At 45.1% G+C, this 71,398-nt stretch overlaps 13 non-coding genes across 13 annotated transcripts; all 13 read right to left on the reverse strand.

Annotated features, from left to right (window-relative positions):
• Positions 1–2,858: 2,858 nt before the first annotated feature.
• Positions 2,859–2,930, reverse strand: trnag-ucc (transfer RNA glycine (anticodon UCC)). The gene has a single exon. It is a non-coding gene; the product is annotated as a tRNA-Gly (tRNA).
• A 6,546-nt stretch (positions 2,931–9,476) lies between these two features.
• trnag-acc (transfer RNA glycine (anticodon ACC)) lies at positions 9,477–9,549 on the reverse strand. The gene has a single exon. It is a non-coding gene; the product is annotated as a tRNA-Gly (tRNA).
• A 3,235-nt stretch (positions 9,550–12,784) lies between these two features.
• On the reverse strand, positions 12,785–12,856 carry trnag-ucc (transfer RNA glycine (anticodon UCC)). Its single transcript has one exon. It is a non-coding gene; the product is annotated as a tRNA-Gly (tRNA).
• A 4,060-nt stretch (positions 12,857–16,916) lies between these two features.
• Positions 16,917–16,988, reverse strand: trnag-ucc (transfer RNA glycine (anticodon UCC)). The gene has a single exon. It is a non-coding gene; the product is annotated as a tRNA-Gly (tRNA).
• Positions 16,989–18,868: 1,880 nt separating this feature from the next.
• On the reverse strand, positions 18,869–18,940 carry trnag-ucc (transfer RNA glycine (anticodon UCC)). Its single transcript has one exon. It is a non-coding gene; the product is annotated as a tRNA-Gly (tRNA).
• Positions 18,941–21,733: 2,793 nt separating this feature from the next.
• On the reverse strand, positions 21,734–21,805 carry trnag-ucc (transfer RNA glycine (anticodon UCC)). Its single transcript has one exon. It is a non-coding gene; the product is annotated as a tRNA-Gly (tRNA).
• A 2,869-nt stretch (positions 21,806–24,674) lies between these two features.
• On the reverse strand, positions 24,675–24,746 carry trnag-ucc (transfer RNA glycine (anticodon UCC)). Its single transcript has one exon. It is a non-coding gene; the product is annotated as a tRNA-Gly (tRNA).
• A 2,899-nt stretch (positions 24,747–27,645) lies between these two features.
• Positions 27,646–27,717, reverse strand: trnag-ucc (transfer RNA glycine (anticodon UCC)). Its single transcript has one exon. It is a non-coding gene; the product is annotated as a tRNA-Gly (tRNA).
• A 2,861-nt stretch (positions 27,718–30,578) lies between these two features.
• Positions 30,579–30,651, reverse strand: trnag-ucc (transfer RNA glycine (anticodon UCC)). Its single transcript has one exon. It is a non-coding gene; the product is annotated as a tRNA-Gly (tRNA).
• Positions 30,652–33,515: 2,864 nt separating this feature from the next.
• On the reverse strand, positions 33,516–33,588 carry trnag-ucc (transfer RNA glycine (anticodon UCC)). The gene has a single exon. It is a non-coding gene; the product is annotated as a tRNA-Gly (tRNA).
• A 2,924-nt stretch (positions 33,589–36,512) lies between these two features.
• Positions 36,513–36,585, reverse strand: trnag-ucc (transfer RNA glycine (anticodon UCC)). The gene has a single exon. It is a non-coding gene; the product is annotated as a tRNA-Gly (tRNA).
• Positions 36,586–39,459: 2,874 nt separating this feature from the next.
• trnag-ucc (transfer RNA glycine (anticodon UCC)) lies at positions 39,460–39,531 on the reverse strand. Its single transcript has one exon. It is a non-coding gene; the product is annotated as a tRNA-Gly (tRNA).
• A 3,509-nt stretch (positions 39,532–43,040) lies between these two features.
• On the reverse strand, positions 43,041–43,112 carry trnag-ucc (transfer RNA glycine (anticodon UCC)). The gene has a single exon. It is a non-coding gene; the product is annotated as a tRNA-Gly (tRNA).
• Between the last annotated feature and the right edge of the window lie 28,286 nt (positions 43,113–71,398).

A 71,398-nucleotide genomic window follows, 5' to 3' on the forward strand; every position in this document is an offset into this window, starting at 1 on the left:
TACAACAGGGAACACATTTACACAACAGGGAACACATCTATACAACAGGGAACATCTTTACATAACAGGGAACACATTTACACATCAGGGAACACCTTTACACAACAGGGAACGCATTTATACAACAGGGAACACCTTTACACAACAGGGAACACATGTGCACAACAGGGAACACATTTCCACAACAGGGAGCAATTTTTCGCCACAGGGAACACAGTTACACAATAGGTAACATCTTTATACAACAGGAAACATCTTTACACAACAAGGAACATATTAAAACAACAGGGAACACCTTTACGCAACAGGGAACACCTTTACACAACAGGGAAGACATTTACACAATAGAGAACACATCTACACAACAGGGAACACCTTAACACAACAGGGAACACATCTACACAACAGGGAACATATTTATACAACAGGGAACACATCTACACAACAGGGGACATCTTTACACAACAGGGAATACCTTTACACAACAGGGAACACATTTAAAAAACAGGGAACGCATTTACACAACAGGGAACACCTTCACACAGCAGGGAACACATTTACACAACAGGGAACACCTTTACACAATAGGGAACACATTTACACAGCATGGAATGCATTTACACAACAGGGAACACCTTTACACAGCAGGGAACACTTTTACACAACAGGGAACGCATCTACATAACAGGGAACACCTTTACACAGCAGGGAACACATTTACACTACAGGGAACACCTTTACACAGCAGGGAACATCTTTACACAACAGGGAACATCTTTACACAACAGGGAACACCTTTACACAAAAGGGAACACCTTTACACAGCAGGGAACACATTTACACAACAGGAAACGCATCTACACAACAGGGAACACGTTTACACAGCAGGGAACATCTTTACACAACAGGGAACACCTTCACACAGCAGGGAACGCATCTACACAACAGGGAACACCTATACACAGCAGGGAATGCATTTGCACAACAGGGAACACATTAAAACTACAGGGAAAACATTTACACAACAGGGAGAATCTATACACAACAGGGAACACCTTTACAAAACTGGGAACATCTTTATACAACAGGGAACACATTTACACAACAGGGAACACATCTACACAACAGGGAACATCTTTACACAACAGGGAACAGCTTTACACAACAGGGAAGACATTTAAAAAACAGGGAACGCATTTACACAACAGGGAACACCTTCACACAGCAGGGAACACATTTACACAACAGGGAACACCTTTACACAATAGGGAACACATTTACACAGCATGGAATGCATTTACACAACAGGGAACACCTTTACACAACAGGGAACACTTTTACACAACAGGGAACGCATCTACATAACAGGGAACACCTTTACACAGCAGGGAACACATTTACACAACAGAGAACACCTTTGCACAGCAGGGAACATCTTTACACAACAGGGAACATCTTTACACAACAGGGAACACCTTTACACAAAAGGGAACACCTTTACACAGCAGGGAACACATTTACACAACAGGAAACGCATCTACACAACAGGGAACACGTTTACACAGCAGGGAACGCATCTACACAACAGGGAACACCTTTACACAGCAGGGAATACGTTTACACAACAGGGAACACATTAAAACTACAGGGAACGCATTTACACAACAGGAAGAATCATTACGCAACAGGGAGAATCTTTACACAATAAGGAACACATTTCTACAACAGGGAACAGCTTTACACAACAGCGAACACATTTACACAACAGGGAACACCTTTACACAATAGGGAACACATTTACACAACAGGGAACACCTTTGTGGCTCTCTATGGTTTCCTCAGTGTTATCGCTTTCAATACAATCTGGAGGCTGAAATTTGTCTCGCTAACACTTAGCACTGACAGGCATCGGAAGATAAATATCACCCACAGCAAAGTGACGCAGCGGAAGCATGATGGTCCCAGAGATCGATGGATCGAAGCCATCTTCTGCTATTTACATTTTGATTTACACCAACGAGAAACATCTGTTGCAGCGCACTTATTTTTTATCACACTTTATATTTTACTTACATCAAGTTTACATAACAGAGAACATCTTTACACTACTGGAAACATATTTGCACACGAGGGAACGCCTTTACACAACAGAAAATATATTTACACAACAGAACAGCTTTGCACAACAGAGAAAATCTTTACACAACAGAGAACATATTTACTCAACAGAGAAGATCTTTGCACAACTGGGAACGTCTTTACACAACAGAGAACATCTTCATACCAGTCCCTCCCTGCCTCTCAGTCTCTCTTTCCCTGTCTGTCTATCTCTCCCTCTGTCTCCCTCGCAGTCTCTGTCTTTCCCTCAGTCTCTGTCTCTCGCTTGTGTTACGCAGTCTGTTTGTCTGTCTCTCTCTGGTATCCTCAGTGTCTTTCTCTATCCCTCCCTTTGTGTGTCCTGAAAGCCCCTTGCTGGTTTTCTGTGTGTCATTGTGTGTGTGTCCCATTGTGGGTGGTGTAATACTGAGTGTCCTTGTGTAGCCAGGGTGAGCTTCCCAACACGTGTGTTGCTGTGTCCGGGATTCTGGGCTATTTGAGGGCAATGCTATCGCTTTCAATACAGTCTGGAGGCTGAAATTTCACAGCACTGACAGGCAGCTGTATTATGGATGGACAATCATGGAGGATTAAAGATTTTTTAACTACCATTTTTAATATTGCTTCTGACTGAGAACCCATTTATTAGTTGATGAAAGTATTCTGTCAATTGTAATTAAGATTTTTATTTGTTATAAAATCCTGTTGCAAGGTCTCCCATAAATCAGTTCTGACCTGCAAGGGGTTAAATATATCTCGGTTGCGATGGCCGGGAATCGAAACCGGGTCAACTGCTTGGAAGGCAGCTATGCTCACCACTATACCACCATCGCTCACACAGGCCACATGTTATATTGACAGACTAACCACTTCTTTCGGATCTTCAGCGGGACAAATACGATATTTTGAATTCATTTTAATCAGAGCGTAAGCACGATGCTGAGGCACTTTCCCTACAATTAACAATGGCCACTGTGAATAGTTATCTTGCTTAGACGGAGCCCTCACCCCATTTATTATTTTAAAGTCCTTTATGACTTAAAACAATAATCCACAAAAATGAATTGAAGATCAATTTTAAGGGAGAAACATAGAATATAGGAGCAGGAGTAGGCCATTCGGCCCCTCGAGCCTGCTCCACCATTTAATGAGATCATGGCTGATCATCCAAATTCAGTACCCTGTCCCTGCTCCTATCTTCTATGTTTCTATGATATTCATTCAGGCCGTTACACAACAGGGAACATCATTATACAACAGGGAACACATTTACACAACAGGGAACATCTTTACATAACAGGGAACACATTTACACATCAGGGAACATCTTTACACAACAGGGAACGCATTTATACAACAGGGAACACCTTTACACAACAGGGAACGCATTTACACAACAGGGAACACCTTCACACAGCAGGGAACACATTTACACAACAGGGAAGACATTTATACAATAGAGAACACATCTACACAACAGGGAACATATTTACACAACAGGGAACACATCTACACAACAGGGGACATGTTTTACATAACAGGGAACATCTTTACACAACAGGGGACACGTTTACACAACAGGGAACAACTTTTCACAACACGAAGCACCATCATACCATTCTCACCCTTCCTCAAAGTCGCCTCTGTCTCTCTCTCCCTCTGTCTCTCCCGCAGTCTCCGACTTTCCCTCAGTCCCTTCCTCGTGTTACTCAGTTTGTTTGTCTGTCTCTCTCTGGTTTCCTCAGTGTCATCGCTTTCAATGCAGTCTGGAGGCTGAAATTTGTCTCCCAACACTTAGCACTGACAGGTAGCTGGAGACGTCTTGTACCCTGTAGCAGAGTGGCGCAGCGGAAGCGTGCTGGGCCCATAACCCAGAGATCGATGGATCGAAACCATCCTCTGCTATTTGCATTCTGATTTACACCAACAAGAAAGATCTGTTGCTGCCCACGATCACATCGCACTTATTTTTATTACACTTTACTTACATCAACTGCCTACCTGCAATAAACACGAAAACCTGCGACACAATTTTCAAATCATTTTATTCGCACCAACATAAGCTGCAACTGCTGCAAACAGGCAGCAGCCTCGACTTTCCCCTTTCAACACATTCCTGCAGCACCGCCTCTCCACCACCAGATGGTGCTCTTGGCCACAGTGAAACCCTGGCACAAGGTCACGGTGAGGAGACGGACAGTGACACAGAACACCTTTACACAACAGGGAACACCTTTACACAACAGGGAACATCTTTATACAACAGGGAACACATTTACACAACAGGGAACACATCTACTCAACAGGGAACATCCTTACACAACAGGGAACACCTTTACACAACAGGGAACATCTTTATACAACAGGGAACACATTTACACAACAGGGAACACATCTACACAACAGGGAACATCTTTACACAACAGGGAACACCTTTACACAACAGGGAACACGTTTACACAGCAGGGAACATCTTTACACAACAGGGAACACCTTCACACAGCAGGGAACACCTTTACACAACAGGGAACACGTTTACACAGCAGGGAACATCTTTACACAACAGGGAACACCTTTACACAGCAGGGAACGCATCTACACAACAGGGAACACCTATACACAGCAGGGAATACATTTACACAACAGGGAACACATTAAAACTGCAGGGAAAACATTTACACAACAGGGAGAATCTTTACACAACAGGGAACATCTTTACACAACAGGGAACATCTTTATACAACAGGGAACACATTTACACAACAGGGAACACATCTACACAACAGGGAACATCTTTACACAACAGGGAGAATCTTTACACAACAGGGAACACATTTAAAAAACAGGGAACGCATTTACACAACAGGGAACACCTTCACACAGCAGGGAACACATTTACACAACAGGGAACACCTTTACACAATAGGGAACACATTTACACAGCATGGAATGCATTTACACAATAGGGAACACCTTTACACAGCAGGGAACACTTTTACACAACAGGGAACGCATCTACATAACAGGGAACACCTTTACACAGCAGGGAACACTTTTACACAACAGGGAACACCTTTACACAGCAGGGAACATCTTTACACAACAGCGAACATCTTTACACAACAGGGAACGCCTTTACACAAAAGGGAACACCTTTACACAGCAGGGAACACATTTACACAACAGGGAACGCATCTACATAACAGGGAACACCTTTACACAGCAGGGAACACATTTACACAACAGGGAACACCTTTACACAGCAGGGAACATCTTTACACAACAGGGAACTTCTTTACACAACAGGGAACACCTTTACACAAAAGGGAACACCTTTACACAGCAGGGAACACATTTACACAACAGGAAACGCATGTACACAACAGGGAACACGTTTACACAGCAGGGAACATCTTTACACAACAGGGAACACCTTCACACAGCAGGGAACGCATCTACACAACAGGGAACACCTATACACAGCAGGGAATACATTTACACAACAGGGAACACATTAAAACTACAGGGAAAACATTTACACAACAGGGAGAATCTTTACAGAACAGGGAACACCTTTACACAACAGGGAACATCTTTAAACAACAGGGAACACATTTACACAACAGGGAACACATCTACACAACAGGGAACATCTTTACACAACAGGGAACAGCTTTACACAACAGGGAACACATTTAAAAAAACAGGGAACGCATTTACACAACAGGGAACACCTTCACACAGCAGGGAACACATTTACACAAAAGGGAACACCTTTACACAATAGGGAACACATTTACACAGCATGGAATGCATTTACACAACAGGGAACACTTTTACACAACAGGGAACGCATCTACATAACAGGGAACACCTTTACACAGCAGGGAACACATTTACACAACAGGGAACACCTTTGCACAGCAGGGAACATCTTTACACAACAGGGAACATCTTTACACAACAGGGAACACCCTTACACAAAAGGGAACACCTTTACACAGTAGGGAACACATTTACACAACAGGAAACGCATCTACACAACAGGGAACACGTTTACACAGCAGGGAACGCATCTACACAACAGGGAACACCTTTACACCGCAGGGAATACATTTACACAACAGGGAACATATTAAAACTACAGGGAACGCATTTACACAACAGGAAGAATCATTACGCAACAGGGAGAATCTTTACACAATAAGGAACACATTTCCATAACAGGGAACACCTTTACACAATAGGGAACACATTTACACAACAGGGAACACCTTTGTGCCTCTCTATGGTTTCCTCAGTGTTATCGCTTTCAATACAATCTGGAGGCTGAAATTTGTCTCGCTAACACTTAGCACTGACAGGCATCGGAAGATAAATATCACCCACAGCAAAGTGACGCAGCGGAAGCATGATGGTCCCAGAGATCGATGGATCGAAGCCATCTTCTGCTATTTACATTTTGATTTACACCAACGAGAAACATCTGTTGCAGCGCACTTATTTTTTATCACACTTTATATTTTACTTACATCAAGTTTACATAACAGAGAACATCTTTACACTACTGGAAACATATTTGCACACGAGGGAACGCCTTTACACAACAGAAAATATATTTACACAAAAGAACAGCTTTACACAACAGAGAACATATTTACTCAACAGAGAAGATCTTTGCACAACTGGGAACGTCTTTACACAACAGAGAAGATCGTTAAACAACAGAGAATATCTTTACACAACAGGGCACACCTTTGCATAATGGGGAACACATTTACACAACAGAAAACATCTTCATACCAGTCCCTCCCTTCCTCTCAGTCTCTCTTTCCCTGTCTGTCTATCTCTCCCTCTGTCTCTCTCGCAGTCTCTGTCTTTCCCTCAGTCTCTGGCTCGTGTTACGCAGTCTGTTTGTCTGTCTCTCTCTGGTATCCTCAGTGTCTTTCTCTATCCCTCCCTTTGTGTGTCCTGAAAGCCCCTTGCTGGTTTTCTGTGTGTCCCATTGTGGGTGGTGTAATACTGAGTGTCCTTGTGTAGCCAGGGTGAGCTTCCCAACACGTGTGTTGCTGTGTCCGGGATTCTGGACTATTTGAGGGCAATGCTATCGCTTTCAATACAGTCTGGAGGCTGAAATTTCACAGCACTGACAGGCAGCTGTATTATGGATGGACAATCATGGAGGATTAAAGATTTTTTAACTACCATTTTTAATATTGCTTCTGACTGAGAACCCATTTATTAGTTGATGAAAGTATTCTGTCAATTGTAATTAAGATTTTTATTTGTTATAAAATCCTGTTGCAAGGTCTCCCATAAATCAGTTCTGACCTGCAAGGGGTTAAAAATATCTCGGTTGCGATGGCTGGGAATCGAACGCGGGTCAACTAGCTTGGAAGGCAGCTATGCTCACCACTATACCACCATCGCTCACATAAGCCATAGCTTATATTTGCAGACTAACCACTTCTTTCGGATCTTCAGCGGGACAAATACGATATTTTGAATTCATTTTAATCAGAGCGTAAGCACGATGCTGAGGCACTTTCCCTACAATTAACAATGGCCACTGTGAATAGTTATCTTGCTTAGACGGAGCCCTCACCCCATTTATTATTTTAAAGTCCTTTATGACTTAAAACAATAATCCACAAAAATGAATTGAAGATCAATTTTAAGGGAGAAACATAGAATATAGGGAGCAGGAGTAGGCCATTCGGCCCCTCGAGCCTGCTCCACCATTTAATGAGATCATGGCTGATCATCCAAATTCAGTACCCTGTCCCTGCTCCTATCTTCTATGTTTCTATGATATTCATTCAGGCCGTTACACAACAGGGAACATCATTATACAACAGGGAACACATTTACACAACAGGGAACACATCTACACAACAGGGAACATCGTTACATAACAGGGAACACATTTACACAACAGGGAACATCATTATACAACAGGGAACACATTTACACAACAGGGAACACATCTACACAACAGGGAACATCTTTACATAACAGGGAACACATTTACACATCAGGGAACACCTTTACACAACAGGGAACACATGTACACAACAGGGAACACATTTCCACAACAGGGAGCAATTTTTCGCAACAGGGAACACAGTTACACAATAGGTAACATCTTTATACAACAGGAAACATCTTTACACAACAAGGAACATATTTATACAACAGGGAACACCTTTACGCAACAGGGAACACCTTAACACAACAGGGAACACATCTACACAACAGGGAACATATTTACGCAACAAGGGAACACATGTGCATAACAGGGGACATGTTTACATAACAGGGAACATCTTTACACAACAGGGGACACGTTTACACAACAGGGAACAACTTTTCACAACACGAAGCACCATCATACCATTCTCACCCTTCCTCAAAGTCGCCTCTGTCTCTCTCTCCCTCTGTCTCTCCCGCAGTCTCCGACTTTCCCTCAGTCTCTTCCTCGTGTTACTCAGTTTGTTTGTCTGTCTCTCTCTGGTTTCCTCAGTGTCATCGCTTTCAATGCAGTCTGGAGGCTGAAATTTGTCTCCCAACACTTAGCACTGACAGGTAGCTGGAGACGTCTTGTACCCTGTAGCAGAGTGGCGCAGCGGAAGCGTGCTGGGCCCATAACCCAGAGGTCGATGGATCGAAACCATCCTCTGCTATTTGCATTCTGATTTACACCAACAAGAAAGATCTGTTGCTGCCCACGATCACATCGCACTTATTTTTATTACACTTTACTTACATCAACTGCCTACCTGCAATAAACACTAAAACCTGCGTCACAATTTTCAAATCATTTTATTCGCACCAACATAAGCTGCAACTGCTGCAAACAGGCAGCAGCCTCGACTTTCCCCTTTCAACACTTTCCTGCAGCACCGCCTCTCCACCACCAGATGGTGCTCTTGGCCACAGTGAAACCCTGGCACAAGGTCACGGTCAGTGACACAGAACACCTTTACACAACAGGGAACACCTTTACACAACAGGGAACACCTTTACACAACAGGGAACATCTTTATACAACAGGGAACATCTTTATACAACAGGGAACACATCTACACAACAGGGAACACATCTACACAACAGGGAACATCTTTACACAACAGGGAACACCTTTACACAACAGGGAACATCTTTATACAACAGGGAACACACTTACACAACAGGGAACACATCTACACAACAGGGAACACATCTACACAACAGGGAACATCTTTATACAACAGGGAACATTTATTAGTTGATGAAAGTATTCTGTCAATTGTAATTAAGATTTTTATTTGTTATAAAATCCTGTTGCAAGGTCTCCCATAAATCAGTTCTGACCTGCAAGGGGTTAAAAATATCTCGGTTGCGATGGCCGGGAATCGAACCCGGGTCAACTGCTTGGTAAGGCAGCTATGCTCACCACTATACCACCATCGCTCACACAGGCCACATGTTATATTTACAGACTAACCACTTCTTTCGGATCTTCAGCGGGACAAATACGATATTTTGAATTCATTTTAATCAGAGCGTAAGCACGATGCTGAGGCACTTTCCCTACAATTAACAATGGCCACTGTGAATAGTTATCTTGCTTAGACGGAGCCCTCACCCCATTTATTATTTTAAAGTCCTTTATGACTTAAAACAATAATCCACAAAAATGAATTGAAGATCAATTTTAAGGGAGAAACATAGAATATAGGCAGCAGGAGTAGGCCATTCGGCCCCTCGAGCCTGCTCCACCATTTAATGAGATCATGGCTGATCATCCAAATTCAGTACCCTGTCCCTGCTCCTATCTTCTATGTTTCTATGATATTCATTCAGGCCGTTACACAACAGGGAACACCTTCACACAGCAGGGAACACATTTACACAACAGGGAACACCTTTACAGAATAGGGAACACATTTACACAGCATGGAATGCATTTACACAACAGGGAACACCTTTACACAACAGGGAACGCATTTATACAACAGGGAACACCTTTCCACAACAGGGAACGCATTTACACAACAGGGAACACCTTCACACAGCAGGGAACACATTTACACAACAGGGAACACCTTTACACAACAGGGAACATCTTTACACAACAGGGAACACCTTTACACAAAAGGGAACACCTTTCCACAGCAGGGAACACATTTACACAAAAGGGAACGCATCTACATAACAGGGAACACCTTTACACAGCAGGGAACACATTTACACAACAGGGAACGCATTTATACAACAGGGAACATCTTTACACAACAGGGAACATCTTTACACAACAGGGAACACCTTTACACAAAAGGGAACACCTTTACACAGCAGGGAACACATTTACACAACAGGGAACACCTTTACAGAATAGGGAACACATTTACACAGCATGGAACACCTTTACACAGCAGGGAACACATTTACACAACAGGGAACGCATCTACATAACAGGGAACACCTTTACACAGCAGGGAACACATTTACACAACAGGGAACACCTTTACACAGCAGGGAACATCTTTACACAACAGGGAACATCTTTACACAACAGGGAACACCTTTACACAAAAGGGAACACCTTTACACAGCAGGGAACACATTTACACAACAGGAAACGCATCAACACAACAGGGAACACGTTTACACAGCAGGGAACATCTTTACACAACAGGGAACACCACACAGCAGGGAACGCATCTACACAACAGGGAACACCTATACACAGCAGGGAATTCATTTACACAACAGGGAACACATTAAAACTACAGGGAAAACATTTACACAACAGGGAGAATCTTTACACAACAGGGAACACCTTTACACAACAGGGAACATCTTTATACAACAGGGAACACATTTACACAACAGGGAACACATCTACACAACAGGGAACATCTTTACACAACAGGGAACAGCTTTACACAACAGGGAACACATTTAAAAAACAGGGAACGCATTTACACAACAGGGAACACCTTCACACAGCAGGGAACACATTTACACAACAGGGAACACCTTTACACAATAGGGAACACATTTACACAGCTTGGAATGCATTTACACAACAGGGAACACTTTTACACAACAGGGAACGCATCTACATAACAGGGAACACCTTTACACAGCAGGGAACACATTTACACAACAGGGAACACCTTTGCACAGCAGGGAACATCTTTACACAACAGGGAACATCTTTACACAACAGGGAACACCTTTACACAAAAGGGAACACTTTTACACAGCAGGGAACACATTTACACAACAGGAAACGCATCTACACAACAGGGAACACGTTTACAAAGCAGGGAACGCATCTACACAACAGGGAACACCTTTACACAGCAGGGAATACATTTACACAACAGGGAACATATTAAAACTACAGGGAACGCATTTACACAACAGGAAGAATCATTACGCAACAGGGAGAATCTTTACACAATAAGGAACACATTTCCACAACAGGGAACACCTTTACACAACAGCGAACACATTTACACAACAGGGAACACCTTTACACAATAGGGAATACATTTACACAACAGGGAACACCTTTGTGCCTCTCTATGGTTTCCTCAGTGTTATCGCTTTCAATACAATCTGGAGGCTGAAATTTGTCTCGCTAACACTTAGCACTGACAGGCATCGGAAGATAAATATCACCCACAGCAAAGCGACGCAGCGGAAGCATGATGGTCCCAGAGATCGAAGGATCGAAGCCATCTTCTGCTATTTACATTTTGATTTACACCAGCGAGAAACATCTGTTGCAGCGCACTTATTTTTTATCACACTTTATATTTTACTTACATCAAGTTTACATAACAGAGAACATCTTTACACTACTGGAAACATATTTGCACACGAGGGAACGCCTTTACACAACAGAAAATATATTTACACAACAGAACAGCTTTACACAACAGAGAAAATCTTTACACAACAGAGAACATATTTACTCAACAGAGAAGATCTTTGCACAACTGGGAACGTCTTTACACAACAGAGAAGATCGTTAAACAACAGAGAATATCTTTACACAACAGGGCACACCTTTGCATAATGGGGAACACATTTACACAACAGAAAACATCTTCATACCAGTCCCTCCCTTCCTCTCAGTCTCTCTTTCCCTGTCTGTCTATCTCTCCCTCTGTCTCTCTCGCAGTCTCTGTCTTTCCCTCAGTCTCTGTCTCTCGCTCGTGCAACGCAGTCTGTTTGTCTGTCTCTCTCTGGTATCCTCAGCGTCTTTCTCTATCCCTCCCTTTGTGTGTCCTGAAAGCCCCTTGCTGGTTTTCTGTGTGTCATTGTGTGTGTGTCCCATTGTGGGTGGTGTAATACTGAGTGTCCTTGTGTAGCCAGGGTGAGCTTCCCAACACGTGTGTTGCTGTGTCCGGGATTCTGGGCTATTTGAGGGCAACGCTATCGCTTTCAACACAGCCTGGAGGCTGAAATTTCACAACACTGACAGGCAGCTGTATTATGGATGGACAATCATGGAGGATTAAAGATTTTTTAACTACCATTTTTAATATTGCTTCTGACTGAGAACCCATTTATTAGTTGATGAAAGTATTCTGTCAATTGTAATTAAGATTTTTATTTGTTATAAAATCCTGTTGCAAAGTCTCCCATAAATCAGTTCTGACCTGCAAGGGATTAAAAATATCTCGGTTGCGATGGCCGGGAATCGAACCCGGGTCAACTGCTTGGAAGGCAGCTATGCTCACCACTATACCACCATCGCTCACACAAGCAACAACTTATATTTACAGACTAACCACTTCTTTCGGATCTTCAGCGGGACAAATACGATATTTTGAATTCATTTTAATCAGAGCGTAAGCACGATGCTGAGGCACTTTCCCTACAATTAACAATGGCCACTGTGAATAGTTATCTTGCTTAGACTGAGCCCTCACCCCATTTATTATTTTAAAGTCCTTTATGACTTAAAACAATAATCCACAAAAATGAATTGAAGATCAATTTTAAGGGAGAAACATAGAATATAGGGAGCAGGAGTAGGCCATTCGGCCCCTCGAGCCTGCTCCACCATTTAATGAGATCATGGCTGATCATCCAAATTCTGTACCCTGTCCCTGCTCCTATCTTCTATGTTTCTATGATATTCATTCAGGCCGTTACACAACAGGGAACATCATTATACAACAGGGAACACATTTACACAACAGGGAACACATCTACACAACAGGGAACATCTTTACATATCAGGGAACACCTTTACACAACAGGGAACGCATTTATACAACAGGGAACAGCTTTACACAACAGGGAACACATGTACACAACAGGGAACACATTTCCACAACAGGGAGCATTTTTTCGCAACAGGGAACACAGTTACACAACAGGTAACATCTTTATACAACAGGAAACATCTTTACACAACAAGGAACATATTTATACAACAGGGAACACCTTTACGCAACAGGGAACACCTTAACACAACAGGGAACACATCTACACAACAGGGAACATATTTACGCAACAAGGGAACACATGTGCATAACAGGGGACATGTTTACATAACAGGGAACATCTTTACACAACAGGGGACACGTTTACACAACAGGGAACAACTTTTCACAACACGAAGCACCATCATACCATTCTCACCCTTCCTCAAAGTCGCCTCTGTCTCTCTCTCCCTCTGTCTCTCCCGCAGTCTCCGACTTTCCCTCAGTCTCTTCCTCGTGTTACTCAGTTTGTTTGTCTGTCTCTCTCTGGTTTCCTCAGTGTCATCGCTTTCAATGCAGTCTGGAGGCTGAAATTTGTCTCCCAACACTTAGCACTGACAGGTAGCTGAAGAAGTCTTGTACCCTGTAGCAGAGTGGCGCAGCGGAAGCGTGCTGGGCCCATAACCCAGAGGTCGATGGATCGAAACCATCCTCTGCTATTTGCATTCTGATTTACACCAACAAAAAAGATCTGTTGCTGCCCACGATCACATCGCACTTATTTTTATTACACTTTACTGACATCAACTGCCTACCTGCAATAAACACTAAAACCTGCGACACAATTTTCAAATCATTTTATTCGCGCCAACATAAGCTGCAACTGCTGCAAACAGGCAGCAGCCTCGACTTTCCCCTTTCAACACATTCCTGCAGCACCGCCTCTCCACCACCAGATGGTGGTCTTGGCCACAGTGAAACCCTGGCACAAGGTCACAGTGAGGAGACGGACAGTGACACAGAACACCTTTACACAACAGGGAACACCTTTACACAACAGGGAGCATCTTTATACAACAGGGAACACATTTACACAACAGGGAACACATCTACACAACAGGGAACATCTTTACACAACAGGGAACACCTTTACACAACAGGGAACACATTTCAAAAACAGGGAACGCATTTACACAACAGGGAACACCTTCACACAGCAGGGAACACATTTACACAACAGGGAACACCTTTACACAATAGGGAACACATTTACACAGCATGGAATGCATTTACACAACAGGGAACACCTTTACACAGCAGGGAACACTTTTACACAACAGGGAACGCATCTACATAACAGGGAACACCATTACACAGCAGGGAACACATTTACACAACAGGGAACACCTTTACACAGCAGGGAACATCGTTACACAACAGGGAACATCTTTACACAACAGGGAACACCTTTACACAAAAGGGAACACCTTTACACAGCAGGGAACACATTTACACAACAGGAAACGCATCTACACAACAGGGAACACGTTTACACAGCAGGGAACATCTTTACACAACAGGGAACACCTTCACACAGCAGGGAACGCATCTACACAACAGGGAACACCTGTACACAGCAGGGAATACATTTACACAACAGGGAACACATTAAAACTACAGGGAAAACATTTACACAACAGGGAGAATCTTTACACAACAGGGAACACCTTTACACAACAGGGAACATCTTTATACAACAGGGAACACATTTACACAACAGGGAACACATCTACACAACAGGGAACATCTTTACACAACAGGGAACAGCTTTACACAACAGGGAACACATTTAAAAAACAGGGAACGCATTTACACAACAGGGAACACCATCACACAGCAGGGAACACATTTACACAACAGGGAACACCTTTACACAATAGGGAACACATTTACACAGCATGGAATGCATTTACACAACAGGGAACACCTTTACACAACAGGGAACACTTTTACACAACAGGGAACGCATCTACATAACAGGGAACACCTTTACACAGCAGGGAACACATTTACACAACAGGGAACACCTTTGCACAGCAGGGAACATCTTTACACAACAGGGAACATCTTTACACAACAGGGAACACCTTTACACAAAAGGGAACACCTTTACACAGCAGGGAACACATTTACACAACAGGAAACGCATCTACACAACAGGGAACACGTTTACAAAGCAGGGAAAGCATCTACACAACAGGGAACACCTTTACACAGCAGGGAATACATTTACACAACAGGGAACACATTAAAACTACAGGGAACGCATTTACACAACAGGAAGAATCATTACGCAACAGGGAGAATCATTACACAATAAGGAACACATTTCCACAACAGGGAACACCTTTACACAACAGCGAACACATTTACACAACAGGGAACACCTTTACACAATAGGGAACACATTTACACAACAGGGAACACCTTTTGTGCCTCTCTATGGTTTCCTCAGTGTTTATCGCTTTCAATACAATCTGGAGGGTGAAATTTGTCTCGCTAACACTTAGCACTGACAGGCATCGGAAGATAAATATCACCCACAGCAAAGTGACGCAGCGGGAGCATGATGGTCCCAGAGATCGATGGATCGAAGCCATCTTCTGCTATTTACATTTTGATTTACACCAACGAGAAACATCTGTTGCAGCGCACTTATTTTTTATCACACTTTATATTTTACTTACATCAAGTTTACATAACAGAGAACATCTTTACACTACTGGAAACATATTTGCACACGAGGGAACGCCTTTACACAACAGAAAATATATTTACACAACAGAACAGCTTTACACAACAGAGAAAATCTTTACACAACAGAGAACATATTTACTCAACAGAGAAGATCTTTGCACAACTGGGAACGTCTTTACACAACAGAGAAGATCGTTAAACAACAGAGAATATCTTTACACAACAGGGCACACCTTTGCATAATAGGGAACACATTTACACAACAGAAAACATCTTCATACCAGTCCCTCCCTTCCTCTCAGTCTCTCTTTCCCTGTCTGTCTATCTCTCCCTCTGTCTCTCTCGCAGTCTCTGTCTTTCCCTCAGTCTCTGTCTCGTGTTACGCAGTCTGTTTGTCTGTCTCTCTCTGGTATCCTCAGTGTCTTTCTCTATCCCTCCCTTTGTGTGTCCTGAAAGCCCCTTGCTGGTTTTCTGTGTGTCATTGTGTGTGTGTCCCATTGTGGGTGGTGTAATACTGAGTGTCCTTGTGTAGCCAGGGTGAGCTTCCCAACACGCGTGTTGCTGTGTCCGGGATTCTGGGCTATTTGAGGGCAATGCTATCGCTTTCAATACAGTCTGGAGGCTGAAATTTCACAGCACTGACAGGCAGCTGTATTATGGATGGACAATCATGGAGGATTAAAGATTTTTTAACTACCATTTTTAATATTGCTTCTGACTGAGAACCCATTTATTAGTTGATGAAAGTATTCTGTCAATTGTAATTAAGATTTTTATTTGTTATAAAATCCTGTTGCAAAGTCTCCCATAAATCAGTTCTGACCTGCAAGGGATTAAAAATATCTCGGTTGCGATGGCCGGGAATCGAACCCGGGTCAACTGCTTGGAAGGCAGCTATGCTCACCACTATACCACCATCGCTCACACACGCAACAGCTTATATTTACAGACTAACCACTTCTTTCGGATCTTCAGCGGGACAAATACGATATTTTGAATTCATTTTAATCAGAGCGTAAGCACGATGCTGAGGCACTTTCCCTACAATTAACAATGGCCACTGTGAATAGTTATCTTGCTTAGACTGAGCCCTCACCCCATTTATTATTTTAAAGTCCTTTATGACTTAAAACAATAATCCACAAAAATGAATTGAAGATCAATTTTAAGGGAGAAACATAGAATATAGGGAGCAGGAGTAGGCCATTCGGCCCCTCGAGCCTGCTCCACCATTTAATGAGATCATGGCTGATCATCCAAATTCAGTACCCTGTCCCTGCTCCTATATTCTATGTTTCTATGATATTCATTCAGGCCGTTACACAACAGGGAACATCATTATACAACAGGGAACACATTTACACAACAGGGAACACATCTACACAACAGGGAACATCTTTACACAACAAGGAACGCATTTATACAACAGGGAACACCTTTACACAACAGGGAACACATGTACACAACAGGGAACGCATTTCCACAACAGGGAGCAATTTTTCGCAACAGGGAACACAGTTACACAATAGGTAACATCTTTATACAAAAGGAAACATCTTTACACAGCAAGGAACATATTTATACAACAGGGAACACCTTTACGCAACAGGGAACACCTTTACACAACAGGGAAGACATTTACACAACAGGGAAGACATTTACACAATAGAGAACACATCTACACAACAGGGAACATATTTACACAACAGGGAACACATCGACACAACAGGGAACACCTTTACACAACAGGGAAGACATTTACACAATAGAGAACACATCTACACAACAGGGAACATATTTACACAACAGGGAACACATCTACACAACAGGGGACATGTTTTACATAACAGGGAACATCTTTACACAACAGGGGACACGTTTACACAACAGGGAACAACTTTTCACAACACGAAGCACCATCATACCATTCTCACCCTTCCTCAAAGTCGCCTCTGTCTCTCTCTCCCTCTGTCTCTCTCGCAGTCTCCGACTTTCCCTCAGTCTCTTCCTCGTGTTACTCAGTTTGTTTGTCGGTCTCTCTCTGGTTTCCTCAGTGTCATCGCTTTCAATGCAGTCTGGAGGCTGAAATTTGTCTCCCAACATTTAGCACTGACAGGTAGCTGGAGACGTCTTGTACCCTGTAGCAGAGTGGCGCAGCGGAAGCGTGCTGGGCCCATAACCCAGAGGTCGATGGATCGAAACCATCCTCTGCTATTTGCATTCTGATTTACACCAACCAGAAAGATCTGTTGCTGCCCACGATCACATCGCACTTATTTTTATTACACTTTACTAACATCAACTGCCTACCTGCAATAAACACTAAAACCTGCGACACAATTTTCAAATCATTTTATTCGCACCAACATAAGCTGCAACTGCTGCAAACAGGCAGCAGCCTCGACTTTCCCCTTTCAACACATTCCTGCAGCACCGCCTCTCCACCACCAGATGGTGCTCTTGGCCACAGTGAAACCCTGGCACAAGGTCACGGTGAGGAGACGGACAGTGACACAGAACACCTTTACACAACAGGGAACACCTTTATACAACAGGGAACACATTTACACAACAGGGAACACCTTTACACAACAGGGAACATCTTTATACAACAGGGATCATCTTTACACAACAGGGAACACCTTTACTCAACACGGAACATCTTTATACAACAGGGAACATTTATTAGTTGATGAAAGTATTCTGTCAATTGTAATTAAGATTTTTATTTGTTATAAAATCCTGTTGCAAGGTCTCCCATAAATCAGTTCTGACCTGCAAGGGGTTAAAAATATCTCGGTTGCGATGGCCGGGAATCGAACCCGGGTCAACTGCTTGGAAGGCAGCTATGCTCACCACTATACCACCATCGCTCACACAAGCAACAGCTTATATTTACAGACTAACCGCTTCTTTCGGATCTTCAGCGGGACAAATACGATATTTTGAATTCATTTTAATCAGAGCGTAAGCACGATGCTGAGGCACTTTCCCTACAATTAACAATGGCCACTGTGAATAGTTATCTTGCTTAGACGGAGCCCTCACCCCATTTATTATTTTAAAGTCCTTTATGACTTAAAACAATAATCCACAAAAATGAATTGAAGATCAATTTTAAGGGAGAAACATAGAATATAGGAGCAGGAGTCGGCCATTCGGCCCCTCGAGCCTGCTCCACCATTTAATGAGATCATGGCTGATCATCCAAATTCAGTACCCTGTCCCTGCTCCTATCTTCTATGTTTCTATGATATTCATTCAGGCCGTTACACAACAGGGAACATCATTATACAACAGGGAACACATTTACACAACAGGGAACACATCTACACAACAGGGAACATCTTTACATAACAGGGAACACATTTACACATCAGGGAACACCTTTACACAACAGGGAACGCATTTATACAACAGGGAACACCTTTACACAACAGGGAACGCATTTACACAACAGGGAACACCTTCACACAGCAGGGAACACATTTACACAACAGGGAACACCTTTACACAATAGGGAACACATTTACACAGCATGGAATGCATTTACACAACAGGGAACACCTTTACACAGCAGGGAACACTTTTACACAACAGGGAACGCATCTACATAACAGGGAACACCTTTACACAGCAGGGAACACATTTACACAACAGGGAACACCTTTACACAGCAGGGAACATCTTTACACAGCAGGGAACATCTTTACACAACAGGGAACACCTTTACACAAAAGGGAACACCTTTACACAGCAGGGAACACATTTACACAACAGGAAACGCATCTACACAACAGGGAACACGTTTACACAGCAGGGAACACATTTACACAACAGGGAACACCTTTGCACAGCAGGGAACATCTTTACACAACAGGGAACATCTTTACACAACAGTGAACACCTTTACACAAAAGGGAACACCTTTACACAGCAGGGAACACATTTACACAACAGGAAACGCATCTACACAACAGGGAACACGTTTACACAGCAGGGAACGCATCTACACAACAGGGAACACCTTTACACAGCAGGGAATACATTTACACAACAGGGAACACATTAAAACTACAGGGAACGCATTTACACAACAGGAAGAATCATTACGCAACAGGGAGAATGTTCACACAATAAGGAACACATTTCCACAACAGGGAACACCTTTACAAAACATCGAACACATTTACACAACAGGGAACATCTTTACACAACAGGGAACATCTTTACACAACAGGGAACACCCTTACACAAAAGGGAACACCTTTACACAGTAGGGAACACATTTACACAACAGGAAACGCATCTACACAACAGGGAACACGTTTACACAGCAGGGAACGCATCTACACAACAGGGAACACCTTTACACCGCAGGGAATACATTTACACAACAGGGAACATATTAAAACTACAGGGAACGCATTTACACAACAGGAAGAATCATTACGCAACAGGGAGAATCTTTACACAATAAGGAACACATTTCCATAACAGGGAACACCTTTACACAATAGGGAACACATTTACACAACAGGGAACACCTTTGTGCCTCTCTATGGTTTCCTCAGTGTTATCGCTTTCAATACAATCTGGAGGCTGAAATTTGTCTCGCTAACACTTAGCACTGACAGGCATCGGAAGATAAATATCACCCACAACAAAGTGACGCAGCGGAAGCATGATGGTCCCAGAGATCGATGGATCGAAGCCATCTTCTGCTATTTACATTTTGATTTACACCAACGAGAAAGATCTGTTGCAGCGCACTTATTTTTTATCACACTTTATATTTTACTTACATCAAGTTTACATAACAGAGAACATCTTTACACTACTGGAAACATATTTGCACACGAGGGAACGCCTTTACACAACAGAAAATATATTTACACAACAGAACAGCTTTACACAACAGAGAAAACCTTTACACAACAGAGAACATATTTACTCAACAGAGAAGATCTTTGCACAACTGGGAACGTCTTTACACAACAGAGAAGATCGTTAAACAACAGAGAATATCTTTACACAACAGGGCACACCTTTGCATAATAGGGAACACATTTACACAACAGAAAACATCTTCATACCAGTCCCTCCCTTCCTCTCAGTCTCTCTTTCCCTGTCTCTCTATCTCTCCCTCTGTCTCTCTCGCAGTCTCTGTCTTTCCCTCAGTCTCTCGCTCGTGTTACGCAGTCTGTTTGTCTGTCTCTCTCTCTGGTATCCTCAGTGTCTTTCTCGATCCCTCCCTTTGTGTGTCCTGAAAGCCCCTTGCTGGTTTTCTGTGTGTCATTGTGTGTGTGTCCCATTGTGGGTGGTGTAATACTGAGTGTCCTTGTGTAGCCAGGGTGAGCTTCCCAACACGTGTGTTGCTGTGTCCGGGATTCTGGGCTATTTGAGGGCAATGCTATCGCTTTCAATACCGTCTGGAGGCTGAAATTTCACAGCACTGACAGACAGCTGTATTATGGATGGACAATCATGGAGGATTAAAGATTTTTTAACTACCATTTTTAATACTGCTTCTGACTGAGAAACCATTTATTAGTTGATGAAAGTATTCTGTCAATTGTAATTAAGATTTTTATTTGTTATAAAATCCTGTTGCAAGGTCTCCCATAAATCAGTTCTGACCTGCAAGGGGTTAAAAATATCTCGGTTGCGATGGCCGGGAATCGAACCCGGGTCAACTGCTTGGAAGGCAGCTATGCTCACCACTATACCACCATCGCTCACACAGTCCACATGTTATATTTACACACTAACCACTTCTTTCGGATCTTCAGCGGGACAAATACGATATTTTGAATTCATTTTAATCAGAGCGTAAGCACGATGCTGAGGCACTTTCCCTACAATTAACAATGGCCACTGTGGATAGTTATCTTGCTTAGACTGAGCCCTCACCCCATTTATTATTTTAAAGTCCTTTATGACTTAAAACAATAATCCACAAAAATGAATTGAAGATCAATTTTAAGGGAGAAACATAGAATATAGGCAGCAGGAGTAGACCATTCGGCCCCTCGAGCCTGCTCCACCATTTAATGAGATCATGGCTGATCATCCAAATTCAGTACCCTGTCCCTGCTCCTATCTTCTATGTTTCTATGATATTCATTCAGGCCGTTACACAACAGGGAACATCATTATACAACAGGGAACACATTTACACAACAGGGAACACATCTACACAACAGGGAACATCTTTACATAACAGGGAACACATTTACACCTCAGGGAACACCTTTACACAAAAGGGAACGCATTTATACAACAGGGAACACCTTTACACAACAGGGAACGCATTTACACAACAGGGAACACCTTCACACAGCAGGGAACACATTTACACAACAGGGAACACCTTTACACAATAGGGAACACATTTACACAGCATGGAATGCATGTACACAACAGGGAACACCTTTACACAGCAGGGAACACTTTTACACAACAGGGAACGCATCTACATAACAGGGAACACCTTTACACAGCAGGGAACACATTTACACAACACGGAACACCTTTACACAGCAGGGAACATCTTTACACAGCAGGGAACATCTTTACACAACAGGGAACACCTTTACACAAAAGGGAACACCTTTACACAGCAGGGAACACATTTACACAACAGGAAACGCATCTACACAACAGGGAACACGTTTACACAGCAGGGAACGCATCTACACAACAGGGAACACCTATACACAGCAGGGAATACATTTACACAACAGGGAACACATTAAAACTACAGGGAAAACATTTACACAACAGGGAGAATCTTTACACAACAGGGAACACCTTTACACAACAGGGAACATCTTTATACAACAGGGAACACATTTACACAACAGGGAACACATCTACACAACAGGGAACATCTTTACACAACAGGGAAAAAATTACAAAACAGGGAACGCATTTACACAACAGGGAACACCTTCACACAGCAGGGAACACATTTACACAACAGGGAACACCTTTACACAATAGGGAACACATTTACACAGCATGGAATGCATTTACACAACAGGGAACACCTTTACACAACAGGGAACACTTTTACACAACAGGGAACGCATCTACATAACAGGGAACACCTTTACACAGCAGGGAACACATTTACACAACAGGGAACACCTTTGCACAGCAGGGAACATCTTTACACAACAGGGAACATCTTTACACAACAGGGAACACCTTTACACAACAGGGAACACATTTACACAACAGGAAACGCATCTACACAACAGGGAACACGTTTACACAGCAGGGAACGCATCTACACAACAGGGAACACCTTTACACAGCAGGGAATACATTTACACAACAGGGAACACATTAAAACTACAGGGAACGCATTTACACAACAGGAAGAATCATTACGCAACAGGGAGAATGTTCACACAATAAGGAACACATTTCCACAACAGGGAACACCTTTACAAAACATCGAACACATTTACACAACAGGGAACACCTTTACACAATAGGGAACACATCTACACAACAGGGAACACCTTGTGCCTCTCTATGGTTTCCTCAGTGTTATCGCTTTCAATACAATCTGGAGGCTGAAATTTGTCTCGCTAACACTTAGCACTGACAGGCATCGGAAGATAAATATCACCCACAGCAAAGTGACGCAGCGGAAGCATGATGGTCCCAGAGATCGATGGATCGAAGCCATCTTCTGCTATTTACATTTTGATTTACACCAACGAGAAACATCTGTTGCAGCGCACTTATTTTTTATCACACTTTATATTTTACTTACATCAAGTTTACATAACAGAGAACATCTTTACACTACTGGAAACATATTTGCACACGAGGGAACGCCTTTACACAACAGAAAATATATTTACACAACAGAACAGCTTTACACAACAGAGAAAACCTTTACACAACAGAGAACATATTTACTCAACAGAGAAGATCTTTGCACAACTGGGAACGTCTTTACACAACAGAGAAGATCGTTAAACAACAGAGAATATCTTTACACAACAGGGCACACCTTTGCATAATAGGGAACACATTTACACAACAGAAAACATCTTCATACCAGTCCCTCCCTTCCTCTCAGTCTCTCTTTCCCTGTCTCTCTAGCTCTCCCTCTGTCTCTCTCTTTCCCTCAGTCTCTCGCTCGTGTTACGCAGTCTGTTTGTCTGTCTCTCTCTCTGGTATCCTCAGTGTCTTTCTCGATCCCTCCCTTTGTGTGTCCTGAAAGCCCCTTGCTGGTTTTCTGTGTGTCATTGTGTGTGTGTCATACTGAGTGTCCTTGTGTAGCCAGCACGTGTGTTGCTGTGTCCGGGATTCTGGGCTATTTGAGGGCAATGCTATCGCTTTCAATACCGTCTGGAGGCTGAAATTTCACAGCACTGACAAACAGCTGTATTGTGGATGGACAATCATGGAGGATTAAAGATTTTTTAACTACCATTTTTAATACTGCTTCTGACTGAGAACCCATTTATTAGTTGATGAAAGTATTCTGTCAATTGTAATTAAGATTTTTATTTGTTATAAAATCCTGTTGCAAGGTCTCCCATAAATCAGTTCTGACCTGCAAGGGGTTAAAAATATCTCGGTTGCGATGGCCGGGAATCGAACCCGGGTCAACTGCTTGGAAGGCAGCTATGCTCACCACTATACCACCATCGCTCACACAAGGCACATCTTATATTTACAGACTAACCACTTCTTTCGGATCTTCAGCGGGACAAATACGATATTTTGAATTCATTTTAATCAGAGCGTAAGCACGATGCTGAGGCACTTTCCCTACAATTAACAATGGCCACTGTGAATAGTTATCTTGCTTAGACTGAGCCCTCACCCCATTTATTATTTTAAAGTCCTTTATGACTTAAAACAATAATCCACAAAAATGAATTGAAGATCAATTTTAAGGGAGAAACATAGAATATAGGAGCAGGAATAGGCCATTCGGCCCCTCGAGCCTGCTCCACCATTTAATGAGATCATGGCTGATCATCCAAATTCAGTACCCTGTCCCTGCTCCTATCTTCTATGTTTCTATGATATTCATTCAGGCCGTTACACAACAGGGAACATCATTATACAACAGGGAACACATTTACACAACAGGGAACACATCTACACAACAGGGAACATCTTTACATAACAGGGAACACATTTACACATCAGGGAACACCTTTACACAACAGGGAACGCATTTATACAACAGGGAACACCTTTACACAACAGGGAACGCATTTACACAACAGGGAACACCTTCACACAGCAGGGAACACATTTACACAACAGGGAACACCTTTACACAATAGGGAACACATTTACACAGCATGGAATGCATTTACACAACAGGGAACACCTTTACACAGCAGGGAACACTTTTACACAACAGGGAACGCATCTACATAACAGGGAACACCTTTACACAGCAGGGAACACATTTACACAACAGGGAACACCTTTACACAGCAGGGAACATCTTTTCACAGCAGGGAACATCTTTACACAACAGGGAACACCTTTACACAAAAGGGAACACCTTTACACAGCAGGGAACACATTTACACAACAGGAAACGCATCTACACAACAGGGAACACGTTTACACAGCAGGGAACGCATCTACACAACAGGGAACACCTATACACAGCAGGGAATACATTTACACAACAGGGAACACATTAAAACTACAGGGAAAACATTTACACAACAGGGAGAATCTTTACACAACAGGGAACACCTTTACACAACAGGGAACATCTTTATACAACAGGGAACACATTTACACAACAGGGAACACATCTACACAACAGGGAACATCTTTACACAACAGGGAACAGCTTTACACAACAGGGAAAACATTTAAAAACAGGGAACGCATTTACACAACAGGGAACACCTTCACACAGCAGGGAACACATTTACACAACAGGGAACACCTTTACACAATAGGGAACACATTTACACAGAATGGAAAGCATTTACACAACAGGGAACACCTTTACACAACAGGGAACACTTTTACACAACAGGGAATGCATCTACATAACAGGGAACACCTTTACACAGCAGGGAACACATTTACACAACAGGGAACACCTTTGCACAGCAGGGAACATCTTTACACAACAGGGAACATATTTACACAACAGGGAACACCTTTACACAAAAGGGAACACCTTTACACAGCAGGGAACACATTTACACAACAGGAAACGCATCTACACAACAGGGAACACGTTTACACAGCAGGGAACGCATCTACACAACAGGGAACACATTAAAACTACAGGGAACGCATTTACACAACAGGAAGAATCATTACGCAACAGGGAGAATCTTTACACAATAAGGAACACATTTCCACAACCGGGAACACCTTTACAAAACATCGAACACATTTTCACAACAGGGAACACCTTTACACAATAGGGAACACATCTACACAACAGGGAACACCTTTGTGCCTCTCTATGGTTTCCTCAGTGTTATCGCTTTCAATACAATCTGGAGGCTGAAATTTGTCTCGCTAACACTTAGCACTGACAGGCATCGGAAGATAAATATCACCCACAGCAAAGTGACGCAGCGGAAGCATGATGGTCCCAGAGATCGATGGATCGAAGCCATCTTCTGCTATTTACATTTTGATTTACACCAACGAGAAACATCTGTTGCAGCGCACTTATTTTTTTATCACACTTTATATTTTACTTGCATCAAGTTTACATAACAGAGAATATCTTTACACTACTGGAAACATATTTGCACACGAGGGAACGCCTTTACACAACAGAAAATATATTTACACAACAGAACAGCTTTACACAACAGAGAAAATCTTTACACAACAGAAAACATATTTACTCAACAGAGAAGATCTTTGCACAACTGGGAACGTCTTTACACAACAGAGAAGATCGTTAAACAACAGAGAATATCTTTACACAACAGGGCACACCTTTGCATAATAGGGAACACATTTACACAACAGAAAACATCTTCATACCAGTCCCTCCCTTCCTCTCAGTCTCTCTTTCCCTGTCTGTCTATCTCTCCCTCTGTCTTTCCCTGAGTCTCTGTCTCTCGCTCGTGTTACTCAGTCTGTTTGTCTGTCTCTCTCTGGTATCCTCAGTGTCTTTCTCTATCCCTCCCTTTGTGTGTCCTGAAAGGCCCTTGCTGGTTTTCTGTGTGTCATTGTGTGTGTGTCCCATTGTGGGTGGTGTAATACTGAGTGTCCTTGTGTAGCCAGGGTGAGCTTCCCAACACGCGTGTTGCTGTGTCAGGGATTCTGGGCTATTTGAGGGCAATGCTATCGCTTTCAATACAGTCTGGAGGCTGAAATTTCACAGCACTGACAGGCAGCTGTATTATGGATGGACAATCATGGAGGATTAAAGATTTTTTAACTACCATTTTTAATATTGCTTCTGACTGAGAACCCATTTATTAGTTGATGAAAGTATTCTGTCAATTGTAATTAAGATTTTTATTTGTTATAAAATCCTGTTGCATGGTCTCCCATAAATCAGTTCTGACCTGCAAGGGGTTAAAAATATCTCGGTTGCGATGGCCGGGAATCGAACCCGGGTCAACTGCTTGGAAGGCAGCTATGCTCACCACTATACCACCATCGCTCACGCAAGCCATAGCTTATATTTACAGACTAACCACTTCTTTCGGATCTTCAGCGGGACAAATACGATATTTTGAATTCATTTTAATCAGAGCGTAAGCACGATGCTGAGGCACTTTCCCTACAATTAACAATGGCCACTGTGAATAGTTATCTTGCTTAGACGGAGCCCTCACCCCATTTATTATTTTAAAGTCCTTTATGACTTAAAACAATAATCCACAAAAATGAATTGAAGATCAATTTTAAGGGAGAAACATAGAATATAGGCAGCAGGAGTAGGCCATTCGGCCCCTCGAGCCTGCTCCACCATTTAATGAGATCATGGCTGATCATCCAAATTCAGTACCCTGTCCCTGCTCCTATCTTCTATGTTTCTATGATATTCATTCAGGCCGTTACACAACAGGGAACATCATTATACAACAGGGAACACATTTACACAACAGGGAACACATCTACACAACAGGGAACATCTTTACATAACAGGGAACACATTTACACATCAGGGAACACCTTTACACAACAGGGAACGCATTTATACAACAGGGAACACCTTTACACAACAGGGAACGCATTTACACAACAGGGAACACCTATACACAGCAGGGAATACATTTACACAACAGGGAACACATTAAAACTACAGGGAAAACATTTACACAACAGGGAGAATCTTTACACAACAGGGAACACCTTTACACAACAGGGAACATCTTTATACAACAGGGAACACATTTACACAACAGGGAACACATCTACACAACAGGGAACATCTTTACACAAAAGGGAACACCTTTGCACGGCAGGGAACACATTTACACAACAGGAAACGCATCTACACAACAGGGAACACGTTTACACAGCAGGGAACGCATCTACACAACAGGGAACACCTATACACAGCAGGGAATACATTTACACAACAGGGAACACATTAAAACTACAGGGAAAACATTTACACAACAGGGAGAATCTTTACACAACAGGGAACACCTTTACACAACAGGGAACATCTTTGTACAACAGGGAACACATTTACACAACAGGGAACACATCTACACAACGGGGAACATCTTTACAAAACAGGGAACACCTTTACACAACAGGGAACACATTTAAAAAACAGGGAACGCATTTACACAACAGGGAACACCTTCACACAGCAGGGAACACATTTGCACAACAGGGAACACCTTTACACAATAGGGAACACATTTACACAGCATGGAATGCATTTACACAACAGGGAACACCTTTACACAACAGGGAACACTTTTACACAACAGGGAACGCATCTACATAACAGGGAACACCTTTACACAGCAGGGAACACATTTACACAACAGGGAACACCTTTGCACAGCAGGGAACATCTTTACACAACAGGGAACATCTTTACACAACAGGGAACACCTTTACACAAAAGGGAACACCTTTACACAGCAGGGAACACATTTACACAACAGGAAACGCATCTACACAACAGGGAACACGTTTACACAGCAGGGAACGCATCTACACAACAGGGAACACCTTTACACAGCAGGGAATACATTTACACAACAGGGAACACATTAAAACTACAGGGAACACATTTACACAACAGGGAGAATCATTACGCAACAGGGAGAATCTTTACACAATAAGGAACACATTTCCACAACAGGGAACACCTTTACACAACAGCGAACACATTTACACAACAAGGAAGACCTTTACACAATAGGGAACACATTTACACAACAGGGAACACCTTTGTGCCTCTCTATGGTTTCCTCAGTGTTATCGCTTTCAATACAATCTGGAGGCTGAAATTTGTCTCGCTAACACTTAGCACTGACAGGCATCGGAAGATAAATATCACCCACAGCAAAGTGACGCAGCGGAAGCATGATGGTCCCAGAGATCGATGGATCGAAGCCATCTTCTGCTATTTACATTTTGATTTACACCAACGAGAAACATCTGTTGCAGCGCACTTATTTTTTATCACACTTTATATTTTACTTGCATCAAGTTTACATAACAGAGAATATCTTTACACTACTGGAAACATATTTGCACACGAGGGAACGCCTTTACACAACAGAAAATATATTTACACAACAGAACAGCTTTACACAACAGAGAAAATCTTTACACAACAGAAAACATATTTACTCAACAGAGAAGATCTTTGCACAACTGGGAACGTCTTTACACAACAGAGAAGATCGTTAAACAACAGAGAATATCTTTACACAACAGGGCACACCTTTGCATAATAGGGAACACATTTACACAACAGAAAACATCTTCATACCAGTCCCTCCCTTCCTCTCAGTCTCTCTTTCCCTGTCTGTCTATCTCTCCCTCTGTCTTTCCCTCAGTCTCTGTCTCTCGCTCGTGTTACTCAGTCTGTTTGTCTGTCTCTCTCTGGTATCCTCAGTGTCTTTCTCTATCCCTCCCTTTGTGTGTCCTGAAAGCCCCTTGCTGGTTTTCTGTGTGTCATTGTGTGTGTGTCCCATTGTGGGTGGTGTAATACTGAGTGTCCTTGTGTAGCCAGGGTGAGCTTCCCAACACGTGTGTTGCTGTGTCCGAGATTACTGGGCTATTTGAGGGCAATGCTATCGCTTTCAATACAGTCTGGAGGCTGAAATTTCACAGCACTGACAGGCAGCTGTATTATGGATGGACAATCATGGAGGATTAAAGATTTTTTAACTACCATTTTTAATATTGCTTCTGACTGAGAACCCATTTATTAGTTGATGAAAGTATTCTGTCAATTGTAATTAAGATTTTTATTTGTTATAAAATCCTGTTGCATGGTCTCCCATAAATCAGTTCTGACCTGCAAGGGGTTAAAAATATCTCGGTTGCGATGGCCGGGACTCGAACCCGGGTCAACTGCTTTGGAAGGCAGCTATGCTCACCACTATACCACCATCGCTCACACATGCCACATGTTATATTTACAGACTAACCACTTCTTTCGGATCTTCAGCGGGACAAATACGATATTTTGAATTCATTTTAATCAGAGCGTAAGCGCGATGCTGAGGCACTTTCCCTACAATTAACAATGGCCACTGTGAATAGTTATCTTGCTTAGACTGAGCCCTCACCCCATTTATTATTTTAAAGTCCTTTATGACTTAAAACAATAATCCACAAAAATGAATTGAAGATCAATTTTAAGGGAGAAACATAGAATATAGGCAGCAGGAGTAGGCCATTCGGCCCCTCGAGCCTGCTCCACCATTTAATGAGATCATGGCTGATCATCCAAATTCAGTACCCTGTCCCTGCTCCTCTCTTCTATGTTTCTATGATATTCATTCAGGCCGTTACACAACAGGGAACATCATTATACAACAGGGAACACATTTACACAACAGGGAACACATCTACACAACAGGGAACATCTTTACATAACAGGGAACACATTTACACATCAGGGAACACCTTTACACAACAGGGAACGCATTTATACAACAGGGAACACCTTTACACAACAGGGAACGCATTTACACAACAGGGAACACCTATACACAGCAGGGAATACATTTACACAACAGGGAACACATTAAAACTACAGGGAAAACATTTACACAACAGGGAGAATCTTTACACAACAGGGAACACCTTTACACAACAGGGAACATCTTTATACAACAGGGAACACATTTACACAACAGGGAACACATCTACACAACAGGGAACATCTTTACACAAAAGGGAACACCTTTGCACGGCAGGGAACACATTTACACAACAGGAAACGCATCTACACAACAGGGAACACGTTTACACAGCAGGGAACGCATCTACACAACAGGGAACACCTATACACAGCAGGGAATACATTTACACAACAGGGAACACATTAAAACTACAGGGAAAACATTTACACAACAGGGAGAATCTTTACACAACAGGGAACACCTTTACACAACAGGGAACATCTTTGTACAACAGGGAACACATTTACACAACAGGGAACACATCTACACAACGGGGAACATCTTTACAAAACAGGGAACACCTTTACACAACAGGGAACACATTTAAAAAACAGGGAACGCATTTACACAACAGGGAACACCTTCACACAGCAGGGAACACATTTGCACAACAGGGAATACCTTTACACAATAGGGAACACATTTACACAGCATGGAATGCATTTACACAACAGGGAACACCTTTACACAACAGGGAACACTTTTACACAACAGGGAACGCATCTACATAACAGGGAACACCTTTACACAGCAGGGAACACATTTACACAACAGGGAACACCTTTGCACAGCAGGGAACATCTTTACACAACAGGGAACATCTTTACACAACAGGGAACACCTTTACACAAAAGGGAACACCTTTACACAGCAGGGAACACATTTACACAACAGGAAACGCATCTACACAACAGGGAACACGTTTACACAGCAGGGAACGCATCTACACAACAGGGAACACCTTTACACAGCAGGGAATACATTTACACAACAGGGAACACATTAAAACTACAGGGAACACATTTACACAACAGGGAGAATCATTACGCAACAGGGAGAATCTTTACACAATAAGGAACACATTTCCACAACAGGGAACACCTTTACACAACAGCGAACACATTTACACAACAAGGAAGACCTTTACACAATAGGGAACACATTTACACAACAGGGAACACCTTTGTGCCTCTCTATGGTTTCCTCAGTGTTATCGCTTTCAATACAATCTGGAGGCTGAAATTTGTCTCGCTAACACTTAGCACTGACAGGCATCGGAAGGTAAATATCACCCACAGCAAAGTGACGCAGCGGAAGCATGATGGTCCCAGAGATCGATGGATCGAAGCCATCTTCTGCTATTTACATTTTGATTTACACCAACGAGAAACATCTGTTGCAGCGCACTTATTTTTTTTTATCACACTTTATATTTTACTTGCATCAAGTTTACATAACAGAGAATATCTTTACACTACTGGAAACATATTTGCACACGAGGGAACGCCTTTACACAACAGAAAATATATTTACACAATAGAACAGCTTTACACAACAGAGAAAATCTTTACACAACAGAGAACATATTTACTCAACAGAGAAGATCTTTGCACAACTGGGAACGTCTTTACACAACAGAGAAGATCGTTAAACAACAGAGAATATCTTTACACAACAGGGCACACCTTTGCATAATAGGGAACACATTTACACAACAGAAAACATCTTCATACCAGTCCCTCCCTTCCTCTCAGTCTCTCTTTCCCTGTCTGTCTATCTCTCCCTCTGTCTTTCCCTCAGTCTCTGTCTCTCGCTCGTGTTACTCAGTCTGTTTGTCTGTCTCTCTCTGGTATCCTCAGTGTCTTTCTCTATCCCTCCCTTTGTGTGTCCTGAAAGCCCCTTGCTGGTTTTCTGTGTGTCATTGTGTGTGTGTCCCATTGTGGGTGGTGTAATACTGAGTGTCCTTGTGTAGCCAGGGTGAGCTTCCCAACACGTGTGTTGCTGTGTCCGAGATTACTGGGCTATTTGAGGGCAATGCTATCGCTTTCAATACAGTCTGGAGGCTGAAATTTCACAGCACTGACAGGCAGCTGTATTATGGATGGACAATCATGGAGGATTAAAGATTTTTTAACTACCATTTTTAATATTGCTTCTGACTGAGAACCCATTTATTAGTTGATGAAAGTATTCTGTCAATTGTAATTAAGATTTTTATTTGTTATAAAATCCTGTTGCATGGTCTCCCATAAATCAGTTCTGACCTGCAAGGGGTTAAAAATATCTCGGTTGCGATGGCCGGGACTCGAACCCGGGTCAACTGCTTTGGAAGGCAGCTATGCTCACCACTATACCACCATCGCTCACACAGGCCACATGTTATATTTACAGACTAACCACTTCTTTCGGATCTTCAGCGGGACAAATACGATATTTTGAATTCATTTTAATCAGAGCGTAAGCGCGATGCTGAGGCACTTTCCCTACAATTAACAATGGCCACTGTGAATAGTTATCTTGCTTAGACTGAGCCCTCACCCCATTTATTATTTTAAAGTCCTTTATGACTTAAAACAATAATCCACAAAAATGAATTGAAGATCAATTTTAAGGGAGAAACATAGAATATAGGCAGCAGGAGTAGGCCATTCGGCCCCTCGAGCCTGCTCCACCATTTAATGAGATCATGGCTGATCATCCAAATTCAGTACCCTGTCCCTGCTCCTCTCTTCTATGTTTCTATGATATTCATTCAGGCCGTTACACAACAGGGAACATCATTATACAACAGGGAACACATTTACACAACAGGGAACACATCTACACAACAGGGAACATCTTTACATAACAGGGAACACATTTACACATCAGGGAACACCTTTACACAACAGGGAACGCATTTATACAACAGGGAACACCTTTACACAACAGGGAACGCATTTACACAACAGGGAACACCTATACACAGCAGGGAATACATTTACACAACAGGGAACACATTAAAACTACAGGGAAAACATTTACACAACAGGGAGAATCTTTACACAACAGGGAACACCTTTACACAACAGGGAACATCTTTATACAACAGGGAACACATTTACACAACAGGGAACACATCTACACAACAGGGAACATCTTTACACAAAAGGGAACACCTTTGCACGGCAGGGAACACATTTACACAACAGGAAACGCATCTACACAACAGGGAACACGTTTACACAGCAGGGAACGCATCTACACAACAGGGAACACCTATACACAGCAGGGAATACATTTACACAACAGGGAACACATTAAAACTACAGGGAAAACATTTACACAACAGGGAGAATCTTTACACAACAGGGAACACCTTTACACAACAGGGAACATCTTTGTACAACAGGGAACACATTTACACAACAGGGAACACATCTACACAACGGGGAACATCTTTACAAAACAGGGAACACCTTTACACAACAGGGAACACATTTAAAAAACAGGGAACGCATTTACACAACAGGGAACACCTTCACACAGCAGGGAACACATTTGCACAACAGGGAACACCTTTACACAATAGGGAACACATTTACACAGCATGGAATGCATTTACACAACAGGGAACACCTTTACACAACAGGGAACATCTTTACACAACAGGGAACATCTTTACACAACAGGAAACGCATCTACACAACAGGGAACACGTTTACACAGCAGGGAACGCATCTACATAACAGGGAACACCTTTACACAGCAGGGAACACATTTACACAACAGGGAACACCTTTGCACAGCAGGGAACATCTTTACACAACAGGGAACATCTTTACACAACAGGGAACACCTTTACACAAAAGGGAACACCTTTACACAGCAGGGAACACATTTACACAACAGGAAACGCATCTACACAACAGGGAACACGTTTACACAGCAGGGAACGCATCTACACAACAGGGAACACCTTTACACAGCAGGGAATACATTTACACAACAGGGAACACATTAAAACTACAGGGAACACATTTACACAACAGGGAGAATCATTACGCAACAGGGAGAATCTTTACACAATAAGGAACACATTTCCACAACAGGGAACACCTTTACACAACAGCGAACACATTTACACAACAAGGAAGACCTTTACACAATAGGGAACACATTTACACAACAGGGAACACCTTTGTGCCTCTCTATGGTTTCCTCAGTGTTATCGCTTTCAATACAATCTGGAGGCTGAAATTTGTCTCGCTAACACTTAGCACTGACAGGCATCGGAAGATAAATATCACCCACAGCAAAGTGACGCAGCGGAAGCATGATGGTCCCAGAGATCGATGGATCGAAGCCATCTTCTGCTATTTACATTTTGATCTACACCAACGAGAAACATCTGTTGCAGCGCACTTATTTTTTTTTATCACACTTTATATTTTACTTGCATCAAGTTTACATAACAGAGAATATCTTTACACTACTGGAAACATATTTGCACACGAGGGAACGCCTTTACACAACAGAAAATATATTTACACAATAGAACAGCTTTACACAACAGAGAAAATCTTTACACAACAGAGAACATATTTACTCAACAGAGAAGATCTTTGCACAACTGGGAACGTCTTTACACAACAGAGAAGATCGTTAAACAACAGAGAATATCTTTACACAACAGGGCACACCTTTGCATAATAGGGAACACATTTACACAACAGAAAACATCTTCATACCAGTCCCTCCCTTCCTCTCAGTCTCTCTTTCCCTGTCTGTCTATCTCTCCCTCTGTCTTTCCCTCAGTCTCTGTCTCTCGCTCGTGTTACTCAGTCTGTTTGTCTGTCTCTCTCTGGTATCCTCAGTGTCTTTCTCTATCCCTCCCTTTGTGTGTCCTGAAAGCCCCTTGCTGGTTTTCTGTGTGTCATTGTGTGTGTGTCCCATTGTGGGTGGTGTAATACTGAGTGTCCTTGTGTAGCCAGGGTGAGCTTCCCAACACGTGTGTTGCTGTGTCCGAGATTACTGGGCTATTTGAGGGCAATGCTATCGCTTTCAATACAGTCTGGAGGCTGAAATTTCACAGCACTGACAGGCAGCTGTATTATGGATGGACAATCATGGAGGATTAAAGATTTTTTAACTACCATTTTTAATATTGCTTCTGACTGAGAACCCATTTATTAGTTGATGAAAGTATTCTGTCAATTGTAATTAAGATTTTTATTTGTTATAAAATCCTGTTGCATGGTCTCCCATAAATCAGTTCTGACCTGCAAGGGGTTAAAAATATCTCGGTTGCGATGGCCGGGACTCGAACCCGGGTCAACTGCTTTGGAAGGCAGCTATGCTCACCACTATACCACCATCGCTCACACAGGCCACATGTTATATTTACAGACTAACCACTTCTTTCGGATCTTCAGCGGGACAAATACGATATTTTGAATTCATTTTAATCAGAGCGTAAGCGCGATGCTGAGGCACTTTCCCTACAATTAACAATGGCCACTGTGAATAGTTATCTTGCTTAGACTGAGCCCTCACCCCATTTATTATTTTAAAGTCCTTTATGACTTAAAACAATAATCCACAAAAATGAATTGAAGATCAATTTTAAGGGAGAAACATAGAATATAGGCAGCAGGAGTAGGCCATTCGGCCCCTCGAGCCTGCTCCACCATTTAATGAGATCATGGCTGATCATCCAAATTCAGTACCCTGTCCCTGCTCCTCTCTTCTATGTTTCTATGATATTCATTCAGGCCGTTACACAACAGGGAACATCATTATACAACAGGGAACACATTTACACAACAGGGAACACATCTACACAACAGGGAACATCTTTACATAACAGGGAACACATTTACACATCAGGGAACACCTTTACACAACAGGGAACGCATTTATACAACAGGGAACACCTTTACACAACAGGGAACGCATTTACACAACAGGGAACACCTATACACAGCAGGGAATACATTTACACAACAGGGAACACATTAAAACTACAGGGAAAACATTTACACAACAGGGAGAATCTTTACACAACAGGGAACACCTTTACACAACAGGGAACATCTTTATACAACAGGGAACACATTTACACAACAGGGAACACATCTACACAACAGGGAACATCTTTACACAAAAGGGAACACCTTTGCACGGCAGGGAACACATTTACACAACAGGAAACGCATCTACACAACAGGGAACACGTTTACACAGCAGGGAACGCATCTACACAACAGGGAACACCTATACACAGCAGGGAATACATTTACACAACAGGGAACACATTAAAACTACAGGGAAAACATTTACACAACAGGGAGAATCTTTACACAACAGGGAACAACTTTACACAACAGGGAACATCTTTGTACAACAGGGAACACATTTACACAACAGGGAACACATCTACACAACGGGGAACATCTTTACAAAACAGGGAACACCTTTACACAACAGGGAACACATTTAAAAAACAGGGAACGCATTTACACAACAGGGAACACCTTCACACAGCAGGGAACACATTTGCACAACAGGGAACACCTTTACACAATAGGGAACACATTTACACAGCATGGAATGCATTTACACAACAGGGAACACCTTTACACAACAGGGAACACTTTTACACAACAGGGAACGCATCTACATAACAGGGAACACCTTTACACAGCAGGGAACACATTTACACAACAGGGAACACCTTTGCACAGCAGGGAACATCTTTACACAACAGGGAACATCTTTACACAACAGGGAACACCTTTACACAAAAGGGAACACCTTTACACAGCAGGGAACACATTTACACAACAGGAAACGCATCTACACAACAGGGAACACGTTTACACAGCAGGGAACGCATCTACACAACAGGGAACACCTTTACACAGCAGGGAATACATTTACACAACAGGGAACACATTAAAACTACAGGGAACACATTTACACAACAGGGAGAATCATTACGCAACAGGGAGAATCTTTACACAATAAGGAACACATTTCCACAACAGGGAACACCTTTACACAACAGCGAACACATTTACACAACAAGGAAGACCTTTACACAATAGGGAACACATTTACACAACAGGGAACACCTTTGTGCCTCTCTATGGTTTCCTCAGTGTTATCGCTTTCAATACAATCTGGAGGCTGAAATTTGTCTCGCTAACACTTAGCACTGACAGGCATCGGAAGGTAAATATCACCCACAGCAAAGTGACGCAGCGGAAGCATGATGGTCCCAGAGATCGATGGATCGAAGCCATCTTCTGCTATTTACATTTTGATTTACACCAACGAGAAACATCTGTTGCAGCGCACTTATTTTTTTTTATCACACTTTATATTTTACTTGCATCAAGTTTACATAACAGAGAATATCTTTACACTACTGGAAACATATTTGCACACGAGGGAACGCCTTTACACAACAGAAAATATATTTACACAACAGAACAGCTTTACACAACAGAGAAAATCTTTACACAACAGAAAACATATTTACTCAACAGAGAAGATCTTTGCACAACTGGGAACGTCTTTACACAACAGAGAAGATCGTTAAACAACAGAGAATATCTTTACACAACAGGGCACACCTTTGCATAATAGGGAACACATTTACACAACAGAAAACATCTTCATACCAGTCCCTCCCTTCCTCTCTTTCCCTGTCTGTCTATCTCTCCCTCTGTCTCTCTCGCAGTCTCTGTCTTTCCCTCAGTCTCTGTCTCTCGCTCGTGTTACTCAGTCTGTTTGTCTGTCTCTCTCTGGTATCCTCAGTGTCTTTCTCTATCCCTCCCTTTGTGTGTCCTGAAAGCCCCTTGCTGGTTTTCTGTGTGTCATTGTGTGTGTGTCCCATTGTGGGTGGTGTAATACTGAGTGTCCTTGTGTAGCCAGGGTGAGCTTCCCAACACGTGTGTTGCTGTGTCCGGGATTACTGGGCTATTTGAGGGCAATGCTATCGCTTTCAATACAGTCTGGAGGCTGAAATTTCACAGCACTGACAGGCAGCTGTATTATGGATGGACAATCATGGAGGATTAAAGATTTTTTAACTACCATTTTTAATATTGCTTCTGACTGAGAACCCATTAATTAGTTGATGAAAGTATTCTGTCAATTGTAATTAAGATTTTTATTTGTTATCAAATCCTGTTGCAAGGTCTCCCATAAATCAGTTCTGACCTGCAAGGGGTTAAAATTATCTCGGTTGCGATGGCCGGGAATCGAACCCGGGTCAACTGCTTGGAAGGCAGCTATGCTCACCACTATACCACCATCGCTCACATAAGCTGCATCTTATATTTACAGACTAACCACTTCTTTCGGATCTTCAGCGGGACAAATACGATATTTTGAATTCATTTTAATCAGAGCGTAAGCACGATGCTGAGGCACTTTCCCTACAATTAACAATGGCCACTGTGAATAGTTATCTTGCTTAGACGGAGCCCTCACCCCATTTATTATTTTAAAGTCCTTTATGACTTAAAACAATAATCCACAAAAATGAATTGAAGATCAATTTTAAGGGAGAAACATAGAATATAGGCAGCAGGAGTAGGCCATTCGGCCCCTCGAGCCTGCTCCACCATTTAATGAGATCATGGCTGATCATCCAAATTCAGTACCCTGTCCCTGCTCCTATCTTCTATGTTTCTATGATATTCGTTCAGGCCGTTACACAACAGGGAACATCATTATACAACAGGGAACACATTTACACAACAGGGAACACATCTACACAACAGGGAACATCTTTACATAACAGGGAACACATTTACACATCAGGGAACACCTTTACACAACAGGGAACGCATTTATACAACAGGGAACACCTTTACACAACAGGGAACACATGTACACAACAGGGAACACATTTCCACAACAGGGAGCAATTTTTCGCAACAGGGAACACAGTTACAAAATAGGTAACATCTTTATACAACAGGAAACATCTTTACACAACAAGGAACATATTTATACAACAGGGAACACCTTTACGCAACAGGGAACACCTTTACACAACAGGGAAGACATTTACACAATAGAGAACACATCTACACAACAGGGAACACCTTAACACAACAGGGAACACATCTACACAACAGGGAACATATTTACACAACAGGGAACACATCGACACAACAGGGGACATGTTTACATAACAGGGAACATCTTTACACAACAGGGGACACGTTTACACAACAGGGGACAACTTTTCACAACACGAAGCACCATCATACCATTCTCACCCTTCCTCAAAGTCGCCTCTGTCTCTCTCTCCCTCTGTCTCTCCCGCAGTCTCCGACTTTCCCTCAGTCTCTTCCTCGTGTTACTCAGTTTGTTTGTCTGTCTCTCTCTGGTTTCCTCAGTGTCATCGCTTTCAATGCAGTCTGGAGGCTGAAATTTGTCTCCCAACACTTAGCACTGACAGGCAGCTGGAGATGACTTGCACCCAGTAGCAGAGTGGCGCAGCGGAAGCGTGCTGGGCCTATAACCCAGAAGTCGATGGATCGAAGCCATCTTCTGCTATTTACATTCTGATTTACACCAACAAAAAAGATCTGTTGCTGATCACATCGCGCTTATTTTTATTACACTTTACTTACATCAACTGCCTACCTGCAATAAACACTAAAACCTGCGACACAATTTTCAAATCATTTTATTCGCACCAACATAAGCTGCAACTGCTGCAAACAGGCAGCAGCCTCGACTTTCCCCTTTCAACACATTCCTGCAGCACCGCCTCTCCACCACCAGATGGTGCTCTTGGCCACAGTGAAACCCTGGCACAAGGTCACAGTGAGGAGACGGACAGTGACACAGAACACCTTTACACAACAGGGAACACCTTTACACAACAGGGAACATCTTTATACAACAGGGAACACATTTACACAACAGGGAACATCTTTATACAACAGGGAACACATTTACACAACAGGGAACACCTTTACACAACAGGGAACACCTTTACACAACAGGGAACATCTTTACACAACAGGGAACACATTTACACAACAGGGAACACATCTACACAACAGGGAACATCTTTACACAACAGGGAACACCTTTACACAACAGGGAACACATTTATAAAAAAGGGAACGCATTTACACAACAGGGAACACCTTCACACAGCAGGGAACACATTTACACAACAGGGAACACCTTTACACAATAGGGAACACATTTACACAGCATGGAACGCATTTACACAACAGGGAGCACCTTTACACAACAGGGAACATCTTTACACAACAGGGGACACCTTTACACAAAAGGGAACACCTTTACAAAGCAGGGAACACATTTACACAACAGGAAACGCATCTACACAACAGGGAATACCTTTACACAGCAGGGAACATCTTTACGCAACAGGGAACACCTTTACACAGCAGGGAACGCATCTACACAACAGGAAACGCATCTACACAACAGGGAACACGTTTACACAGCAGGGAACGCATCTACACAACAGGAAACGCATCTACACAACAGGGAACACGTTTACACAACAGGGAACACATTAAAACAACAGGGAACGCATTTACACAACAGGGAGAATCTTTACACGACAGGGAGAATCTTTACACAATAATGAACACATTTCCACAACAGGGAACACATTTACACAACAGGGAACACCTTTACACATTAGGGAACACATTTACACAACAGGGAACACCTTTGTGCCTCTCTATGGTTTCCTCAGTGTTATCGCTTCCAATAGGCTGAAATTTGTCTCACTAACACTTAGCACTGACAGGCATCTGAAGATAGATTTTACCCACAGCAGAGTGGCGCACCGGAAGCGTGATGGGCCCATAACCCGGAAGTCGATGGATCGAATCCATCTTCTGCTATTTACATTTTGATTTACACCAACGAGAAAGATCTGTTGCAGCGCACTTATTTTTTTATCACACTTTATATTTTACTTACATCAAGTTTACATAACAGAGAACATCTTTACACTACTGGAAACATATTTGCACACGAGGGAACGCCTTTACACAACAGAAAATATATTTACACAACAGAACAGCTTTACACAACAGAGAAAATCTTTACACAACAGAGAACATATTTACCCAACAGAGAACATCTTTGCACAACTGGGAACGTCTTTACACAACAGAGAAGATCGTTAAACAACAGAGAATATCTTTACACAACAGGGCACATCTTTACACAACAGGAAACATCTTCATACCAGTCCCTCCCTTCCTCTCAGTCTCTCTTTCCCTGTCTGTCTATCTCTCCCTCTGTCTCTCTCGCAGTCTCTGTCTTTCCCTCAGTCTCTGTCTCTCCCTCGTGTTACTCAGTCTGTTTGTTTGTCTCTCTCTGGTATCCTCAGTGTCTTTCTCTGTCCCTCCCTTTGGGTGTCCTGAAAGCCCCTTGCTGGTTTTCTGTGTGTCATTGTGTGTCTGTTCCATTGTGGGTGGTGTGATACTGAGTGTCCTTGTGTAGCCAGGGTGAGCTTCCCAACAGGTGTGTGTTGCTGTGTCCGGGATTCTGGGCTATTTGAGGGCAATGCTATCGCTTTCAATACAGTCTGGAGGCTGAAATAACACAGCACTGACAGGCAGCTGTATTATGGATGGACAATCAAAGTTTTTTTAACTACCATTTTTAATATTGCTTCTGACTGAGAAACCATTTTAATAGTTGATGAAAGTATTCTGTCAAATGTAATTAAGATTTTTATTTGTTATAAAATCCTGTTGCAAGGTCTCCCATAAATCAGTTCTGACCTGCGAGGGGTTAAAAATATTCCGGTTTCGATGGCCGGGAATCGAACCCGGGTCGACTGCTTGGAAGGCAGCTATGCTCACCACTATACCACCATCGCTCACACAAACTCTATTTAATATTTACAGACTAACCACTTCTTTCGGATCTTAAGTGGGACAAATACGATATTTTGAATTCATTTTAATCAGAGCGTAAGCACGATGCTGAGGCACTTTCCCTACAATTAACAATGGCCACTGTGAATAGTTATCTTGCTTGAACTGAGCCCTCACCCCATTTATTATTTTAAAGTCCTTTATGACTTAAAAAAATAATGCACAAAAATGAATTGAAGATCAATTTTAAGGGAGAAACATAGAATATAGGAGCAGGAGTAGGCCATTCGGCCCCTTGAGCCTGCTCCACCACTTAATGAGATCATGGCTGATCATCCAAATTCAGTACCCTATCCCTGCTCCTCTCTTCTATGTTTCTATGTTATTCATTCAGGCCGTTGCACAACAGGGAACATCATTATACAACAGGGAACACATTTACACAACAGGGAACACATCTACACAACAGGGAACATCTTTACACAACAGGGAACATCTTTACACAACAGGAAACATCTTTACACAATAAGGAACATATGTATACAACAGGGAACATCTTTACGCAACAGGGAACAACTTTACACAACAGGGAACACCTTTACACAACAGGGAACATGCTTAAACAACAGGGAACACCTTTGCACAACAGGGAACATCTTTATACAACAGGGAGCATCTTTATACAACAGGGAACATCTTTACACAGCAGGGAACAACTTAACACAACAGGGAACACCTTTACACAACAGAGAACACCTTAACACAACAGGGAACACCTTTACACAACAGAGAACATCTTTATACGACAGGGAATACATTTACATAACAGAGAACAGCTTTACACAACAGGGAACACATTTACACAACAGAGAACACCTTGACACAACAGGGAACACCTTTACACAACAGGGAACATCTTTATACAGCAGGGAACATCTTTATACAAAAGGGAACATCTTTATACAACAGGGAACACCGTTACAGAACAGGGAACACCTTTACACAACAGGGAACACATGAACGCAACAGGGAACGCATTTACACAACAGGGAACAACTTTACACAACTGGTAACACCTTTGTACAACAGGGAACACATGAACACAACAGGGAACGCATTTACACAACAGGGAACAACTTTACACAACAGGGAACAACCTAACAATACAGGGAACAACTTTACACAACAGGGAACAACTTTACACAACTGGTAACACCATTGTACAACAGGGAACACATGAGCACAACAGGGAACGCATTTACACAACAGGGAAAATCTTTACACAACAGGGAACATCATTACACAAAAGGGAACACATTTACACAATAGAGAACACATCTGCACAACAGGGAACATCTTTACACAACAGGGAACAACTTTATACAACAGGGAACACCTTTACACAACAGGGAGCACCTTTACACAACAGGGAACACATTTATACAACAGGGAACACCTTTACACAACAGGGAACACCTTTACACAACAGGGAACACCTTAACACAACAGGGAACACATTTATACAACAGGGAACACCTTAACACAACAGGGAGCACCTTTACACAACAGGGAGCACATTAACACAACAGGGAACACCTTAACTCAACAGCGAATACCTTAACACAACAGGGAACACCTTTACACAACAGGGAACACATCTACACAACAGGGAACACCTTTACACAACAGGGAACACCTTTGTACAACAGGGAACACTTTTATACAACAGCGAACATCTTTACACAACAGGGAACATGGTTACACAACAGGGAACACCTTTGTACAACAGGGAACACCTTTGTACAACAGGGAACACTTTTATACAACAGCGAACAACTTTACACAACAGGGAACATGTTTACACAACAGGGAACATGTTTACACAACAGGGAACACCTTTGTACAACAGGGAACACCTTTACACCACAGGGAACATGTTTAAACAACAGGGAACACCTTTACATAAGAACATAAGAACATAAGAAATAGGAGCAGGAGTAGGCCAATCGGCCCCTCGAGCCTGCTCCACCATTCAATAAGATCATGGCTGATCTGATCCTAACCGCCAATCCACTATCACAGAACCATCTCCTGAATCTAACAGAATTAGACACATGAAATAGGAGCAGGAGCAGGCTACACGGCCCCTGGGCCCGCTCCGCTACCCACAGGGCCATGACCGATCCGAACCTAGAATCATGTCCAAATTCCTGCCCGCTCCCCATAACCCTTTATTCCCTTTACTTCTAGGAAACTGTCTATTTCTGTTTTAAATTTATGTAATGATGTAGCTTCTACAGCATTTTGGGGCAGCATATTCCATGGACCTACCACCCTCTGAGTGAAGTAGTTCCTCCTCATCTCAGTTTTGAAAGAGCAGCCCCTTATTCTAAGACTATGCCCCCTAGTTCTAGTTTCGCCCATCATCGGGAACATCCTCCCCGCATCCACCTGATCCAACCCCTTCACAATCTTATATGTTTCAATAAGATCGCCTCTCATTCTTCGGAACTCAAATGAGTAGAGTCCCAATCTACTCAACCTCTCCTCATATGTCCATCCCCTCATTCCTGGGATTAACCGAGTGAACCTTCTTTGTACTGACTCGAGAGCAAGTATGTCTTTTCTTAAGTATGGACACCAAAACTGTATGCAATATTCCAGGTGCGGTCTCACCAATAACTTGTACAACTGAAGCAATACCTCCTTATTTTTATATTCTATCTCCCTAGCAATGAAAGCCAACATTCCATTGGCCTTCTTAATCATTTGCTGCACCTGCATACTAACCTTTTGAGTTTCGTGCACCAGGACCCCCAGATCCCTTTGTACTTCAGTACTTTCCAGTTTCTTGCCATTAAGATAATTTCGCGAGTCCAGGGAGTTTTGGAATATTATTAACAATGCATCCACAATCCCTACCGCCACTTCCCTCAAGACCCTAGGATGTAAGCCATCCAGTCCAGGTGATTTATCCGCCATGAGTCCCATTATTTTACCGAGTACCACTTCCTTAGTGATTTTGATCGTGTTTAGCTCCTCCCCCCCCATAGCCCCCTGTTTGTCCAGTGTTGGGATATTCTTAGTGTCCTCTACTGTAAAGCCTGATGCAAAATATTCGCAACAGGGAACAACTTTACACAACAGGGAACATCTTTGCACAACAGGGAACATATTAACACAACAGGGAACACATGAACACAACAGGGAACTCATTTACACAACAGGGAACACCTTTACACAATAGGGAACACATTTACACAACAGGGAATTCATTTACACAACAGGGAAGACCTTTATACAAAAGGGAACACATTTACACAACAGGGAGCGTATTTACACAACAGGGAACACCTTTACACAACAGGGAACACATTTACACAACAGGGGACACGTTTACACAACAGTGAACACATTTACACAACAGGGGACACGTTTACACAACAGGGAACACATTTACACAACAGGGATCATCTTTTTACAACACGAAGCACCATCATACCATTCTCACCCTTCCTCAAAGTCTCCGTTACCCTGCCTGTCTCTCTCTCCCTCTGTCTCTCCCGCAGTCTCTGACTTTCCCTCAGTCTCTTCCTCGTGTTACTCAGTTTGTTTGTCTGTCTCTCTCTCTGGTTTCCTCAGTGTCATCGCTTTCAATACAGTCTGGAGGCTGAAATTTGTCTCGCTAACACACAGCACTGACAGGCAGCTGGAGATGACTTGTACCCAGTAGCAGAGTGGCGCAGCGGAAGCGTGCTGGGCCCATAACCCAGAGGTCGATGGATCGAAACCATCCTCTGCTATTTACGTTATGATTTACACCAACAAGAAAGATCTGTTGCTGCCCACGATCACATCGCACTTATTTTTTATTATACTTTACTTACATCAACTGCCTACCTGCAATAAACACAAAAAACAATTTTCAAATCACTTTTATTCGCACCAACATAAGCTGCAAATGCTGCAAACAGGCAGCAGGCTCGACTTTCCCCTTTCAACACATTCCTGCAGCGCCGCCTCTCGACCACCAGATGGTGCTCTTGGCCACAGTGAAACCCTGGCACAAGGTCACAGTGAGGAGACGGACAGTGACACAGAACACCTTTACACAACAGGGAACATCTTAACACAACAGGGAACATCTTTATACAACAGGGAACATCTTTACACAACAGGGAACATCTTTATACAACAGGGAACACCTTTGTACAACAGGGAACACCTTTATACAACAGGGAACACCTTTACACAACAGGGAACACCTTTATACAACAGGGAACACCTTTACACAACAGGGAACACCTTTATACAACAGGGAACACCTTTGTACAACAGGGAACACCTTTATACAACAGGGAACACCTTTGTACAACAGGGAACACCTTTACACAACAGGGAACACCTTTACACAACAGGGAACATCTTAACACAACAGGGAACACCTTTATACAACAGGGAACACCTTTGTACAACAGGGAGCACCTTTATACAACAGGGAGCACCTTTATACAACAGGGAACACCTTTGTACAACAGGGAACACCTTTGTACAACAGGGAACACCTTTACACAACAGGGAACACCTTTACACAACAGGGAACATCTTAACACAACAGGGAACACCTTTATACAACAGGGAACACCTTTGTACAACAGGGAACACCTTTATACAACAGGGAACACCTTTACACAACAGGGAACACCTCTACACAATAGGGAACACCTTTGTACAACAGGGAACACATGAACACAACAGGGTTCATGTTTTCACTATCCCCTCTGACCTTCCACTCTCTGACCCCGAACGATCAGTCCTCAGCAAAGGCCTGAGCTTCATTCCCTTACGCCCCCACCTCAATGAATTTCGAGCTCGGCACGATGTTGAGCTCTTTTTCCGCCGCCTTCGTCTCCGTGCCCACTTCTCTGGCCAGGAGTCTTCCCCCCGCACAACTGACCCTTTCTCCCACTTGCAGAATTCCCGTTCTACCTGGACCCCTCCCCCTGGCCTCTTACCCTCTCTAGATCTTTTCATCGCTAACTGCCGCCGTGACATCGGCCGTCTCCATTTCTCTGCTCCCCTCACTCACTCCAACCTACCTCCCTCTGAACTTGCAGCACTCCATTCTCTTAGATCCAACCCTGACATTGTCATTAAACCTGCTGACAAGGGTGGTGCTGTTGTTGTTTGGCGCACTGACCTCTACCTAGCGGAAGCTGAACGCCAACTCTCCGACACCTCCTCCTACCTCCGCCTGGACCATGACCCCACTACCGAACATCAAACCACCGTTTCCAAGACTGTCACTGGCCTCATCTCCTCTGGAGATCTTCCCCCCGCTGCCACCAACCTCATAGTTCCCCAACCCTGCACAGCCCGCTTCTACCTCCTTCCCAAGATCCACAAACAGGACTGCCCTGGTAGACCCATCGTTTCAGCCTGTTCTTGCCCCACGGAATTTCTCTTCCTATCTCGACTCTATCTTTTCTCCCCTTGTCCAGTCTCTTCCCACCTACATCCTCAACTCTTCGGACGCCCTCCGCCACTTTAACAGTTTCCAGTTTCCTGGCCCCAACCGCCTCCTTTTCACCATGGACGTACAATCCCTCTACACCTCCATCCCCCACAAGGATGGCCTGAGGGCACTCCGCTTCTTCCTTGAACAGAGGCCCGACCAGTCCCCATCCACCACCACCCTCCTCCGCCTGGCTGAACTTGTTCTCACATTGAACAACTTCTCCTTTAACGCCACTCATTTCCTCCAAATCAAAGGTGTTGCCATGGGTACCCACATGGGTCCTAGCTATACCTGCCTTTTCGTGGGCTATGTGGAACAATCTTTGTTCCAGTCCTACTCGGGTCCCCTCCCTCACCTCTTTTTCCGATACATTGATGACTGTATCGGTGCCGTTTCCTGCTCTCGCCCCGAACTTGACAATTTCATTCACTTTGCCTCCAATTTCCGCCCTTCCCTCACCTTCACATGGTCCATCTCTGACTCTTCCCTTCCCTTCCTCGACTTCTCCGTCTCCATCTCTGGGGATAGGTTATTGACCAATATTCACTGCAAGCCCACTGACTCCCACAGCTACCTGGACTACACTTCCCCCCACCCCGCCTCCTGTAAGGACTCTATTCCACTCTCCCAGTTTCTCCGTCTCCGCCGTATCTGCTCCGACGATGCCACCTTCCACACCAGTGCTTCAGACATGTCTTCCTTTTTCCACAACCGAGGATTCCTCTCTACCGTGGTTGACACTGCCCTCGACTGTAGTGTATGTGCCTTTAAGAGCCCCCTGTGTACTGTAATGCCGGTAATGGCCACTCGGGCTATATAAGCCTGTATATTGTGTTGTATCAGTTAGTTCCCCTCCAGACTTTGTTCAGTAAACACCTGTGAAACCAACTCCTGTCTTCAGTGTCTCTATTAACACACGGACACAACATCGACCGTGTCAGTTCTATCTCCCGCACTTCTGCCCTCACCCCGCCCCTCCCTTCCAGAACCACGATAGGGTTCCCCTTGTCCTCACCTTTCACCCCACCAGCCTCCACATTCAACGGATCATCCTCTGGCATTTCCGCTACCTCCAACGTGATCCCACCACCAAACGTATCTTCCCCTCCCCTCCCCTTTCAGCATTCCGTAGGGACCGCTCCCTCCGAGACACCCTAGTCCACTCCTCTATCACCCCAAACAGCCCTTCCCCTTCGCCTGGCACCTTCCCGTGCAAGCGAAGCAGATGTAACACATGCCCCTATACCTCCCCCCTTCCCACTGTCCAGGGCCCCAAACACCCCTTCCAGGTGAAACAGTGATTTACTTGTACTTCTTGCAATCTAGTATAGTGTATTCGCTGCTCACGATGTGGTCTCCTCTACATTGGGGAGACCAAACACAGATTGGGTGACCGCTTTGCGGAACACCTCCGTTCAGTCCGTAAGGGTGACCCCGAGCTTCCGGTCGCCTGTCATTTTAATTCACCGCTCCATTCCCACTCGGACCTCACCGTCCTTGGCCTCTTGTATTGTTCCACGGAAGCTCAACGTAAACTCGAGGAACAGCACCTCATCTTCCGATTAGGCACTCTGCAGCCTTCCGGACTCAATATCGAGTTCAACAATTTCAGATCATAACCTCGGCCCCTATTTCATTTTACTTGCAATTTTTCCATTCCTTTCCCCCCCCCCTTTCCTTTTGTTTCTCTCTCACACCTGGCAGCTATCTCTTGCCCTGCCAGTACACTTCACACCTAATCTCAGCCTATTACCATCTCGTCTAGCTTCGAACACCTTTTATTGTCTCTTTTACTCCTTTTGTTTCTTTTACTTCTTTTGTCAGATCGCAGATTTTCTTTCCAGTTTTGAAGAAGGGTTCGACTCGAAACGTCAACTCAAATTTCTCTCCACGGATGTTGCCTGACCTGCTGAGTTTTTGCAGCATTTTCTGTTGTTATTTTAACACAACAGGGAACATCTTTACACAACAGGGAACGCCTTTGTACAACAGGGAACACCTTTACACAACAGGGAACACATCTACACAACAGGGAACACATTTGTACAACAGGGAACACATGAACACAACAGGGAACATCTTTACACAACAGGGAACGCCTTTGTACAACAGGGAACACATTTACACAACAGGGAACACATCTACACAACAGGGAACACCTTTGTACAACAGGGAACACATGAACACAACAGGGAACATCTTTACACAACAGGGAACGCCTTTGTACAACAGGGAACACCTTTACACAACAGGGAACACATCTACACAACAGGGAACATCTTTGTACAACAGGGAACACCTTTGTACAACAGGGAACACATGAACACAACAGGGAACATCTTTACACAACAGGGAACACCCTGCCCGGACCAATCAGCGAGCCCCTCTGGTGCCAGGGGGCGGGGTCAAGTCCTGGACCAATCAGCAAACCCCCCCAGGTGCCAGGGGCGGGGCCAAGTCCTGGGCCAATCAGCAAACCCCCCCAGGTTGCAGGAGCGGAGCCAAGTCCTTGACCAATCAGCGAGCACCCCAGGTGCCAGGGGCGGGGCCAAGTCCTGGGCCAGTCAGCGAGCATGCCTGGTGCCAGGGGCGGGGCCAAGTCCTGGGCCAATCAGTGAGTGCCCAGCCAGGGAGCGTGATTGAATCTCAAAGCAGAGAAAGAGCCCATTCTCCCCTCGGGTTCTGTTGCTGATTATCTTCAATCTGTGTCCTCTGGTTACCGACCCTCCTGCCACTGGAAACAGTTTCTCCTTATTTACTCCATCAAAACTCCTCATGATTTTAAGCACCTCTATTAAATCTCCCCTTAACCTTCTCTGCTCTAAGGAGAACAACCCCAGCTTCTCCAGTCTCTCCACATCACTGAAGTCCCTCATCCCTGGTACCATTCTGGTCAATCTCCCCTTAACCTTCTCTGCTCCAAGGAGAACAACCCCAGCTTCTCCAGTCTCTCCACATCACTGAAGTCCCTCATCCCCGGTACCATTCTTGTCAATCTCCCCTTAACCTTCTCTGCTCTAAGGAGAACAACCCCAGCTTCTCCAGTCTCTCCACATCACTGAAGTCCCTCATCCCTGGTACCATTCTGGTCAATCTCCCCTTAACCTTCTCTGCTCCAAGGAGAACAACCCCAGCTTCTCCAGTCTCTCCACATCACTGAAGTCCCTCATCCCTGGTACCATTCTGGTCAATCTCCCCTTAACCTTCTCTGCTCTAAGGAGAACAACCCCAGCTTCTCCAGTCTCTCCACATCACTGAAGTCCCTCATCCCTGGTGCCATTCTGGTCAATCTCCCCTTAACCTTCTCTGCTCTAAGGAGAACAATCCCAGCTTCTCCAGTCTCTCCACATCACTGAAGTCCCTCATCCCTGGTCCCATTCTGGTCAATCTCCCCTTAACCTTCTCTGCTCCAAGGAGAACAACCCCAGCTTCTCCAGTCTCTCCACATCACTGAAGTCCCTCATCCCTAGTACCATTCTGGTCAATCTCCCCTTAACCTTCTCTGCTCCAAGAAGAACAACCCCAGCTTCTCCAGTCTCTCCACATCACTGAAGTCCCTCATCCCTGGTACCATTCTGGTCAATCTCCCCCTTAATCCTCTCCAAGACCTTGACATCCTTCCTAAAGTGTGGTGCCCAGAATTGAACCCAATACTCCAGCTGGGACCGAACCAGTGTTCTATAAATAAAGGTTTAGCGTAACTGCCTTCCTTTTGTACTCTATGCCTTGATTAATAAAGCCAAGGATCCCATCTGCTTTATTAACAGCCCCTCAGCTTGTCCTGCCACCTTCTCCTGCTACCAGGAAGTATGTATCCCGTTAATTACTACATGTAACCTGGCCTATATAACATGAGCTTTTCCCCTGTGTCCATTCGTGTGCGCACTTTGGCTGCCACTCCAGGCCCGAGCCATTCAATCCTTTTCCACTTTTTATCCCCCTTTTCCCTTTCTCTCTATCCTTCCCTGACCACTCTCTCGTGTCATCATGCTGCCTTTCATCTCTCCTCTCTCGGATACTCTGTCCTCCCTAATCCCTACCCCAATCCTTTATTACTCATCGACGTTCCTACTTTCCTGCCGCTGTCCCAGGTTTGACTCCCTCTTAGGTAAGCCTACAGCTTCCCTCTGTGCCTCTCTACAAAGGGCCCATTGAGGCACTCGTCGCTGCCTCCTTACGAGCAGCAACCCCAACAGTCCCATCCTACTCTCTCGCTGACCTTCCCGCCCAGCGCACCCACTGGGGGCAAATCTCGTCAACCTCCTCTCCATCCAAGTCACTCCTCCCAGCACTGACCCTGTGGACGCTGGCAGTGGGTCAGGCATCACCGACCCTCTCCGCATCTCCCGCCAGAATGTCCGTTCTCTTGCGAACAAGGCCCTTGCCATCCATGAGCTTATCATGGATGATTGCATCGACATCATGGCCCTGACGGAAACTTGGCTAAGGGGTGATGACACCTTATCGTTAAATGAAGCCTCCCCACCTGGCTATACCTTTCACCACTTGCCCCGCTCAGACCGGCGTGGTGGCGGTGTGGCTTTCAACACCAAATCACACCTTGGTCTATCCCCCTACTCCTCCGGCACTTTCTCCTCCTTTGAGCATCTCACCTTATTCCACCCCTCTCACCCCTCATTTAAAATTCTCGTTCTCTACCGCCCACCCAAGTACCATAAAAATTTTATTACCGAGATATCTTCACTGCTTTCCTCCCTCAACCTCTGCACCAAATGACTTCTCATCCTCTGTGAATTCAACTTCCATCTCAATGCATCATGCTCTCTCCTCTGAGTTCACCAGCCTCCTATTTTCCCTTAATCTCTCCCTCAGAATGGTAGCCAGCAAGAAAGAGCGACTCCGTCAAACATCAGATGAGAGGCACCCTCTGCATTGTGATACACCTACACCCAGCCGCCTAAAGTCAAGGAAGAGCTTCATGAACAGTGTTGTTCCATTACAATCAACCTCATCTGAAGCCCGCATCGCCTTGTGGAAAGATCGGCTCGCCAGTCTTGAACAACCCCCAGCGATGGAAATTTTACTTGATGAAAGCCTTCCCCCAGGAGCTAATTGCAACTGGGCATCCTGGAAGTGCCTTAACAGACTTAGGACCGGTGTAGGTTGCTCAAAGGTGTCACTAAGCAAATGGGGACATTCAACCAGCCCGACAACTTGTGAATGTGGAACTGAGGCACAGACTATGCAACATCTCCTGCAATGCCCATCGTTAGAGGAACCCTGCACTGTTGCAGACCTTGCCGAATCCAACAACAAGGCGCAAAAGTGTGTCCAGTTCTGGCTGGGCTATGTATTGACTATCCGTAGACACGATAAGAAGAAGAACTCTCCCTCCATGTAAACTCCCCAGCCCATATTCACGGCCACCCCCCTCGACCTTGCCATCTCTCGTGGCCTCACTGCTCCCATCGTGTCAATCACAGATAAGGCCATCCACTTCCTCGCATTGCTCTCCACCCACACATCTCCTTTCCACCATCCCCACCCCCACCAACCCTACTCACCGTGCTCATCTTGTCCATGAGACCCACTTCCTGCTCCCTCAACCCTATTCCCACCAAACTGCTGACCACCCAACATGTTAGCTGACATTGTTAATGGTTCTGTCCCCCTCTCCCTCAAATCTGCCGTCATCACCCCTCTCCTCAAAAAACAACTCTTGACCCCTCCGTCCTTGCAAACTACCGCCCCATCTCCAACCTACCTTTCCTCTCCAAAGCCCTTGAATGTGTTGTCACTTCCCAAATCCGTGCCCATATTTCCCGCAACTACATGCTGCCCCTTGGCGACACCATCCGAAAACACAGCGTCAGTTTCCACATGTATGCTGACGACACCCAACTCTACCTCACCAACACTTCTCTCAACCTCTCCACGGTCTCTAAATTGTCAGACTGCTTGTCCGACATCCAGTTCTGGATAAGCAGAAATTTTCTCCAATGAAATATTGGGAAGACCGAAGCCGTTGTTTTCGGTCCCCGCCATAAACTCCGTTCCTGAGCCACTGACTCCATCCCTCTCCCTAACATCTGTCTGAGGCTGAACCACACTGTGCGCAACCTGGGTGTCATATATGACCCGGAAATTTCTACTGGAATTTTTTGAGGATGTAACTGGTAGAGTAGATAAGTGAGAACCAGTGGATATGGTGTATTTGGACTTTCAGAAGGGTTTCGATAAGGTCCCGCATAGAAGATTACATAGAAACATAGAAACATAGAAGATAGGAACAGGAGTCAGCCATTCGGCCCCTCGAGCCTGCTCCGCCATTCAATGAGATCATGTCTGACCATCCAAGTTCAGTACCCTGTCCCTGCTTTCTCCCCATATCCCTTGATCCCTTTAGCCTTCAGAAATATATCTAACTCCTTCTTGAATATATTTAATGAATTGGCCTCAACTGCCTTCTGTGGTAGAAAATTCCACAGGTTCACCACTCTCTGGGTGAAGAAATTCCTCCTCATTTCTGTCCTAAATGGCTTACCCCTTATCCTTAGATTGTGACCCCTGGTTCTGGACTCCCCGGCCATCTGGAACATCCTTCCTGCATCTAGTCTGTCTAGTCCTGTTAGAATTTTATAAGTTTCAATGAGATCCCCTCTCATTCTTCTAAACTCCAGCGAGTATAAGCCCAATCGATCCAATCTCTCCTCATACGTCATTCCTGCCATCCCAGGTATCAGTCTGGTGAATCTTCGCTGCACTCCCTCCATGGCAAGAACATCCTTCCTCAGATAAGGCGGCCAAAACTGCACACAATACTCAAGATGTGGTCTCACCAAGGCCCTGTACAACTGCAGCAAGACATCCTTGTTCCTGTACTCGAACCCTCTCGCTACGAAGGCCAACATACCATTTGCCTTCTTAACCGCCTGCTGCACCTGCATGCTTACCTTCAGCGACTGGTGCACAAGGACACACAGGTCTCGTTGCACTTCCCCTTCTCCCAATCTATTGCCATTCAGATAATAATCTGCCTTCCTGTTTTGCCACCAAAGTGGATAGCCTCACATTTATCCACATTATACTGCATCTGCCATGCATCTGCCCAATCACCCAACCTGTCCAAATCATACTGTAGTTTCTCGGCATCCTCCTCACAGCACACACGCCCACCCAGCTTTGTGTCATCTGCAAACCTGGAGATATTACATCTTGTTCCCTCGTCTAGATCATTAATATATATTGTGAATAGCTGGGGTCCTAGGACCGATCCCTGTGGTACCCCACTAGTCACTGCCTGCCACTCGGAAAAAGCTCTGTTTATTCCAACTCTTTGCTTCCTGTCTGTCAACCAGTTCTCTATCCAATTCAATACCTTGCCCCCAATCCCATGTGCTTTAACTTTACACGCTAATCTCTTGTGCTTGACCTTATCGAAAGCCTCCTGAAAGTCCAAATACACCACATCCACTGGTTCTCCCTTATCTATTCTACCAGTTACATCCTCAAAAATTCCAGTAGATTTGTCAGGCATGATTTGCCTTTTGTAAATCCATGTTGACTTTGTCCGATCCTGTCACTGTTTTCCAAGTGCTCTGCTATTACATCTTTTATAATGGACTCTAGCATTTTCCTCACTACCAATGTCAGGCTTACCGGTCTGTACTTCCCCGTTTTCTCTCTACCACCTTTTTTGAATAGTGGGGTAACATTAGCTACCCTCCAATCCATGGGAACTGTTCCAGAGTCTACAGAATTTTGGAAGACACAGAATGACACACAGAAAACCAGCAAGGGACTTTCAGGACACACAAAGGGAGGGACAGAGAAAGACACTGAGGATACCAGAGAGAGACAGACAAACAGACTAAGTAACACGAGCGAGAGACAGAGACTGAGGGAAAGACAGAAACAGTGAGAGAGACAGAGGGAGAGATAGACAGACAGGGAAAGGGAGACTGAGAGGAAGGGAGAAACATGTATGAAGGTGTTTTCTGCTGTGTAAAGGTGTTCTGTGTCACTGTCCGTCTCCTCACTGTAACCTTGTGCCAGGGTTTCACTGTGGCCAAGAGCACCATCTGGTGGTGGAGAGGCGGCGCTGCAGCAATGTGTCGAGGCTGCTGCCTGTTTGCAGCATTTGTAGCTTATGTTGGTGCGAATAAAAGTGATTTGAAAGTTGTGTCGCAGGTTTTTGTGATTATTGCAAGCAAGAAGTTGGTGTAAGTAAAGTGTGATAATAATCAGTGCGATAAGATGCAACAGATGTTTCGCATTGGTGTAAATCCGAATGTAAATAGTAGAGGATGGCTTTGAGCCATCGACCTCTGGGTTATGGGCCCAGAACGCTTCCGCTGCACCACTCTGCTGCTGTTCCCCTCCTGATCCCTGTCAGTGCTGTGTGTTAGCGAGACACATTTCAGCCTCCAAGCTGTATTGAAAGCGATAGCATTGCCCTCAAATAGCTCTGAGACCCGGACACAGCAACAGTCTTCTTCTTAGGCAGTCCCTCAGAGCCGAGGATGATTTGCTTCCACATTAACAATGAGTTCTCAGGTGACTGATGAGTCCAATGTGGGACCTACAGTCTCTGTCACAGGTGGGGCAGACGGTGGTAGAAGGGGCGGGTGGTTGGGGTGCTTGGGTTCATGTGCGCTCCTTCCGCTGTTTGCGCTTGCTCCCGGCGAAGTGGCTCGAGGTGTTCGGCACCTTCCCGGATGCTTCTCCTCCACTTTGTGCGGTCTTGGGCCAGGGATTCCCAGGTGTCGATGGGGATGTTACACTTTTTCAAGGAGGCTTTGAGGGTGTCCTTGAAGCGTTTCCTCTGCCCACCTGGGGCTCTCTTGCTGTGCCGGAGCTCCGAGTAGAGCGCTTGTTTTGGGAGTCTCGTATCGGGCATGCGGACAATGTGACCCATTCATCGGAGCTGATCGAGCGTGGTCAAAGCTTCGATGCTGGTGATGTTGGCCTGAGCACGAACACTGACGTTGGTGCGCCTATCCTGCCAATGGATTTGCAGGATCTTGCGGAGGCAGCATTGGTGGTACCTCTCCAGTGCTTTGAGGTGCCTGCTGTACATGGTCCATGTCTCTGAGGCATACAGCAGGGCGGGTATCACTACTGCTCTGTAGACCATGAGCTTGGTGCCGGGTTTGAGGTCCTGGTCTTCAAACACACTCTTCCTCAGGTGACCGAAGGCTGCACTGGCACACTGACGGCAGTGTTGGACTTCGTCATCGACGTCTGCCCTTGTTGACAGTAGGCTACCAAGGTATGGAAAGTGGTCCACGTTGTCCAAGGCCTTGTCGTGGATTTTGATAATCGGGGGGCAGTACTGTGTGGCGGGGGCAGGTTGGTAGAGGACCTTTGTCTTATGGATGTTTAGTGTAAGGCCCATGCTCTCGCACGCTTCGGTGAAGGTGTTGACGAAGGTTTGGAGTTCGACCTCCGAGTGAGTGCAGACACAAGCATCGTCTGCATACTGTAATTCGACGACAGAGGATGGGACAACCTTGGATCTGGACTGGAGGCGACGGAGGTTGAACAGTTTCCCGTTTGTTCTGTAAATTAGCTCCACTCCAGCGGGGAGCTTACTGAGGGTGAGATGGAGCATTGCAGCAAGGAAGATCGAGGAGAATTGGTGTGATGACATGGACTTGTTTGACGCTGGTTCATACGTGGGTTGCTCAAATAGCTCTGAGACCAGGACACAGCAACACACGTGTTGGGAGGCTCACCCTGGCTACACAAGGTCACAAGGACATTCAGTATTACACCACCCACAATGGGACAGACACAGAATGACACACAGAAAACCAACAAGGGCCTTTCAAGACACACAAAGGGAGGGACAGAGAAAGACACCGAGGAACCAGAGAGAGACAGACAAACAGGCTGTGGTAAACCACTGTTTGTATTCCTGTTTGTCCTGTTTGTATTCCACTGTGTACATGCCTGGACATGCCTCGGCTGACTCCTCCCACAGGTCCTAGTATAAAGGTGACTGCTCCCCAGCCCTTAGTATCATGGACCGGTCGACCACGCGAGGCAGACCTCCATTCTGTTGTTAATAAAAGCCTTTGGTTACTCTTCTAACTCTCAGTCTTTTATGAGTAATTGATAGCGCATCAATTTTATTAACAACATTTTTATAATGGAGAAGATCCTCACACCAGCATGCCTGGACTTAGATCATCGGGAGGCGGACTCATCCACCAAGTTTACTCACTGGCTTAAGTGTTTCGAAAAATTCCTGACCGCCTCCGAAGCAATCAAATCGGACGAGGACAAACTGGATGTCCTGACCTCCAAAGTGAACCACCGAGTGTACTCGGTCATCCAAGACGCGACCTCGTACGCGGACGCTATCAAGCTCCTCAAGGACCAGTACACGCGCCCAGTGAACAAAGTGTACGCCAGGCACCTCCTGGGGAGTCGTAAACAAAAACCTGGGGAATCGACCGTGGAATACCTTCAGGCACTGTCTGTGCTTGGCCGGGCCTGTGGTTGTAAGGATGTAAAGGCCGCCGTGTACACAGAGGAACTTATCCGGGACGCTTTTGTAGCGGGCCACAGATCCAATTACACCCGACAGCGACTGTTGGAGCAGAGTAACCTCGACCTCAACAAGGCCTCTGAACTCGCACTATCGTTGGATGCAGCCTACCAGGGCATGGATGCCTACTCCTCTGCACCGTGGACGCCGCGGGGAATGACAGCCTGGGACACGGTAGGACCGCCTCATAGCGCCGTGCCACCCCAGCCACACCCCAACAACGGCCCAACTACCGCAGCAGTGTCCCAAGGCCAGACAGCAGTGCCCCAAGGCCAGAAATGCTACTTCTGTGGCCAGGCAAAACACCCCAGAGCGCGCTGCCCGGCGAAAAACGCGATCTGCTCGGGCTGCGGGAAGAAGGGACACTACGCTAGCGTCTGCAGGGCCAAAGCCACCCCGAACCCCAGCAGCGCCGCGTGTGGGCCATGCGGGCCGCCATCTTGGACCTCCCCGGCCATGTGCGAATCACCGGTACAGCAGCCATTTTGGACGCCTCCAGCCACATGGGGATCATGGACGCCGCCATCTTGGACGACAGCCGGGACGCAGCAGGCCCCCAACACCGCCTCATCTGATACCTGCAGCGACACACCGACCCCTACGCTGGCATCCGTTACACTGGACCAAGCGAGACCGCACCAACTGGCCAGTTCCACAATGGACATTAAGGTAAATGGTCACGATACAATCTGCCTTTTTGACTCTGGGAGCACGGAGAGCTTCATCCACCCCGACACGGTGCGGCGTTGCTCTCTCCCAGTCCTGCCTGCGCAACAGCGGATTTCTATGGCCTCCGAGTCCCAGTCGGCGGACATCGGCGGCTACTGCGTGGTGACACTCATAGTAGACGGGACTGTGTACGATCATTTTAAACTTCTGGTCCTGCCCGACCTCTGCGCCGCCGTCCTGCTGGGGTTAGATTTTCAGTGCCACCTTAAAAGTGTTACGATGGCGTACGGTGGACCCCTCCCCCCACTCACAGTCCGCAGCCAGCAGCTTCCAAACTGCCCGCCGCGCACCAGGTGCAACCTCTCCACACTCAGAGTCACCCCCCCCCAACTGTTTGCTAACCTCACCCCCGACTGTAAGCCCATCGCCACAAAGAGCAGGCGATACAGCGCCGGGGACAGGGTTTTCATTAAAACCGAAGTGGAGCGGCTCCTGAAAGAAGGGATTATTGAGGGCAGCACCAGCCCCTGGCGAGCCCAGGTTGTGGTCGTTAAGACCGGCGAGAAGCAGCGCCTGGTCATCGACTACAGCCAGACAATAAATCGCCACACCCTGCTGGACGCTTACCCACTCCCCCGTATAGCTGATATGGTCAACCAGATCGCGCAGTACCGCGTCTTCTCGACCATTGACCTGAAATCAGCGTACCACCAGCTCCCCATCCGCCCTGAGGACCGCCAGTACACTGCCTTTGAGGCAAACGGCCGCCTCTATCACTTCCTTAGGGTTCCCTTTGGCGTCACCAACGGGGTCTCCGTCTTCCAAAGGGAGATGGACCGGATGGTAGATCAAAATGCGTTGCAGGCCACTTTCCCATATCTGGACAATGTGACCATCTGCGGCCGTGACTTGCAGGACCATGACGCAAACCTCGAAAAATTCCTCCGCACCGCCCAACTCCTAAACCTGACATATAACAAGGAGAAGTGCATATTCCGCACAAACCGCCTCGCCATCCTTGGCTGTGTTGTGGAACACAGAGTCATCGGCCCCGACCCCAACCGGATGCGTCCCCTTATGGAACTTCCACTGCCCCACTGCCTCAAGGCCCCGAAGAGGTGCCTAGGGTTTTTCTCCTATTACGCCCAGTGGGTCCCCTACTATGCGGACAAGGCCCGTCCGCTGATCAAGTCCACCTCTTTTCCCTTGACGGCAGAGGCCCGCTTAGCCTTCCACCGTATCAAGGAGGACATTGCCAAAGCCACCATGCACGCAGTGGACGAATCCATCCCCTTCCAGGTGGAAAGCGACGCGTCTGACTTTGCCCTGGCCGCTACCCTCAATCAGGCGGGGAGACCCGTGACCTTCTTTTCACGAACCCTCCAAGGCCCGGAGACCAGACACTCCGCTGTTGAGAAGGAGGCCCAGGCGATTGTGGAGGCTGTGCGTCATTGGAGGCACTACCTGGCCGGAAAACGATTTACCCTGCTCACTGACCAGCGTTCAGTTGCTTTTATGTTTAACAACAAGCAGAGGGGCAAAATCAAAAATGACAAGATCTTGAGGTGGAGAATCGAACTTTCCACCTACAACTACGAGATCTTGTACCGGCCCGGGAAGCTAAATGAACCCCCGGATGCGCTATCGCGTGGCACCTGCGCCAGCGCGCAGATCGATAGACTGCGGGCCCTCCACAATGACCTCTGCCACCCGGGGGTCACCAGGTTCTTCCACTTCATCAAGGCCCGCAACCTGCCTTACTCTATTGAGGAGGTCAGGACCATGACCAGGAACTGCCAAGTCTGCGCTGAGTGCAAACCGCAATTTTATAGACCAGACAGGGCCCACCTGATAAAAGCCACTCGCCCCTTCGAGCGCCTGAGCGTCGATTTTAAAGGGCCTCTCCCCTCCTCCGACCGCAATGTGTACTTCCTCAATATTATTGATGAGTACTCCCGTTTCCCGTTCACCTTCCCCTGCCCGGACATGACCAGTGCCACGGTCATTAAATGTCTGAACAACCTCTTCACCCTGTTCGGCTTCCCCAGCTATATCCATAGCGACCGGGGCTCATCGTTTATGAGCGACGAACTCCGTCAGTACCTGCTAACTAGGGGTATTGCCACAAGCAGGACCACCAGTTACAACCCCCGGGGGAACGGACAGGTGGAAAGAGAAAATGCGACAGTTTGGAAGGCCGTCCTGCTAGCCTTAAAGTCTAGGGGCCTTCCAACCTCCCGCTGGCAGGATGTGCTCCCCGATGCGCTCCACTCTATTTGGTCACTGCTCTGCACTGCCACTAACGCCACCCCTCATGAGAAAATGTTTGTCTTCCCAAGGAAGTCCACATCGGGGACATCGCTACCGCCATGGCTGACGTCCCCAGGGCCGGTCCTACTGAGAAGACACGTGAGGACCCATAAAGCGGACCCCCTGGTCGAGAGGGTCGACCTCCTCCACGCCAACCCCCAGTATGCTTACATCGCATACCCGGACGGGCGGGAGGACACAGTCTCCATAAGAGACCTTGCACCCTCGGGGGCCGCAGTAACCCACTACCCACTACCACCCCCCCCCACGATCCGATATCCAGCCCCAGCAGACGGCAGGCCTGGGCCCCGCGACCCGCTCGACATCTACGAGGACGACACGCCTGTGCCACAGCCTACGCTGGACTCGACGCCGGAAACTTCACTACCCCTGCCATCGCCACGCAGATCACAGCGGCAGACAAGACCTCCGGAGAGACTCCAATACACTAACTTTTAATACACTTCACCCCGCCGGACTCAATTTTAAACAAGGGGTGAATGTGGTAAACCACTGTTTGTATTCCTGTTTGTCCTGTTTGTATTCCACTGTGTACATGCCTGGACATGCCTCGGCTGACTCCTCCCACAGGTCCTAGTATAAAGGTGACTGCTCCCCAGCCCTTAGTATCATGGACCGGTCGACCACGCGAGGCAGACCTCCATTCTGTTGTTAATAAAAGCCTTTGGTTACTCTTCTAACTCTCAGTCTTTTATCAGTAATTGATAGCGCATCACAGGCTGAATAACACGAGGGAAGGTCAGAGACTGAGGGTAAGGCAGAAACAGTGAGAGAGGCAGAGGGAGAAACAGACAGACAGGGAAAGGGAGACTGAGAGGAAGACAGAGACTGGTATGAAGGTGTTTTCTATTGTGTAAAGATATTACCAGTTACGTAAAGGTGTTCCCTGTTGTGTAAAGGTGTTCTCTGTTGTGTAAAGTTGATGTAAGTAAAGCGTAAAGTGTGATAAAATAAGTGCAATGTGATTGTGGGCAGCAATATATATTTTTCGTTGGTGTAACTAAGAATGTAAATAGCAGAGGATGGTTTCAATCCTGGGTTATGGGCCCAGCACGCTTCCACTGCGCCACTCTGCTGTGGGGTGCTGTGTATTAGCGAGACAAATTTCAGCCTCCAAGCTGTATTGAAAGCGACAGCATTGCCCTCAAATAGCCCAGAGTCCCGGACACAGCAACACACATGTTGGGAAGCTCACCCTGGCTACACAATGTCACAAGGACACTCAGTATTACACCACCCACAATGGGACACACACAGAATGGCACACAGAAAACCAGCAAGGGGCTTGCAGGACACACAAAGAGAGTGACAGGAAAAGACACTGAGGAAAACAGAGAGAGAGACAGACAAACAGACTGAGTAACAAGAGGGAGAGACAGAGACTGAGGGAAAGACAGAGACTGCGGGAGAGATAGACAGACAGGGAAACAGACTGAGAGGAAGAGAGATACTTGTATGAAGGTGTTCCCTGTTGTGTAAAGTTATTATCTCTTGTGTAGATGTGTTGCCTGTTGTGTAAAGATGTTCTGTGTTGTGTAGATGTGTTCCCTGTTGTGTAAAGATGTTCCCTGTTGTGTAAAGATGTTCCCTGTTGTGTAAAGATGTTCCCTGTTGTATAAAGATGTTCCCTGTTGTGTAAAGGTGTTCCCTGTTGTATAAAGATGTTCCCTGTTGTGTAAATGTGTTCCCTGTTGTATAAAGATGTTCCCTGTTGTGTAAAGGTGTTCCCTGTTGTATAAAGGTGTTCTCTGTTGTGTAAAGGTGTTCCCTGTTGTGTAAAGGTGTTCCCTGTTGTATAAAGATGTTCCCAGTTGTGTAAATGTGTTCCCTGTTGTATAAAGATGTTCCCTGTTGTGTAAAGGTGTTCCCTGTTGTATAAAGGTGTTCCCTGTTGTATAAAGATGTTCCCTGTTGTATAAAGGTGTTCTCTGTTGTGTAAAGGTGTTCTCTGTTGTGTAAAGGTGTTCTCTGTTGTGTAAAGGTGTTCCCTGTTGTGTAAAGGTGTTCTCTGTTGTGTAAAGGTGTTCCCTGTAGTGTAAAGGTGTTCCCTGTAGTGTAAATGTGTTCCCTGTTGTATAAAGATGTTCCCTGTTGTGTAAAGGTGTTCCCTGTTGTGTAAAGGTGTTCTGTGTCACTGTCCGTCTCCTCACTGTGACCTTGTGCCAGGGTTTCACTGTGGCCAAGAGCACCATCTGGTGGTGGAGAGGCGGCGCTGCAGGAATGTGTTGAAAGGGGAAAGTCGAGGCTGCTGCCTGTTTGCAGCAGTTGCAGCTTATGTTGGTGCGAATAAAATGATTTGAAAATTGTGTCGCAGGTTTTTGTGATTATTGCAAGCAGGAAGTTGGTGTAAGTAAAGTGTAATAAAAATAAGTGCGATGTGATCGTGGGCAGCAACAGATCTTTCTTGTTGGCGTAAATCAGAATGTAAATAGCAGAGGATGGTTTCGATCCATCGACCTCTGGGTTATGGGCCCAGCACGCTTCCGCTGCGCCACTCTGCTACAGGATGTTGTTTGTCTCCAGATGCTAGTCAGTGCTGTGTGTTAGCGAGACAAATTTCAGCCTCCACACTGTATTGAAAGCGATAGCATTGCCCTCAACTAGCCCAGAATCCCGGACACAGCAACACACGTGTTGGGAAGCTCACCCTGGCTACACAAGGACACTCAGTATTACACCACCCACAATGGGACACACACAGAACGACACACAGAAAACCAGCAAGGGGCTTTCAGGACACACAAAGGGAGGGATAGAGAAAGACACTGAGGAAACCAGAGAGAGACAGACAAACAGACTGAGTAACACGAGGGAGAGACAGAGACTGCGAGAGAGACAGAGGGAGAGATAGACAGACAGGGAAAGAGAGACTGAGAGGAAGGGAGGGACTGGTATGAAGATGTTTTCTGTTGTGTAAAGATGTTCCCTGTTGTGTAAAGATGTTCCCTGTTGTGTAAAGGTGTTCAATGCTGTGTAAAGATGTTCCCTGCTGTGTAAAGGTGTTCCCTGTTGTGTAAAGGTGTTCCCAGTTGTGTAAAGGTGTTCCCTGCTGTGTAAAGGTGTTCCCTGTTGTGTAAAGGTGTTCCCAGTTGTGTAAAGGTGTTCCCTGCTGTGTAAAGGTGTTCCCAGTTGTGTAAAGATGTTCCCTGCTGTGTAAAGGTGTTCCCTGTTGTGTAAAGGTGTTCCCAGTTGTGTAAAGATGTTCCCTGCTGTGTAAAGGTGTTCCCTGTTGTGTAAAGGTGTTCCCTGTTGTGTAAAGGTGTTCCCTGCTGTGTAAAGGTGTTCCCTGTTGTGTAAAGGTGTTCCCAGTTGTGTAAAGATGTTCCCTGCTGTGTAAAGGTGTTCCCTGTTGTGTAAAGGTGTTCCCAGTTGTGTAAAGATGTTCCCTGCTGTGTAAAGGTGTTCCCTGTTGTGTAAAGGTGTTCCCAGTTGTGTAAAGATGTTCCCTGCTGTGTAAAGGTGTTCCCAGTTGTGTAAAGATGTTCCCTGCTGTGTAAAGATGTTCCCAGTTGTGTAAAGGTGTTCCCAGTTGTGTAAAGATGTTCCCTGCTGTGTAAAGGTGTTCCCAGTTGTGTAAAGATGTTCCCTGCTGTGTAAAGGTGTTCCCTGCTGTGTAAAGGTGTTCCCTGCTGTGTAAAGGTGTTCCCAGTTGTGTAAAGATGTTCCCTGCTGTGTAAAGATGTTCCCAGTTGTGTAAAGGTGTTCCCAGTTGTGTAAAGGTGTTCCCTGCTGTGTAAAGGTGTTCCCTGTTGTGTAAAGATGTTCCCTGCTGTGTAAAGATGTTCCCTGTTGTGTAAATATATTTCCTGTTGTGTAAAGGTGTTTGAAAAATTACGACACAGAGGAGGCCATTCGGCCCATCGTGTCCCTGCTGGTCGGTACCCAGCCTAATCCCACTTTCCAGTACTTGGTCCGTAGCCCTGTAGGTTCTGGCTCTTCAAGTGCATATCCAAGTGCTGTTTAAATGTGATGAAGGTTTCTGCCTCTACCACCCTTTCGGGTAGTGAGTTCCAGACCTCCCAGCCTCTGGGTAAAAAAGGTTCTCCTCAACTCCCCACTAATCCTTCAACCAATTACTTTAAATCTAAGCCCCCTGGTTATTGACCTCTCTGCTAAGCGAAACAGGTCCTTCCTATCTAGGCTGCTCATAATTTTATACACCTCAATTAAATCTCCCCTCAGCCTCCTCTGCTCCAAGGAAAACAACCCTCAGCCTATCCAATCTTTCCTCATCGCTAAAATTCTCCAGCCCAGGCAACATCCTGGTCAATCTCCTCTGCATCCTCTCCAGTGCAATCACATCCTTCCTGTAATGTGGTGACCAGGACTGCACGCAATACTCTAGCTGTGGGCTAACCAGTGTTGTATACAGTTCCAGCATAACTTCCCTGCTCTTATATTCTATGCCTCGGCTAATAAAGGAAAGCATTCCGTATGCCTTTTTAACTACTTTATCGACCAGTCCTGCTACATTTAAGGATCTGTGGACATGCAATCCAAGGTCCCTCTGTTCCTCCGCACCTCTCAGTATCCTCCCATTAATTGTGTATTCCCTTGCCTTGTTGCCCCTCCCCAAACTTTTCTGGATTGAATTCCATTTGCCACTTTTCTGCCCAACTGACCAGTTCATCAATATCTTCCTGCAGTCTAAAGCTTTCCTCCTCACCGTCAACCACACGGCCAATTTTCATATCATCTGCAAATTTCTTTATCATGGCCCCTACATTTAAGTCTAAATCATTAATATGTACTGCAAGAAGTAAGGGACCGAGTACTGAGCCCTGTGGAACCCCACAGGAAACAACCTTCCAGTCACAAAATCTCCCCTCAACCTTTACCCTTTACTTCCTGTCACTGAGCCTAAAGAACATAAGAAATAGGAGCAGGAGTCGGCCATTCGGCCCCTCGAGCCTGCTCCGCCACTCAATGAGATGATGGCTGATCTTCTGCCTCAACTCCATTCACCGGCCCTGTCGCCATATCCCTTGATGCCTTTACTAGTCAGAAATCTATCGACTTCTGTTTTGAATATACCCAATGACTGAGCCTCCACAGCCCTCTGGGGTAGAGAATTCCAAAGATTCACCACCCTCTGTGTGAAGAAATGTCTTCTCATCTCAGTCCTGAATGGCCTACCCTTTATCCTGAGGCTGTGACCCCTGGTTCTAGACTCCCCAGCCAAGGGAAACATTCTCCCAGCATCCACCCCATCAAGCCCTGTAATAATTTTGTAAGCTTCAATGAGATCCCCTCTCATTCTTCTGAATTCAAGAGAATACAGGCCTAGTTTACTCAATCTCTTCTCATACGACAGTCCCGCCATCCCAGGAATCAATCTCGTGAACTTTCGTTGCACTCCCTCTATGGCAAGTATATCCTTCCTTAGGTAAGGAGACCAAAATTGTACACAGTGCTCCAGGTGTGGTCTCACCAAGGCCCTATATAATTGGAGTAAGACTTCTTTACTCCTGTACTCAAATCCTCTTGTAATGAAGGCCAGCATACCATTTGCCTTCCTAATGGCTTGCTGCACCTGCACATTCACTTTCAGTGACATGTACAAGGACACCCAGGTCCCTTTGAGCATTTGCATTCCCCAATCTTTCACCATTTAGGAAATACTCTGCCTTTCTGTTTTTTCTACCAAAGTGGATAACTTCACATTTATCCACATTATATTCCATCTGCCATGTTCTCGCCCACTCGCTGAGCCTGTCGAGATCCCCTTGAAGCCTCTTCACATCCTCTTCACAACTGACACTGCCACCTAGCTTTGTATTATCAGCAAATTTGGAAATGTCACATTTAGTCCCCTCATCCAAATCATTGATATAGATTGTGACTAGCTGGGGTCCAAGCACCAATCCTTGCGGTGCCCCACTAGTCACAGCCTGCCATCCTGAAAAAGACCCGTTTATCCACACTCTTTGTTTTCTGTCTGTTAACCAATTCTCAATCCATGCTACTATATTACCCCCAATTCCATGGGCCCTAATTTTGTTCACCAACCTCTTGTGTGGGACCTTATCCAAGGCCTTCTGAAAATCCAGATACGCTTTTACTTTTTTGATCAGCTTGCCAAGTGGGACCTTGTCTGAAGCCTTTCTAAAATCCATGTAGACTACATCAAACGGACTGCCCTCATCAACCTTCCTTGATACTTCCTCAAAGAATTCAATCAAGTTAGTCGGACACAAACTTCCCTTCACAAAACCATACTGAATCATGATCGCGACCACAAAAATGCTCTCCCACTGATAGTCCTTCCACCTGCCCAGCTTCATTCCCTAAAATGAAATCCAGAACTGCCCCCCCCCTTGTTGGGCTTGCTACATATTGGCTAAAAAAAAGTTCTCCAGAATGCAATTGATGAATTCTGTGCCCTCTATACCTTTTACACTGGTAGCATCCCAGTTAATATTGGGGTAGTTGAAATCCCCCACTATTACTGCCCTATTGTTTTTGCACTTGTCAGAAATTTGCCTACAAATTTGCTCTTCCATCTCCCTCGGACTGTTTAGGGGGTCTATAGTACACTCCCAGCAGTGTGATCGCCCCTTTTTTGTTCAACCCATATGGCCTCATTTGATGACCCTTCTAACATATCATCCCTCCTCACAGCTGTAATTGTCTCTAATCAATACTGCGACCACCCTCCTTTTTTAACCCCCCTCTCTATCCTGTCTGAAAACCCTGTAACCAGGAATGTTGAGCTGCCAATCCTGCCCTTTTCAGCCATGTCTGTAATGGCTATAATATCATACTCCCATGTGTCTATCATATCTGCTTTATTCCCTAGACTCCTTGCATTGAAGTATATACCATTTCGCACTGCCAAACTGCCTTGTTGTCTATTTTCTAGCCCTTGTTTCCTCTTCCTTCCAAACTCGCTTACTAATTTTCTGCTCTCCATTTCCAGCTTTGCTTCGCCCCCTTCTGAAAATATTCCAAGGTTCCCATCCCCCAGCCAAGCTAGCTTAAACCTTCCCCCCAACAGCACTAGCAACCCCCCGCCACCCCCAACGAGGATATTGGTTCCCAGGTCACGCAGCCGGAGCGGACCTGGCTGAGAAAGGCAGACTGCGTGAGGCAGGCGGGAGGGAGTTTGAATGAGAGACAGAGCAGAGAGAGCGGGAAGGGAGGAGACAGATCCAGAGTGACAGAGAGAAAGGGCTCGGAGCTTCCAGCAGCCTCTCCAAGTTGAACTTATGTAAGAAGTCACACAACACCAGGTTATCGTCCAACAGTTTTATTTGAAGTCACAAGCTTTCGGAGCGCTGCTCCTTCGTCAGGTGAAGTGGAGGGATGCATAAAGACACAGCTTATATAGTCAGAGAATAATGCCAGATGTTTACAGGTAATCTTTCTAACTGCCATTTATCACACCTCGGCAGAGAGATAATCACAGCAATCAAAGGTGTGAATGGTGTCCAAACAGGTCAGTCAGGAAAACATTACATCAAAGAACGATGAGGTGGGGTCACAAGGGGTCAAATGTTGCAGATGCTGGGGTCTGTGTGAAAAACAAAAAACAGACAAAAAAACATTTTTTTTGCTGGAAATCACAGCAGGTCCGGCCGCATCTGTGTAGAGAGAGCAAGCCAACGACGACTCGAGTCTGGATGACCCTACGTCAGGTGGGGTTACATGTAGCGTGACATGAACCCAAGATCCCGGTTACAATCTCTTACAATCCTCTTACAACTTACAATCCTCTTTAAAATCTTCGCAAGAGCTTAATACAGATTCAGATAAATCCTGATATTCAAGGATTTCTAGAAAAGCATTAGCCGGACAATATAATTAAAATTCATTAAATGTGTCCCGCTGCACTTCAAATCTATTATAGAATCATGGACTCGTTACAGCGCAGTAGGAGGCCATTCGGCCCATCTGAAATCCGAGTTTTACTCCTGAAACAAGCTTTAATTCGTCGGCTGGCAGTGCAAATAAACGAGTCTGAAAGCAAAGGGATAGAGTGTTTTGGACTTTACTGGGCGGGAAATTGATCCGGACAAAGAAAATACTTATTGGAGAATTCAAAACTACATCTACAGCTGGAACTTCAAACCATCTCAAACAAACTTGTTCAGGAAATAATTACAGTAAATTGAGCCTAAAGGAAGATGTGTTTGTGTAGCTTTTTCAGAGAGGTTGTGGGTGGCTCTTAAAAGAGCCGTTGTGTTTTGGGTTTGTTCTTTCAGGACAGCGTGGAGTTTTACTTGGAGCTGGTGTATTTGGTCACCGCCTTTGTCCCTTCCGACACGGCGTGCTTGGCCAGCTCCCCGGGCAGCAGCAGGCGCACGGCGGTCTGGATCTCCCGGGAGCTGATGGTGTGCCGCTTGTTGTAATGGGTCAGGCGGGAAGCCTCACCCGCGATGCGCTCGAAAATATCGTTCACAAACGAGTTCATGATGCTCATGGCCTTGGAGGAGATGCCGGTGTCGGGGTGAACCTGCTTCATCACTTTGTAGATGTAGATGGAGTAACTCTCCTTTCTCGACCTTCTGCGCTTCTTGCCGCCCTTCGCTGCCGGTTTAGTGACGGTTTTCTTGGCGCCCTTCTTGGCAGCTTTTTTCGTCTTTTCCTCAACCATTCTCAAACTCAATTTCAGACACAAAATGACACAAACCCGCTCCGGGCTGGGATTAAATAGGCGGCCCCCACAGCCCTATGTTAAAGAGGGATGGGTGAAGGCAATGATTTTGATGGGCTGCATAGGAGTGATGCCTCTCTCTGACTGGCTTCTTTATGTATCCAATCAGATTTAGTGCTTGCAGTCAGAAAGGCCATTCCAAGAGCAGAGGGAGCATCATCAGCCCATTCCCCAAAATGTTAGTAGGTATCAGGGCTTCCCAGGCTGCCTGCCTTTTCTGCGGCCTTGAGGAGTCCGTGTTCCATGTGTATATTCAATGTGTGAGGTTGCAGCCCCTGTTCCATTACTTCAAGGGGCTGCTCCTCGATTTTTGGCTGCTCTTCACTTCCACGCTCCTGATCTTCGGTCACCCGGTGCGGAAGGGAGCGGGCAGGTCGGAGGACCTCCTCGTGGGGCTGCTCCTGGGCCTGGCCAAAGTGGCCATTAATAGGTCCAGGCAGCGGGTGGTCATCCAGCCCAATTGCCTGCCTCTCTTCCGCAGCTATGTTCGCGCCCGGGTGGCCCTGGAGATGGAGCACGCAGTGTCCGCCGGCACGCTCGAGGCCTTCCGAGACTGGTGGGCACCGCGGGGACTGGAGTGCATCATCACCCAGGCCGG

This window comes from Somniosus microcephalus, chromosome 29 (assembly GCF_052327205.1).
Source record: "Somniosus microcephalus isolate GS21.2 chromosome 29, FLI_Smic_1.0, whole genome shotgun sequence".
Taxonomy (NCBI): domain Eukaryota; kingdom Metazoa; phylum Chordata; class Chondrichthyes; order Squaliformes; family Somniosidae; genus Somniosus; species Somniosus microcephalus.